Source organism: Erinaceus europaeus, chromosome 17 (assembly GCF_950295315.1).
Source record: "Erinaceus europaeus chromosome 17, mEriEur2.1, whole genome shotgun sequence".
Taxonomy (NCBI): Eukaryota; Metazoa; Chordata; class Mammalia; order Eulipotyphla; family Erinaceidae; genus Erinaceus; species Erinaceus europaeus.
In genome coordinates, this window is record NC_080178.1 from 55,735,923 (window position 1) to 55,808,011 (window position 72,089).

Genomic DNA, 72,089 nt, shown 5'->3' on the forward strand with positions numbered 1-72,089 from the left:
CAAAACTGTTCAGGATGAACTTTATTTATTTCCACAGCTCCATATCATACTCAGCCATGGACCACTAGTCACCACATGTATTATTATGAGATCCCTATTGTTCACCTTAAGGTTTGGGATCCTAATGCCTCTGTAAATGATGACCTCTTTGGTCTAGGATTCATCTCCTGCAGATTCTCTTCCTTCCTTCCTTCCTTCCTTCCTTCCTTCCTTCCTTCCTTCCTTCCTTCCTCCTTTCCTTCCCTTCCCTCCCCCTTCCCCCCTCTTCCCTCCCCTTCCCTTTCCTTCTCTTCCTTTCCCTTCCCTTCCCTTTACTTTCTGCCCTCTATCTTCCCATCATTCTTTTTTAAAATTTTATTTGTTTATTTATTTATTATTGGATAGAGACAGAAAGAAATTGAGAACGGAGGAGGAGATAGAGAGGGAAAGAAATAGAGAGACACCTGAAGCCCTGCTTCACCACTCATGAAGCTCTCCCCCTGCAGGTGGGGACCAGGGGCTTGAACCTGAGTCCTTGAGCACTATAATGTGTGCTCTTACCAGGTGTGCCACCACCTGGCCCCTCCTTCATTCTTTAATCCCTCCTTTCCTTGTCTTTCCCTCCCCATACCTCTCCTGCCTTTCTTTTCCCTCTCTCCCTCCCTCCCTCCCTTCCTTCCTTCCTTCCTTCCTTTCTTCCTTCCCTCACTCTTGAAGATCTGCCTTCCATGAAACTCTTGACCAAGTAGGTTGCAACTGGTTCTCTCAACCCCCTTTCTGTCCTACTCAGTTGTTATGAATTACTGCATCTTTGTGCACCATTATCACTGATATATGCACATAGAAGTCCAAAGGGCAGAAATAGTCTCCTCTGACATTTAAATAACTATGCAGTCTCACTTTCCTCAGATGTTAAATTGAGATAGTAATTATGTTTATTTCCCAGGGCTGCTCTGAGAATTACAGTAAACATGCATTAAGTACTTAAAGAAGTGACTGACAGTTGAAAGTGTATGCTTGTTATTCTGGCCTTTGGTTCAGATTTCCAGCATGGGCAGGGACCTTGATTATGTGTATGAGTATTTCCTTCCAACTGAAATAAACTTCTTCACCTGTTCTCACCACATCTAATTATCCTTCATGCTCAAGTCTCAGTTCCAATAATTCACCTCTCCCAAGAGGACTTCATTAATTTCCGCAAGAAGTGTGTCTGTCTTCTCTTGTGCCTAGGAAATAATTTGGCTGTATTTTTGCCTCCCACGGTAAGAGTTCCCCCAAAGCTACACAATTCCCATTTTCTGATAGATATGTATGTCCCCAAGTTGATGATCTGTGTTAGCCTGGGTCCCCAACACCCAGTTAAGAGTCAGGCATGTGGGCAGGGTTGGGGGGCGGGGCTAAGGTGAGAATAAAATACCACATTCACAGCTATCTGAGTGCATCTGGGCTGCTGTGAAAAAAATGCCATAGGTATGATGGCTGATACAAAACAGACTTTTATGCCTCAGTTGGGAAGCCCATGATCAAGGTGCTGGCAGACATTGTGTGATCAGGACCACTTTTTGGTTCTCAGACAAACATCTCTGTGCTGTGTCTTCACGTGGTAAAAGGATTAGCTTATTTTCTGTGGCTTTTCCATCAGGGCATCAGCACCATGCATGGAGAAGCCATGACCATGAATTAATAACTTCTCAAAGAGTAAAACTCCGAATGCTACTGCACTGGGGATTAGGTTTTTATGCATGAATTTGGGGGAACACATATATTGAGTCTAACAGAACAGATGCCTCTCCATCATGGTTTCCCATGGATGCTGGCAATACTCAGGGCCTGGGGCAGTGACCAGTGTGACCATTCAGGGACTTGGTGACTAGATCTGCTTTGTTTCTAATGCCCAGGGTCTCATTTCCTGGCTTTGGAAGGAGATATATGATTTGTGCTTAACCCAGTGAGCTACCTCCTGGCCCCCAATTTTTTCAAAATAATGCAGCTTTTCATCCCTATCACTAAGTGTTTCACAACTCCAGGCCAAGATTTTAAGATAGACAGATAAATAGATGATGGATAGATGATGGATAGACAGATAGGCAGACAGACACCAAGACATCATAGCACAGAAACTTCAGCCAGTGCAGAGGATGCTGATCTGGAACCTGAGTTACATGCATGACAAAGCAGACACACTATCCAGGTGAGCTATATTGCTATTGCAGACCCTGAAGATAGTCCTGGCGTCTCCTTGCTTTCCCCACTACTACTGCCTTACACTTCTATAGCCTTTTATTCTTTATAAAAAAGTGTTTTCTAGTCAAATTATAATTTGTTTCAACAAAATAAATCCAAACCCAAGGCTATCACCATGCTCAGTGAGAAAAAGCTGACACTGTTTCCCTGAAAATCTATAACTTGACAAGATGTCCACTCTAACCACTATAATTCCTCATAGTCCTGGGAAACCTGACCAGTGAAATAAGGCAAGCAATAGATATCAAAGGAATTCATATTGTAAAGAAAGAAATTGTCTACGGCCATACCACCCCGAACACACCCGATCTCGTCAGCTAAGCAAGGTCGGGCCTGGTTAATACTTGGATGGGAAAGAAAGAAATTAAATTATCGTTATTTGTATAAGACAAGCCAAAACACTTGGAGAACCCTAGAGAACCCACTAAAAAAGCTATTAGAATCTATCAATAAACTTGGTAATGTAGCAGGATATAAAATCAGTGCACATACAGTCTGTTTCTTTCTTATTTGAAATCCTACAAAATAGACACAATGACCCCCTACCTTAAAACATACAAAACAGACCTCAGGGGAGTCCCATGGTAGCACACTCACAGTGCACAAGGACCTGGGTTCAGACCTCTTTGTTGCTCCCACCTGCAGAGGGAAATCTTCCCGAGTGCTAAAGTAGTGCTAGAACTGCCTCCCTCCTTCTTTAGCTCCCCCTTCTCTCTCAATTTCACTGTCTCTATTCAAAAAAACAAAAAGGAAGGAGGGAGAGAGGGAGGGAGGGAAGGAAGGAAGGAAGGAAGGAAGGAAGGAAGGAAGGAAGGAAGGAAGGAAAAAAGGAAAAAAGGAAGGAAGGAAGGAAACAGAGCTCAGAAAGATTAGGGGTATGGTTAATGGTAAAGTAGAGCCTCTTTCCTCTAGCAGCTGGATCAGATTCAGGCAGTCTTTTTTTTTAAACCACATTTTTATGTGGTTGTTTCCTTTTATCTGGCTCTATGTTTGCCCCCTCTTCTCTTAGGATACCATTTACCCTACTTTTATTGCAGACTTTTTTTAGAGTAGTGGACTGAGAAGTAAATGAGACCATGAAGACACAACATAGATTGAAGGACTCATCACATTGAGCAAGCTCTTACTCAACCTTAAACTTTGTGGTATCTTTACATTTCCTGATTTATCCTCAAATGCTCAGTGAAGAAGTAATTAATGCACTTTGATAATCTCCTCCCTTTCTATGTCCCTTGTCTCCAAATAAATAAACAATGATAAAATAATTAAAAAGAAACTATCCTGAATACTGGGGCTGAATGGTGGCACACCTGGTTGAGTATACATGTTACAAAGCTCCAGGACACAGTTTTGAGCCCCCAGTCCCCACCTGCAGGGGAAAAGCTTTGTGAGTGGTGAAGCAGTGTTGCTGGTGTCTCTCTGTCTCTCTCCCTTTCTATCACCCTTTCTTTCTGTGCAGATGTCCCCTCAGGCTCTGCCACTTCCCACAGAAGTTATACGGTACTCTCAGGTGTTTTCCCCAACCAATTCTGTCCTGACACGTCACTCCTGGTTGTTGCCCTATAAAGCCCTCCCACTTCCATTTTTTCCTTCTCTCTCTCTTGCCCAGTTTTTACCTCAGATGGAGGGGTGGTGCAGTAGCAGGGGATAACCATTTTTGGCTGGCTCCACGTGGCCTAAACCACCCATCTGACCCAACAATAAAGGATTGTGTTTCCTTTCTGTTCTGTACCTCTCTCTCTGCCGCGTCACTTGTCACTTTCTCTTTCAATTTCTGGCTGTCTCTATCAAATAAATAAATAAATAAATAAAATTATAAAAATAAATAAAATCTCTTGGTATTCCTTTTAGTTGGCCAAATGGAACCTTTTTTTCTTTATAACCAGATGACTCATATTATTCCAAACTTATCATTTTTTTCCTCTTAGAAAAGAAAGCCGATGGGTCTGTCAGTGTGGTTGAGTGTACACATTTCAGTTAGCAAGGACCTGGATTCAAGCATGAACACTGAAGTAGTGCTGCAGCGCTCTCTCTCTCTCTCTCTCTTTCAGGGTTATCACTGGGGTTCAGTGCCTGCACTACAAACCCACCACTCCCAGCTGCAATTTTTCCCTTTCTATTCTTTTTAATTGACAGACAGAGAAATTGAGAGGATGGAGGTAGGCAGAGACGGAGAGAGAAAGATAGGCACTGGCAGACCTGCTTCACCACCCATGAAGTGGACCTCAGGCAGGTAGGGATCATAGGTTCTAACGCAGGTCCTTGCACATGATGGTATATGCTCTTAACTAGGTACACCACTGCCAGGCCCACTGTCTCCCTCTCTCACTCCTGCCCCTTTCTATTTCTTTCTGTCTCTACCTAAAATAAATATATATTTTTAAAAAGTTATAAATGAGAACAGAGAGGGATGACAAGATAAAAGGTGAGTCTTTAAGAAGTAGTCAGCAAGCTTATCCTGAAGATCCCCCCTCCATCTGACATCTCTGTGCCTGAACTGTGTCTGAATTCCAGTGACAACAGGGAGAGGGAATGCATGCATATCCACAAGGTAGGCCCTAACTTCTCAAAAATTCAGCATCATTAAGCAATGCTTTGTGTGAGAGAACACAAATATATGAAGAGAAAAGTGCTTTAATTGAAACACCCCAAATTAGGCACAATTGAGAATGTATACTCACTCAATACCCTTAATTATAAAACCTGGATATGGTCACGTTCTGAAATATAAACTGAGAAATTGACATAAGGGAGCTGGAATTAAATTGTGGTATAAACACTATTTTTAATAGGGCAGCCACAACTGAAGTCATTGTCATGTTACTACTAGTAACAGTGTAACTACTAGCCACTTACAAGACTACTTTTACTCCTCTTTCTCTTTTTCCTCCCTCTTCCTTCTCTTATGATTAGTTTTTAGGGAAGTTATCTGAGAAGCATGTACAAAATCTGCCACTGTCTGAATACTGGGTAAAAAAATGTGAGAACTTTCTGCATCTAATCAGTGAAAAGCAGAAGTGAGGAGATAAGTAATTCTCTTACTATTTTTTTTTCCAAACTAGCTTCTGGTTTGGATTTTTTTTTTTTTAAGAAAAAGTTATTTACTTTAACTGCTAAGTGCCAGGGGAGGACTTGGCCATCTCAGAATTGCTGAGCTCTCTGGGTTCAGCCCTGCTCCATTTCGTGGTCCAGCCTTCCCTTGGACACAGACCAGCTACATTTAGAAACACAGCAGCACATTGTCACCTGCCACTGGACTTAGGCCCTTGTGACCCTGGGGGTCTAAAAATGATTTGGCCAGGACTTGGCTACCAGTCCTGGAAACCTTAGCTTAGTCATTTCATCCTGCCTCCTTTATAGTGGACTTGGGCTTTGTGCTATATTGGATCTGTCAGAATGAGTTAGGAAATGATGCTGCTATCCTAGGAATCCAAACTAGTTAGACAACTTAGAGGGAAGTTTAACCAAGAAGGGTTATGCTGTTTTCCCTTCCTCTCTGCTTATTTCTTCCCACCCTCTTGCCCTTCTTCCCTCCTTCCTTGTCTTTCTTTTCTTCCTCATTTTCTCTCCTTTCATACTTCCTCCCTCACTCCCTCTCCTTTATTCCTTTCCTTTTCCACTCTATTAGCTACCAGGGATATTACTGGGGCTGAACATCTACAAAATTACACCATTTCAGGTAGCTATTTTTGTTGCAGAACATAAAGATTATATACATGGAGAGAGAGAGAGAGAGAGAGAGAGAGAGAGACTCTGACTTACAGCAGTACTTGACTGCTCCAGAAGCTCTCCCTTACTGGTGGGAACCAGGGATTTGAACAAGTGTCTTCATACATGATGACAGGTATACTCTACTGGATGGCCTTTATCTTCCATTGTATTTCTTTTCTGAGGTTTTTTTTTTTTTTCTCCCTGTTTCCACAGTCTGTTTTTTCCTCTCTTTTTTTGTTTTGTTGAACTACTTATCTAATGTTTGTATTAATGCAGATATTCTAAAATGCATACCATGTGTGACTCTTTTTTTAATTTCACTTTTAAATATTTATTTATTCACTTTTGTTGCCCTTGTTGTTTACTGTTGTAGTTACTACTGGTGTTGTTGTTGTTGTTGGAGAGGACAGAGAGAAATGCAGAGAGGTGGGCAAGACAGAGGGGGAGAGAAAGACAGACACATGCAGACCTGCTTCACTGCCTGTGAAGCGAATCCCCTGCAGGTGGAGAGCTGGAGGGCTCAAAGTGGGATCCTTACACCAGTTCTTGAACTTAACCTGCTGTGCTACCACCCGGCTCCCCATGTGTAACTCTTGACCACACACACACACACACACACACACACACACAGGAAATTTTCTGAAAAATTACTAGTTTCCAATGTGCATTAATTTATCTGGTCCTGGCATCTTTCAGGACTATGATTAATTCTATCATATCACATGCTCAGAAACTGGTTTTTCATGGCGGTTGGGGTGGAGAGTATGTGATTGGGAGCACTTACTGATTTCCATAGAGTAAATACTCTCCTAGTGGCCAAAGTCAAGGTCACTAACCACTGACCTTGGAGATGGAAAGAGATGTGCATCATGGTCTTTCAACAACTGATACTGGAAAGTTCCAACACACCGTTGCTTATGGATCTCTGATAACTTTCTCAATGTTGTCAACTGTTTTATTTTTAGAGGGAGTGGGGAGGCTTGACTCCTATGTTATTCCATCACTCCCAACAGTCTCTGTTTTATTTTCATATAAAGGATGAGAGACAGAGAGGGATGGAGAAGGGGAGAGATCATAGCACTACTCTACCACACTGTATGGTGGCTGGGGGTTCTTGAACCCAGGTCCTGCGAAATATGGTTATATGTCTTTTCCACCAGATGAGTTGTCTCTTCCATCCCATAAACTATAGATATTGTACAGTATCCTATATTCCCTAAGAAGCTCAGTTGTATACATATTTTCTTAGAAAATCATTCACTTAATCCCAAATTTAAAATGCATTATTTTGTCTTGAAAGTATTGTAGGATTCATTTTACTTTCTTGATTATCTGACACCCTTCCACTCTGTTCCACTTCAAGTGTTGTATATTTGCACTTTGTTTGTATTTATCAAGCTCACCAAAGTTTAACTCATATTGGATTATTTATTAGCTTTGCAAAGTAACAATTTTCTATATTTACATTCATTTTTGTTTTATTGCTGGTTCTTCTTCTTAATATTTTTGTCTATCATTCTTTTTTTATTTTCTAATCTTTTGCTTTTGTATAATACCAGGCAATGAGAATACTCATGAAATAAGTGACATACTAATTATTATTATACAAGTACATTTGTGCAGGAAATATACTTTAGTGTATATTTTCCAAATATTAATTAGAAGCTGCCTCATTCATTCAGCCTTACCCTTTTAAATGTCTGTATTCTTTTCTTTTGTGTGGATGCTGAAAATGTCAAAGCAGTGGTAGGAAACTAGAATGGTAGCTTTGTGACCTAGTAGAGGTGCCCAGTGTCTGCTTCAGTGTCACCATCACTACTGGGGAGTATATGCATGGCTCCTTGAAGGGTTGTGAGAATTAGCAGTAGGTTTTTTGTATGCCATCTGCCGCTATCAGATCTAACTGTGAGGAACTTCATTATTTCAAGGTTTCACTCAGTCCCATTTATTTATTTATTTATTTATTCCCTTTTGATGTACGTGCTGTTTTATCATTGTTGTGGTTATCATTGTTGCCATTGTCGGATAGGACAGAGAGAAATGGAGAGAGGAGGGGAAGACAGAAAGGGAGAGAGAAAGACTAACACCTGCAGACTTGATTCACCACCTGTGAATCCCCTGCAGGTGGGGAGCCGGGGGCTCAAACCTGGATCCTTATGCCAGTCCTTGTGCTTTTCGCCACCTGCACTTAAGCCTCTGTGCTACCGCCCAACTCCCAAGTCCCACTTTTGCTATGCAGGTAGTGGCAGTGTCAGGAATTCTCCACATGCTGTTCTGTTTCCAAATCTACTACAATATTGTTGGATCAATGTGATAGATTAGCAGGTAAACATGATAACATCTTATATTTTTGGGCTTTCCTTTAAAAGTGATTGATCAAAAAGGGAAAGGCTATTTGATGTCTCCTTGTGTGAACATTCAGGAAACTGATTTTCCTCGATGTGAGTCATACTCCAATCCGTTCTCTCTAAAGGAGATATAAACCGCTATTGCAACAAATCTGGCAGCTCTGCTTTTCCCTGTTCAATTTGTACATTGCTATTTTCAGCTTCCACATTCTCCTTTTTAAAATAACATAAGTAGTGTTTCTAATGATTTTTTAATTTTTATTTTTCCCCTTTAGTTGCCCTTGTTGTTTATTGTTGTGGTGGTTATTGTTATTGTTACTGATGTCATTGTTGTTGGATAGGACAGAGGAGGGTAAGACAGAGAGGGAAGAGAATGACTGACACCTGCAGACTTGCTTCACCCCCTGCAGGTGGGGAGCCAGGGGCTCAAACCGGGATCCTTACGCTGGTCCTTGTGTTTTGCGCCATGTGTGCTTAATCCGCTGCGCCACCACCTGGCTCCCATTTCTAATGTTTTGTATAGTCGTCTATTTACATATATTTCCCTCATATTCTGGATGTTAATTTAACTCAATAAACTTAAATGCCTATTCTACAAAGGTATCAGTCTATGTGATTATAGAAAACAGTCAAGTTACTCATGTGTCTGTCTATCCATCCATCTGCACATTCAACTTTTTTATTATATTTATTTATTTTTCCCTTTTGTTGCCCTTGTTGGTTTTATTGTTGCTGTTGTTATTGATGTCATAGTTGTTGCATAGGACAGAGAGAAATGGAGAAAGGAGGGGAAATAAGAGAAGGGGAGAGAAAGATAGACACCTGCAGACCTGCTTCATTGCTTGTGAAGCGAATCCCCTGCAGGTGGAGAGGGGGGGCCTCAAACCGGGATCCTTATGCCAGTCCTTGCGCTTTGCACATGCACTTAACCACTGCGCTACCACCCGACTCCCCACATTCAACTCTTAACTTAGCAGGCTAGCATTTGTGGACCACCACTCTGAGCTATTTATGAATGTGCTACATCCTAGTTAAAGTAATAAGTTGTAGTTTCTGCTCACTGAGGGTTTGTCCTTTAGTTTTAAAGGCAAAAACATGCTCAAAACCTTCAAGAAAATATGGCAAGAACAGGGATCAAGCTTTGTCCAGAGTATGAAGGGAAGGGATGTCAAAGGGCAGCTGCATCAGGCAGAAAGCAGGGGCCTCTCAGGGGAAATGTAGGGCAGAAAATGTGAGGCTTGAGGAGGAGAAGCAGACAGTGAAAAGAGCTTAGAATAAAAGCTTTAGAAGTACTCAAAGGCAAAGATATGGATGAGTTAGACATGGTATTTGGTAACATATAGTCAAAGAAATATTTTCAGCTCCCTCAGAGAAGAGCGCCGGTTGACAGTGGACTGTTTGATGGCAATAATTTAGAATAATTTGCCAGGATGCTCTATATCAAGCCAACCAGCTTTCTGAAATCTAATTCATGCATCCTGATTTTTTTAAATCCCTATTTCTCTTCTTTTCTCCCTGAAATATTACTGTCAGCCACTGCTACAGTCCAGCACTCTTGAAGTTGACATATGCTGAGTGACAGATTCAAGATAAGAGTAAAAATACACATGAATGTGCAGATAAACGGAAAATGGAAAGGGGATGAAATTACAGAGGTATAAAGGTATACCTTGAAAGCTCTTAGGAGGACAAATTGCTAATCAGGAATAAAACTATATAGAAGCTTGCTAAGTTTAAATGGAGAAACCCTTCTGGGATAGAACCCCTTTCTAGTGTGTAGTGGTTTTATAAGTAGTCTAATGAGAGCCATTTCAAAGTGTTGGCTCCACTTGGTAGGAAGGAGAATTATGAAGAGATTGTCTAATGTCAGAATGAGCAGTAATAAATCCAACAGAGCCAAGGTGGGTGTCCAATTGGCCAGGAAGTATAAAAGCTATCTTTGAAACCTCATCATATTCAATAGAACATCCGTTTTTTAAAAGATAGATAAGGAGGAGAAGAAAGGGAAAAGGATAGGGAGAGAAAAGGGAAGAAAGAAGAGAGGGGGAGGGAGGGAAGAGAAAGAGAAAATGAGACCACAGCACCAAAGTTTCCTTCAATGCAGTGAGGGTGAGGTTGGAGATGGGTCATGCGCATGGCAAGGCAGCAAACTATTTCACCACCCCCTCTTAACTGCTAACAAATAGAAACTACCTGCAAAGAAATAATACTGATTTGGAACAAGTGATCCATAACTTAAGATTTATCTGTTACCTAGAAGCCTAGTGTGGGGACTAGGTGATGGCACACCTGGTCAAGTGCACACAGTACAGGGCAAATGGTCCAGGTTCAAGCCCGTGGTCCCTACCTGCAGGGGAAAAGCTTCATGAGCTGTGAAGCAGGGCTTGCATGTGATGTGTCTTTCTGTCTCTTTCCTCAACTCTCTTTTCCCCTCTCACTTTCTTTCTGTTTCTATCCAATAAAAGAATAATAAAAATAAAGAAAACCATTTAAAAATCAATAAAATCCTAGTATGTTGTTTTAAATAAAGAAAACAATTTAAAAATAAATAAAATAAAAGCCTCGTATGTTGTTTTATACTCACTGAAGCACACTTCCACAGATGTGTATACCCACATCCCTAGACATGGCTACTTATACATCGCAGGCAATTCCGATTCTTATCCATTTAGCTGTTTTCAATAGAAAATACTTTTTTCTAGGGAAATTAACTTTCTGAATGGATTTTATAAAATTAAAGATTGTGATAAGTAAGATACACAATATGTGCCTGATTGACATATTCCCTAGGATCAATGGATTCTTTTGGAGTATTTTCTTTCTTTCTTCCCTCACCCCACTTTATTGGGAGATAATGCCTTACAGTACAAGTGTTGACACATAGGTACAACTAATTCTTTCCCTATGGTAGGTTTCTGAAAGACTCTCTCTCCCCAGACACTTTTCCACCACTGCAAACCAGGAATCCATTGCTTTCTCTACCTCTTCCCTCTGTTCCTTCCCCTGTGAATCTATCACATCCAGTCCCAGTTTCACCTTATGGTTTCCCTTTCTGTCCTTGCTTCTTTAGTTCTGATGTAGAGGCATGGCAGATGGCTAAGAACCAACCTGTATTTTGAATCATGGTGATTGATTCTAGATTAGACGACAACCACAACAGAGAGAGGATTTTCACTTACGACAGGGAAATTGTAAGGGGTAGGGAATACACACTGAGGGGAAGCCCATGTCACCCTTTCAGAATATCAGACTGCCTCATGCTAGGGTCTTGGCATTCCAGTCCTTTGATATCGAGTGACTTGGATCTCTCTATAAAAGGCTCCTTCTATCACTCTCAGGAAAAGCTTGCAAAATGCATTTTGCCAAAAATAGAAACTAGGGTTTCCCTCCCACTTAGAAAGCGGGCGACAGAGTCTGAATTTACAAGCATTCCACTTCTCCAGAAATATATTTCAAAAATAAATTTGAAAAAAAAGGGGGGGTAAAATCCTTTTCCTTTACCTCTAATTGCCTCTCCATCGTTTTGTTTGGTTTTTTAAAACTAACTTCAGAATTTACATTCCAAATGACCTATGCTGAGACCTAGTTGAGCTCACATGTTACAATGCACAAGGACCCAGGTTCAAGTCCCCGGTTCCCACCTAGAAGGGGAAGGGTAAAGCAGTGCTGCAGGTGTCTGTTTCTCTTCCTGTCCATCACCCCCTTCCCTCTTGATTTCTGGTTGCCTCTATCCAATAAACAAATGAAGATAATATAAAATTAAAGAAAAAAATAAAACAATGAACTCATTTGTAAAACAAAAAAAAACAACATGAGACTAGCACTACAGGAATTGGGGCTGGGTGGTGGTGCACCTTATTGAGTACATGTCACAATGCTCAAGGACCTGGATTTGATCTCCCAGTCCTCACCTGCAGGGGAAAGCTTTGGAAGTGGTGGAGCAGTGTTGCAGTGTCTCTCTGTCTCTGTCCATCTCCATCATCCCCTTCCCTCTGAATTTCTGGCCCTCTCTATCCAATAAATAAATAAATATAATTTAAAACATTTAAAAAATGTTACAAACACTACAGGAATCAAGGCAACTGTATACATATATAGGTAACTAAAAATATTGTCATATACTAAGAAATACATTCATCTTTGTCTTCAGCAACTTGTATGTTGCAACTAAGACTCTTGGGATTTCAGCAGTGATTGTTCTCTCTCTTTCTTAAAGAGCCCTTAATCACTGCGGAGTTTATGCTGATGAGGTGGCCTTAGTGTAAGGCTTCATATTGCCTCAGTAGACTGGCTGGGTATTGAAAGGAAAAAAAAAAATGTGTGCTTAGCAGAAACTCTTAACTGGACCTTGGACTGGAGGGAAAGAGAGAGAGCGGCTTGAAACTGAGTTCTCAAAATCCTTTAATAAGAATATTGGGGGAACTTCTTAGTTGGAAATTTCAAAGATGTTGCAAGAGTCTCCTGGGTATGAGGAGAAGATGGAAGAGTATAGATGCCTGAAGAGCTTCTCCTCCTCTCAACATACCTTGCCTTAAACACCTCTTCCATTTGGCTGTTTCTGACCCATGGTCTTTCTTTATTCTTCATAATAAACCATTACTTGTAAATTGTGTTTTCCTAATTTCTGGGAGTCTTTCTAGCAAACTGTTGAACCTGAAGAGGGAACTGTGGGAATCTTACTTAACACGTACACTTCTCCAGAAGTATAGGACTGTTTTTTTTTGTTGTTGTTTGTTGTTGTTGTTGTTTTTATCAGAGCACTGCTCAGCTCTGGCTTAAGGTGGTTCAGGGGATTGAACCTGGGACTTTGAAGCCTCATGCATGAGAGTCTCTTTGCATAACCATAATGCTATCTACCCCTGCCAGGACTGTTTAAAGTTGGAGTAGAATTGAGGGATTGAACTCTTTAATTTGTGGATCTGATACCAACTCCAGATGGCAACATCAGATTGAATCAGTTGTTGTACATCAAATTAGTGTTATAAAATTAAAATATTCTTTGGGGTTAGAAAAGAAAAATGATTTGGCAACATTGATGAAGGCATTGACTAATTTATCCCTAGGTGTCAGAGAAAATACTCCCAGAGACACAGAATGGACTGAAGAATTGAATTTGGATTCTAATGAAGCTAACGTTTATTCAGGCCATAGTGATTCTTGAAATCTCCCTAAACACTTTCAATGGTGGATTTAATCTGCATAGTCAGATATTTTGAGGTACACTACTGAGGATTTTAGATTCTGGGTCTAAAAAAAAAAAGAAGTATACACAGACAACAATCTACAACCTACCACTATCCAAGAATAGTGAAATAAATTTTGTACTAGTTCTCTGTAGTTGTGCATACATATAAAGTATAATATAAACTTATATAATATGTATCACATACATGTCCATATGGCAATCTATCACAGTTTTATTATGTTTTTCTTTATTGCTTTATTATTGTTTAATGATTTACATTTTAAAGGTATTTATCATCATTATTTTGAATGATTTATATCTTCTCATACCTCCTCCATACTTGCATAGGTTTTTGTAATTACGTTTTTTTTTTTTTTCAGATGAGAAATAAGAGCTTTAAATGAATTGATTTGGACTGGAAAATAGTTCAGCTAGTAGAGCACAAAACTTGCATACCTGGGTTTCTAGCTGGTTCCCTGGGGCCACATATCGAGGGTAGTATTTTGACTCCTCTTTCTCTCTCTCTCTCTCTCTCTCTCTCTCTCTCTCTCTCTCACTTACTCTTCTCTGAACTCTATGTGAAATAAATCAGAAAACAACTAACTGACTTGGTTAAAACTATCTTAGAACCCTTACTTGCATTTGGAACTTCTTTTTCGCAACCACAAACTGTTCTCTTAGGTCTCTTTTTTTTAACATCAGTTATTTTTACAATATATTGTGGGGATTATGGCTTGAGTAGAATTGTTACAAAGCACACAACTGGCATGTGCGATAAAAGAGGTACCCCCAAACAGATCCTTACCTAGTGATGTGGAGTAAATATCCAGAGTCAAATTCTCAAGATGATTAAGGGTCTCTGTGTGGAGTCAGGCAGACAGGGTTCAATCTCAACTCTGCAGCTCCTAAGGAAAATGACTGAAGTAAGCTTCGTAACTCCTTTGAATACTGATTTCTCATCAACTTAACAACAATTAATATACCACAAATGCTCAATACTACATTTTGAAACTATTTTTATAATGTAATTATCCTAGAGAGTGATATGAAAGAATAATGAGGGACTAGAATTAAAAAATAGGTCAACTCAAGACATTTGGTAGAGCACAGGGATGATCAGCATGACGTCCTGTGTTGGATAACACACTGCTGCATGTGCTCTAGTAGTACTCGGGCACTTTTTCTCCCTTACTTACTAATGAATGAATATTTTGAAAAATAATAAATTTCAGTAAGTACAACAGAAAGTGTACCTGTATAATGACAAGTACAGTTTGCTTTGATAAAGTGTGACTTGTGACTCTTTCAATACACTGTCATATTTATTTCACATGATGTGATCTAATTATAGGTAACTGACTTATTTCCCTCATTCCATAGGTAAAACTATTTTGGGTTGAAGCAGGAAGAGATGTAAAAAACCTGAAACATATGTACCTTTTTCTAAATGACATAAATAAAATGGTCACTTAAAAAATGAGGTTGAGAAGGTCAGACGGTAGCACAGCAGGATAAGCACACATGGCACGAAGCACAAGGACTGGCATAAGGATCCCAGTTCAAGCCCCCCAATCTTTCACCTGCAGGGGGTCTCTTCACAGGTGGTGAAGCAGGTCTGCAGGTGTCTATCTTTCTCTCTCCCTCTCTGTCTTCCTGTCCTCTCTTGATTTCTCTGTCCTATCCAACAATGACAACAATGACAAACAACAAGGGCAACAAAAGGAAAATAAAAACATCTTCCAGGAGAAGTATGTATGGTGTAGGTACTGAGCCCCAGGAATAACATTTGAAGGTATACTGTGAATGTTTTTAATAATAATTCCATGTCAACTAGAAATACTAAAAAAGATACAGTATTTCTCTTTTTTAAAAATAGTTTTTGTTTTATTATTGGATAGAGACAGAGGAAAATGAGAGGGAAGGAGGAGACAGAGAGGGAGAGGGGGCAGACAGAGGTGCACCTGGATGAGCGTACACATAACACTGTGCAAGGACCAGGGTTCAAGCCTTTGGTCTGCACCTGCAGGGGGAAGCTTCACAAGTGGCGAAGCAGGGCTGCAGGTGTGTCTCTCTGTCTTTCTCTCTCTATCTCCTCCTCCCCTCTAAATATCTCTCTGTCTCTATTCTAATAAATAAAATATTATTTAAAAATAGAGAGAAAGAGATAGAGAGACACCTGCATGCCTGATTCACCACTCATGAAGCTTTCCTCCCTGTAGGTGGGGAACAGGGGCTTGAACCTAGGTCCTTGTGCAGTGTAAAATGAGTGTTTAACCAGGAATGCCACCACCTGGCCCTCAGTATGTCTCCAAACATACAATTAATTATGACATTAATGGCTTTCAAAGGGAAGAAGAAACACTGGGGTGAATATGAGGTTGTGCCTAGAATATATATTAATTTATCTACTCAATGTATTCCTTAATTACCTATTATGTACAAATTTCATAGCATTTAGGCTAGAAAGTATCACCTTATTTGAACCCTTATTTGAACAACTTATTTGAATCTTATTGGAACTCTACACTATTTTAAACAAATTCAAATGTAAGGAAATGTTACCAAGATACTACAGTAAATCATTTATATGCATTAACTTTGAACACATTATTCATATTTTGTCATGTGTTTTTTTTTCTCGTGTGTGTGTGTATGTGAACATGTAAGAGAAAAACTACAAAACCTGAATGCACCTATCATAGACAAAGAAATTGAAACCATTGTAAAGAATCTCCCAAACAACAAAAGTCCTGGACCAGATGGCTTCACAAACGAATTCTACAAAACTTTCAGGAAACAGTTAGTACCCATACTTCTTAAACTTTTCCATAAGATTGAAGAAACAGGTATACTCCCTTCCACCTTCTATGAAGCCAACATACTCTGATACCAAAAGCAGATAGGGACACAACAAAAAAGGAAAGCTACAGACCATTATCTCTGATGAACATAGATGCCAAAATATTAAACAAGATCTTGGCCAACCGGATACAACAGCACATCAAAAAGCTTGTTCATCATGACCAAGTGGGATTCATCCCAGGAATGCAAGGCTGATTCAACATCCATAAGTCAATCAATGTCATTCACCACATCAATAAAATCAAAGCCAAAAACCACATGATTATCTCAATAGATGCAGAGAAAGCCTTTGACAAAATCCAACACCCATTCATGCTCAAAACTCTACAAAAAATGGGACTAGATGGGAAATTCATAGTGGAATCCATATATAGCAAACCTACAGCCAACATCATACCCAATGGACAGAAGATGAAAGCATTCCCCCTCAGATGGGGGACTAGAAAGGGCTGTCCACTGTCACCATTACTCTTCAACATAGTACTGGAAGTTCTTGCCATAGCAATCAGGCAAGAGAAAGAAATCAAAGGAATACAGATTAGAAGGGAAGAAGTCAAGCTCTCACTATTTGCAGATGAAATGATAGTACACACAGAAAAACCTAAAGAATCCAGCAGAAAACTACTGGAAGTTATTAGGCAATATAGCAAGGTGTCAGGTTACAAAATCAATGTACAAAAATCAGTGGCATTTCTTTATGCAAACACTAAAGCTGAAGAAGAAGACATCCAGAAATCACTCCCATTTACTGTTTCAGCAAAATTAATGAAATACTTAGGAACAAAGTTGACCAAAGAAGTGAAAGACTTGTATACTGAAAACTATGAGTCACTACGCAAGGAAATAGAAACTGATACCAAGAAATGGAAAGACATTCCATGCTCATGGATTGGAAGAATAAATATCATCAAAATGAACATTCTCCCCAGAGCCATATACAAATTTAATGCAATACACATCAAAGTTCCACCAAGCTTCTTTAAGAGAATAGAACAAACACTATAATCATTTATCTGGAACCTGAAAACACCTAGAATTGCCAAAACCATCTTGAGGAAAAGAAACAGAAATGGAGGCATCACACTCCCAGATCTCAAACTATATTATAAAGCCATCATCATCAAAACAGCATGGTACTGGAACAAAAATAGGCACACAGACCAGTGGAACAGAATTGAAAGCCCAGAAATAAATCCACACACCTATGGACATCTAATCTTTGATAAGAGGGCCCAAAGATTAAATGGAAGAAGGAGGCTCTCTTCAATAAATGGTGCTGGGAAAACTGGGTTGTAACATGCAGAAGAATGAAATTGGACCACTTTATCTCACCAGAAACAAAAATCAACTCCAAATGGATCAAAGACCTGGATGTTAGAACAGATACAATCAAATACTTAGAGGAAAACATTGGTAAAACACTTTCCCACCTACACCTCAAGGACATCTTTGATGAATCAAACCCAATTGCAAGAAATACTAAAGCAGAAACAAACCAATGGGGCTACATCAAATTTAAAAGCTTCTGCACATCCAAAGAAACTATTAAACAAACAGAGAGACCCATCACAGAATGGGAGAAGATCTTCACATGCCATACATCAGACAAGAAACTAATCACCAAAATTTATAAAGAGCTAAGCAAACTTAGCAACAAAAAAGCAAATAACCCCATCCAAAAATGGGCAGAGGATATGAACAAAACATTCACCTCAGAGGAGATCCAAAAGGCTAACAAACATATGAAAAACTGCTCTAGGTCACTGATTGTCAGAGAAATGCAAATTAATACAACATTGAGATACCACCTCACCCCTGTAAGAATGGCATACATCAAAAAGAACAGCAGCAACAAATACTGGAGAGGCTGTGGGGACAGAGGAACCCTTTTGCCTTGCTGGTGGGAATGTAAATTGGTCCAGCCTCTGTGGAGGGCAGTCTAGATCCATTGGTTTTATTGGTGCTACTTATCTCTTTAATCTCTATATTCTCAAAGTCAACCAGCATATTATTTTTTCACTTTAAAGACACTGACATTTTTTGAAGCAACTGGGTCATTTATGCTCTTGCAGAATATATTCTTCAATGTGACCTACTTAATTGTCTTCTCATGATAAATTCAGAGTAAGCCTTGCTTCTGCTACACATAATGTGAGTGGCATTGTGTCCTCAATGCATCACCTTGGGAAACAGAGGGTACCGACTTATTTAATCTCTTTATTCATGGAGGAGAGCTTGATTTTTTAAAAAGGCAAACCCAACCCCAGCTCCCTGTGCTATGCCTGCTTGTAGCACACATTCAGAGTCCCTGTATGAGCAAGCAGAAGGCAACTACTCCACACTCATTCCACTGGAATCCATTATGTACATTCAATCACTCATTCACGAGTGGATGACTCATCTATGAAATGGAGAAAAATCACTTCTCATAAATTAAGGATTTCACATGCAAGACTGGAGGTTATTGTTGCATGGGAGCTTTGAGTTATTTCTCAATTAAAGTATTCCCACAATGGGATGGGGAGGAACCACTTGAAAATTTAAAATGCTAAGTTTCAGACAAGGAAGGGAAGAGTCTCACATGCTACACCAGCTATAGTCTTACAAATTTTATTTCTTGGAATGATTATGAACTACGTTACTAAACAATCTCAAACTGAACTGACTTACATTAAGTGGAAAGGCTAAAATGGTGATTTTTAAGATCTCTTTTTTGATATCCAGATTCTAGCTCTATTTGTTGGCACAGTTAAATGTGATTTAGATAAATCTGTTGATGAATTTATAACATATTTATAAAAGCTTATTCAGAGAAACTAGGATTATTGAAAAATGTCATAAAGAGTTTTTAACTGAAGGAGAGACAGCACTCTTTCCTGCATTATGTATGCTGCAAGAGATAGAACGCAGAGCTTCATACTTTTGAGAAGCACACTACCCTACCTCCTTTGCTCTTACCTAATGAATTAGACATCACAAGATAATCACCATGGCATATCTTTGAGACCACTTATCTTGACCCTCCAGGTTACCACACTAATATATTGTGGATTGTTGGGACTTTGCATCACCTAAAAACCTGTATGGTTGCTTTAGTCCTTATCACTTCACTGATTTAACCCTTGACTTTTAATCTCTACCACAGTCCAGATCTACTCTTTGATTTTGCTGCTACTGACTGATAAAATGAATTAGTTTAGATCACACAGAACTACAGATCTCTGCTTCCTTTGTTAACCCATAGGGTGAGCCCCAAGTCTCAGATGGAAAATTGAAAATATAAACACTGTGCGTGGAATGTGGATCAAAAAACAAACAACAAAAGATGGTTAGATTTAAATTACATCGAATGTGAGACAAGACAAGTTCCCTTTCTGAATGTGTTTAATTAGTGAATTTTATTCATTAATTTATTATTCAAGACATTACTAATACTATGATGAAGAGAAGCTTGTCACATAGAAAGTGATATGTATATATGTGGGAGAAATAGCACGGTGGTTATGCAGAGGACTTGAAGAATGCCCAGGCAGAGTATGCCAGTTTTCTGGTAAAAGAAAAAAAAATGTTTATAGGATTTGGCTTCAAGTTAGGGAGGGGACAGGAGAAAGTCTATCCTCTTCAGATAAAGAAATGACCATAAAAGCAGAGTAAAGGCAAGAGACTGGATAACTTTAATTATAGCCTTTTTAGTTAATAGCAGGCCACTATCATCTGGGGCTCTAGTCAGAGAATTCTTAGATTCCCACATAGCTATGATGGGTTTAGACCTCTAATAGAGCTCTCTTTCCACCATCACTGGTCACTTCCCTCAGGAACATCATCATAAGTCACTTGTGGGCCTCTCCAGGATCTTGCCCTCACTATAAAGCAGCAAGGGAGGGTGGGTTAACCTACACTACCACTCAAAGCAGACAGGTCCTGAAACGAGGGCAGTCTAGAATGTTCCTAGCTGTGACCATGAACTGCAAACTCAGACTGACAGGGGCTCAAAGGTTACACAGGCTCCTGTGCTAAATATAAATATAAATAAGCCCTAGGTAAACAGCTAATGGTACTTATATACTTTCCTAATGTTTGGGAGCTACTCTCTGTCCTAATCCAGCTTTCTATCCCTATTCTTAACTCTGAATATATCTTACTAGATAATATTTGTGGCCTATTTGAATGTTAGCGTTTAGACTCAGGCAAAAATTACTGAAGTCATGGGCCCCTTAAAACATAGCTAAAATAGACTTCCTTGTTTTTTTCCACTTGAAAGCCCCTAATTTCAACTGCTCCATTTCTATCTTTTGGTTACTAAACAATTGGTCCTGCTTTACATCTTACTACCTTTCAGACACCAATTTGCAGACACTACTATGATTCCATCCTGATTTTTCTGTGTCCTGCAGTCTCACCTATCCAGAGCTCTGTCCCACTAGGGAGAGACAGAAACAGCTTGGGAGTATAGACTGACCTGCCATCACCCATGTCTAGCATAGAAGCAATTACAGAAGCCAGAAGTCCCACCTACTGCATCCCAAAAATAATTTTGGTTCATACTCCCAAAGCCATAAACAATAAGAAAGTTTTGTGGTCTAGGAGTTGTCACAGTGGATAAAGCATTGGACTCACAAGCATGAGGTCCCAAATTCAATCCCTGGGAGCACGTGTACCAGAGTGATGTCGGGTTATTTATCCCCTATCTTTATCATTCATAAATAAACAAACCAATATCTTTTGTTTAAAAAAAGAAAGAAAGAAAGAAGGGCTTGGTGGTGGCCCATCTGGTTGAATGCACATGATACAATGCATAAGGACCCAGGTTTGAGCCCCTGGTCCCCACCTGCAGGCAGAAAGCTTTGCGCATGGATAAGTATTGTTATAGGTGTCTCTCTGTCTCTCTCCCTCTCTGTCACCCCTACCCTCTCAATATCTGGCTGTCTCTAATTAATAAATAAATATAATAAAAATTTAAAAAAGAAAAAATAAGGAAGCTTCCAATGGAAAGGATAGAACATGGAACTCTGATAGTGGGAACTGTATAGAATTATACCTCTTTTATCTTACAATCTTGTTAATCATTATTAAATCACTAATATTTTTAAGTAAGAGTTTTATGTGTATCCCTAACACAACCCCATATATATTCATGAAATCAAAATAAGGGAACTATTTGACACCCAGTACTTGCCATAATTATTTACAAGTTTTCTTTCTGTTACCATCTTCATTACTAAAGTGATTGACCATTTTGGATGTCTTTCATATATATATATATTGTCTTCAGGGTGACTGTAGGGACTTGGTGCTTGCACTACGAATCCACTGCTCCTGGTGGCCATTTTTTCCATTTTATTGGATAGGATATAGAAAAATTGCATAAGGAAGGTAAAAAAGATTGCATGAGGAAGGTAAAATAGGGGAAGAGAAAGATAGACACCTGCAGGCCTGCTTCACTACTTCTGAGGCAACCACCCTACAGGTGGCAAGCCAGGGGTTCAAACTGGTATCTTTGCACAGGTCCTTGTGCTTGGTACTATGTGCACTTAACTCAGTGTGCCACCACCGAGGACCCCATAATCTTTCTTATTAAATTATTATTTTGTACACAGACTTGAACAATTCCATGTAAGTAGGAAAATATAAAACTGGGATCAAGTTCAGGCAGTCTATATTCCTTTACTCTGTGCTCTAACACTGGAATTCTGTAAACCATAAGGTGATGTGTAACATACTCTATCTTCAGTCCTTCTATATATATTTAATGGAGACCTGTCCCTGATACTCAGAATGGACAGACTTGAATCAGTCTCCTGCCATAAGGTACCTCCTGCCAAAGACATCAGAGTTTCATGGTTAAGAGACTCAAGTGAAAATGACAAAGTGTGGAGTGTGCTGTCATGGTGATGTTTACAGGCAAGTTTACTCACTGACTAGCTTGTCAAGTCTAGGAGCATCAAGGATGCCAGTGAGAAGAGACACTTGGGTAATGGCATCAATGACAAGGTAAAAGGTAGGTATCTATGGAGCAGGAAGTAGGTGCAGAAAGAAAACACATTGAGAACAGATAATGACATATATGGGAACAACGGAACTTTGTGGAAAGAATAGAATATGGGAGGGTCTAGGAGGCACAAATGAGAGAAGAAAATGGGGATGTGGCCAGAAGACTTCTGCCTGCTAGTGTGAAGAGTCTGACATTCAACAAGAAGGCTTAGGTGTTCTTTTAATCCCTGGATTTAAGCAGAGGGGAAAAAAAGAAGAAGAAATTTACTTTGTAAAGATGATTGCATGAAAAGTATTAAGGCATGCTTTCCTCAATCCTTTAAATGAAGTGGGCATGCTTTATTGGACTCTGTCTCTACTAAGCGCCTCATTCTGTATGTGGATTTACACTAATGAATTCCAGTAGGTATTATTATTAATAATACCACTTACTCTTAATACTGGCTAACTTTCTAATTCTTTAAATGTATATCATTATTTCAACTGCTTAGTATCCCATAGCTTCTGGCTGTCTTCGTATTATTCTTTTTTAACTTTTTAACAAGGCGTGGCCCAGTGGGGAGAACACCATACTTCCATGCATGTGGTCCTGAATCCTTGGCATCTTACATACCAGAGTGATAAACTGGTCCTTTTTCTTTCTGGTATAAATGAGTAAATCTTAAAAATAAAAATGAGGACTCTGAGACCAAGCAATGTTAGGCTTCATCAACTTGCTTGGGAAAGACCTAAGCACAGATGTCCTCAATTGTTATCACATGCACATCCTCTTCTGCCCTGCGGCTCTTTGCATGGAGCCCTCCTGTAAATAAATCCTCAATGCAACTCCGCAACATGGCAGGGAAGGTGGTGAGGTTCAGACTCAGCCTGCCTATCTTAGTCTTCTCAGGCTGCTGCAATGAATAACAACAGACAGAGATTTGAAAAATGGGTGTTTATTCTCCATAGTTCTGAAGTTGGGAAATCCAAGATTAAGGTATTGCTGGAGAAACCATCTGGCGAGAGTCCATTTTGTTCAATAAACAAAGCAAAAACAAACTAACGAACAAAAACCAAGACAGAAGAACAAAAACAACTGTCTTCTCCCTGTGTAATGTAACAGGTGTGAGCGCTTATTTTGTAAGGGCATTTAACCTCCTGAGGTTCCTAATATCATGACTTCATCCTGCCTCAAAGATCCCTTTCTAGCACTATACTTGGCATTCGGTTTCAGCATATGAATTTGAAGGAACCAGATGCAAGATGGCAGCCATTCTCTTTCATTTCTGGTTAATAAGCTATGCCAGTCTCCTGGTAGAAGCATAACCAGTGACATGATATGTCTGCCTAGTGACACTTTGGCCAAGATTTCTCTCTGACAAGATAAAGTGTGAACGATGGTCCTGTTTCTCCCTGCCTGTTTGGCCTATCCATGCAGACACTGATTCCTAGCAATAGCCCTGGAAATATATATATATATATATAATCAAGGGCTCTGTTTATTCTGTCCTTATACAATATACATGTTAAATGCTGTCTAGATTATTTAAACAGAACACTGTCTTGTTCTTATGTGGAGATGAGGAGGGAACCCAGGGTTTCCCGCATGCGCTATACTGCTGTGCAGCCTCTTGGAATCATGTGTTTTCTATTTTTGTATTGAAGACAGATAGATAAATGGCAGATAGAGAAGGAAAGAAAAATATATGAACATAGAGAGAGCAGAGAAACTACAGTATTGCTCCACCATCCACAGATGTACCATAGATGTACCACACTAGTACCACACTAGTACCATAGTGTTTACATATGGTACTAGGAGGGCCTGAACTCACGGTCTTACTGAGGTGAGCACTCTTCTTCCTTTCTTTTCAGCTGTACAACCATTTACTAAAAACAAGGTCTCCTAGGCAGTGGGCAAGTTTTTATGTCTTAATGCAAAATTCAATGGATAAAACTATAAAACTGCATTTATAACATACTTTCTACAAGTTAGGTACTTTAGATCCATTGCTTTTTGCTTATTTGTTTGATGTATTTTCCACCTGGGCTGAGTTGAAGCCTCATTTATATAGACCTGGTGTTTTTATTTTTTTTCTAGAACACTACTCAGTTCAGGTTCATGGTGGTGGCAGGGATGAAATGAGTGGCCTCAGACCCTCATGCAAGAAAGAAAGTCTTTTTGCATAACTACTACACTATCCCCTGCCCCCCCCCCCACAGAAAGTTTCTACTGCTTCTGGCAGACTTTATTTATTTCAGATAGAAGGTGAAAAACAGGAAAGAGACACCAGAGCATTGTTTCACTGCTCCCGAGGCTCTTACCTTATTCATGTTGCTCTTATGTGGTGCTAGAGGCTAAAACCCTAATCATCACACATTATACATCATGAGATGAGCACTCTATAGGGTAAGCTATGTCCCTTCCCCTCACATTGTTAGTTTACTTTTTGCCACCAGGGTTATTGATGGTGTTCAGTGTCTGCACAACTTAACTGTTTCCCAGGGGGATTATTTTTTATTTTCATAGAGGATGAAGAAAACAGGAAGGTAGAAAGGGAAAAAGAGAGGGGGAGAAACAGATAGAAGAGACACCCACAACACTACTCCACTGGCAATGAATCTTACCCTCTGCATGTGAGTTCTAGGTTTTGAGCCAGGTCCGTAGTACATGATCATGTGTATGCTCTACTGCCTGATATCTTTATTCGTCATAGAAGGCTTATCAAATAGCACAACATTAATCCAATTTGTAGAGTTGGACATATTACTTTGTTGTTCAAAAGTTAATATTTTTAGAACAACCAAGTAATAGGCCCAGGTCAAATTAATTATATGACAATGATTCAGCCTTCAGAGTCAAAAACCTATGAAGCCCAAGGTTGTACTGTTTCCTCTACACTACATGGAAAATTCAAAGACAATCAATTTCTGAGGGCAGAAATACCTGTACTTCCTCAGTGAAGGAAAAGCTTGTGAGGACTGATTTAAGAGAATCAAGGCTCACAGGGGATGCATTGGATCGACCTTCTCGTGGTGCATCCCGTGAGTACCCATTCATTGGGGAAACTGAGGATCCTTCCTAGCCGACTGAATCCACATGGATCCCAGTCACTTTCAAAGCCAGCAACAAGCAGCTCCTGACACCTTTCAACCTGACACTGTTGACTGGCTACGGAAGAAGGGCAAATGCTAGAAGAAGAAGGCTCACATAAGATCCTACACAATATTATATGTTGGAAATCATTTAATGCAGTCTTTGTGGAAGAATAATGGAGCATCTTTGTTTGCAACCCCATTTTCCCATAAGGAATTATTCATTTCAGTGGCCTCTTAAACAGATATTTCTTGATAATTTCAATTTAGATAAAATTTGGGATGATTAGTGGTCAATAGACTTGCCTACTCCTATTCTTTTTACAGAAACTAGAAATCAGAAAGAGATACAGAAATGCAGATCTAATTACACCCAATTTATTAATCAAATAAGTATCAGATACATGAAGGACACTTTAAAATCAAATAATATAGTCTGCATGATCATTGCTATAATACAATAGTGCTTTTAATTTAGTATAAAGCTGTTAATTTTTTGTATTAGGATTTTTTCTTAAGAATCGAAGAGTGTCAGGGACATAGAACCTTAATAGATAGGATTTGATAAGAAAACACCAAAGTTCAGCCTTTACTCCCAAGAGTACAGTGAAATGCAGCTTTATTTAATAAAGAATTCTTCACACAGACTGCAACCTCTAGTTATAGATCATAATGGTACAAAGAAATATTGAATATGAGAAGAAAGCCTTATGTACCAATGGGTTATGAAGGAAATGAGATAGGCTGGATTTTCAGGGAGGGTGGGGGTGTCTGAGATTTTTCCAACTATTTTGGCAGTTGAGGGGGCAGAAGCTCAGCAAGTAAAGATAAGAAATTACTGTGGGCTTAATTTTTATTTCAAACAAATACATCCACTAATACACAAATGTTTATCTGTGCAAAATTTATACAAGTCTTTTCCTATGCTTTGATAGAGATTGCACTATTCCACTTTTACTAATGGGGAAACTGATGCACATTTGGATTAGTTTATATCTGTAGTACTTCTATAGGTGGGCATATATATGGCATTCTGACTTTAGAACCTATAATTCTAGATCTCTGTTTACCATATGTGGAATGATACCTGGAAATTTTTTTCTTACCCCAGTGTCACTTTATTGAGGAAATTTTAATTCACAGAGTTGTTGTTGTCACAAAGGTTTATCCAAATATTTCCCCCAAGATAGTACATCTCACCTTCCAACAGTGACTTAGGTACCCAATCTCACCTTACTATTTCTCCCATTCCCCCTTTTTATTATATTTAATTATTGGATAGAGAAAGCCAGAAATAGAGAGGGAAGGGGTGATAGAGAGGGAGAGAGACACCTGCAACACTGCTTCACCACTTACAAAGCTTTCCCCCTGCAGGTGGGGACTTGGTGCTTGGCCTGGGTCCTTACGCATTGTCACATGTGTATTCAACCAAGTGCGCCACCACCCAGCCCCCTCTCCCATTCACCTTCTGAGTCCCCAAACCTACTGCAGCAGACTGTGGTCCTTGATGTTTTACCTTGTATTGGCATCTGCTTTTATTTTTAATTCTTGCATGTTGTAAGAGAGTAGATAGTGATTTTATACCTATCATCTTTAATGTTTACCATTGTTCTGAAAAGTATTCAATATCATTCATGCATGAGACCCAGAGAAGGAAAAGTCCAAAAAGAAATGATCATTTAATGAAACAGTAAATTTTTGAGCTGTGATTCAAACTCAAGTCTTCTTCCAAAGTAGACATCATCAACATAGCCTGACTGACTCAGCCATTCACTTTGAGAGAGAGACAAAGACAATAGGTGCAAGGGGATTTAAATCCATCAGTCTCTAAAGCCCAATAATAAACAGATGTAAAAAAAAAAAAAAACAGAGATGACTGCATAGTTGAACAGCTAATATCAGTAAGAGACTGTTCTGTACTAAGTAGCATGTCTACTCACACAGAAATCTGGGTCTGTCAGGTGTTACAGATGGACACAGTGACCGTAGAATTGTAGATTTGAAAAAACAAGTGATGCAAAGGAAAACTGTAATAGTAGCCTCTAGAGGAAGTCCACATGTAAAGTATCTGTACCTACCTACCTATCCATTGATAAAACTATGGATTGATATCTATTAAACTTTGATAGGTTTTCCTGTGAATTATTCTATTAATATTTACACGAGTACAATAAAGTAGCAACTGTTACAACTTCTATTTTACTAACTGTTAAATAAAATTCAAAAGCTTAAAACAAACAAAAAAAGGGTATATAGTGTCATACCATAGATAATTTATGGGGTTAAAACCTACTTTGACTAAAAACATTGAAATGGAAGTCACTTTTTTCTACTAGGAATATTTTAGGATCTCTATTTCACTTTCCAGGATCTAGTAAGCTCCTTACAGTAGCTGCATTAAGAAACTTCTAGCTATTAAGACTGATGATGCCAACTTGAATCAGAAAACAGACTCCACTCATTACTAATCTATTCATTAAACAAACATGCATTGGACTCTTAAAAGTCAAATACCATCCTGGGATTTAGAAATGTGGTGGTAAACTTTAAGGCTTATTAAGCTTAAATCACAGTGAAAGTATAAAATGTAAACAAAAAAGCAATCTATGAGACAGTGATAAATGATTTGAATGCAAAATAAATATCATAGACTGTTATGTTGTTCTACTTTATATCTTAATGCTTTTTAGCCATGAAGTTGCAGATGCTACCATGATGTCAGCCTGGCTTCCCAGGGCAGATGACCTCACCAATGTGTCCTGGAACCCCACTTCCCCAGAGCTCTGCCCCACTAAGGAAAAATAGACAAAGGTCGGGAGTATGAATTGACTTGCTAACACCCATGTTCAATGGGGATGCAATTAGGGGATCCAGAGCTTCCACCTTTGCACCCCATAATGATCCTGTGTCCATTTTCCCAGAGAGATAAAGAACAGGAAAACTTCCAATGGAGAGTATGGGATGCAGGACTCTGGTGGTGGGCATTGTGGTCCTTGTAATATAAATAATAGTAATAATAATAATAATAAAGGGAAGAACAAGAAAGAAGTCTGAGCAGAGAGAACTAGCCTTGTGTAGATGATGTCCACCCTTCCCCTGTGCCTCACAAAATAACAGAGTCATGCTCTTGTTTCTATTTCTGCTTCACTTGAAATAAAAAAGAATTAAAATAAATAACAATAAGGAGAGGGGTTCCCAGAAGATGGCGAACTGAGAAGCTGCTAGTGGCTTGAGCTCTGACCACATCTTCTGGAAACAGTAGGATTTTCTGCCTTTAGTAGGCCAGTCAATAAGGGGTCCTAGCGGTGACACCAAGGAGGTGACTATAACTTAATTTGGGTTAAGAAATAGAGTAGAAATAAAGGGAAAAAAAATTTTTTTTCCTTTTAACTATTAAGCACACCTCCTCCCCCTTCTCCCCCCCCCCATGACCATTCCCTGGGGACCAGCTCCTAGCAGGCTACCCTGCTGAGCTTCTGTCTTTACCAAATTCCTGTCCCACCAGGGAGTGTCATTCATTCTAAGTCTATACCCTTCTGAAACCTGTGGCCTTTTTTCTTTCTAAGTAGCCAACCTCCCCCACCTCACCCCGCATAGCAAATTAAAGAATTAAAAAAATAAATAAATAAATAAACTCTTTCCTTTCATCACTCTTTTATGACTGTTCTTTTTCTTATCTTTTTCTATTTTCTCTCTCTCTTTTTTTTTTTCTCATTCTGGTCATCCTTTCTTCCTTAATCCTACTGCTTCCAAAGCCACAGGCCCCAACCCCCACACCACCAAACAGTGTGCTTTTTTGAATTCACTGATACACATTAGGGAATTATTTTGGGGAAGAATTCTGACTCAGTGTGGACTCTCACTGCGAGTATCTCTGCTCAACTTCCCTTCCTCCTTTAGCCACCCCTAGAATATACAGTGGATAGTAGATTTGCATAACTGTCTATTACAACTATCCTTGTCTAGTCCTGAGGTTTTTTTTTTTTTTGTTCTCATTTTTTTTTAATTTAAGAAAGGATTGATTAACAAAACCATAGGGTAGGAGGGGTACAATTCCACACAATTCCCACCACCCAATCTCCATTTCCCACCCCCTCCCCTGATAGCTTTCCCATTCTCTATCCCTCTGGGAGCATGGACCCAGGGTCATTGTGGGTTGCAGAAAGTAGAAGGTCTGGCTTCTGTAATTGCTTCCCCGCTGAACATGGGCATTGACTGATCGATCGGTCCATACTCCCAGTCTGCCTCTCTCTTTCCCTAGTAGGGTGGGTCTCTGGGGAAGCATAGCTCCAGGACACATTGGTGGGGTCTTCATTCTAGGGAAGCCTGGCCAGCATCCTGATGACATCTGGAACCTGGTGACTGAAAAGAGAGTTAACATACTAAGCCAAACAAATTGTTGGGCAATCATGGACCCAAAGCTTGGAAAAGTGGAGAGGAAATGTTAGGGGGGTACTCACTGCAAACTCTAGTGCACTTATGCTTTCAGGCATATATTTTGCAGTAGTTTACGGATACGAGTGAACATATGCTCTCTCTCTTCTCATTCTTAACAATCAGCTGCCTCTGATCACGAGGTTGGAGGTAATCTGGGACAGGGTTTTTTTTTTACCCATCTCTATTTTATTATTAATATTATATAAAGGCATATATCTTCCCCTCCTTTAGGTTGATCAGAATTAACTCTTAGGGTATCTTTCATTGCTAGGGTAGTAGGCATCTTAACTATTTGGGGAGGAACTCGTCTCCTTAATCCTACCTCCTCTACAGACTCTCCCCTCCCTCCTTCTCCTAGCTAATTAAAAAAATTAAATTAAATTAAATTAAAAATAAAGTAATAAAAAAAACCTTTCCTTTCACTGCTCTTTAATTACAGCTCTTTATCTTATCTTTTCCCTTTTCTCTCACTTTTTTTTTATCTTGTCATACACTTCTTTCTTCCCTCTTCTTTGCCTTTCTGAATTTGTGTATTATTTTGGGGAAGAAATCTGACTCAGAGTGGACTCTCTATGTGTGTATCTCTGCTCTAGTTCCCTTTCCCTTCTTGTTACCCATAGAATACACAGTGGATAGTAGATTTGCATAACTGTCTATTCTTGCTATCCCTTCTTTCTTTTCTCTTTCTTCTTCACTGGGATTTGGTTACTATTTTTTCACGGACTGGAGAAATTGTTTGGCTAACTGGTAGTGATTAAACTGCTTCAATACTTGCTTCAGTTGTTACTGTAATTCCTGAGGTTGGTGAGTGCAATTCTCATAAAGGTATTTAGTACAGTGATTCTTGTACTCAAGACACAACAGCTGAGGAACAATAGAGCATAAAAAAAGAAACACATAAATAAAAAAATGGGTAGATCAAAAACAAATAAAACTGCTACTCCAATGAATGAAGACAAGAGCCCAGAAGAAACTACAAATCAGCCAGAAGTAACCATAGATAAGAAAGGTATGCAAGCAATAATAAACTTATTAATCACAGAAATGAAAACAACATTGGAAGAAAGGAATGGCAGTATTAGGGAAACAACAGTTGAGACCTCCAAGGAAAATACTGATTATCTTGAGGCAATTAGAGAACTGAAAGCTGAAATAGCTGTAATGAAGAAAGAAGTTGAGGCAAGGGAAAGCAGACTAACAGAAGCAGAAAACAGAATTAGACAGACAGAGGATGAGTTAGAGAAAACTAAGAAAGAGGTGAAAGAGCTGAAAAAGAGATTGAGAGACACTGAAAACAACAACAGAGACATATGGGATGATCTCAAAAGAAGTAACATTCGTATAATTGGCCTGCCAGAGGAAGAAAGAGAGGAAGGGGAAGCAAACATTCTAGAGGAAATAATAGAAGAAAACTTCCCTGATCTGAATAACAGAAAGGACATCAAGATTCAAGAGGCCCAGAGAGTACCAAACAGAATCAATCCAGACCTGAAGACACCAAGACACATCATAGTCACAATGAGAAGAAGTAAGGATAAAGAAAGGATCCTAAAGGCTGCAAGAGAAAAACAAAAAGTCACATATAAGAGAAAACCCATAAGATTATCTGCAGACTTCTCCACTCAAACTCTAAAAGCCAGAAGAGAATAGCAAGATATCTATTGAGCCCTGAATGAAAAAGAGATTCAACCAAGGATAATATATCCTGCTAGACTTTCATTCAAGCTAGATGGAGGGATCAAAACCTTCTTAGACAAACAACAGTTAAAGGAGGCAACCATCACCAAACTGGCCCTGAAAGAGGTTCTAAAAGACCTCTTATAAACAAGAACATCACTATAATACTGGCAATATATCAGAGCAAACAACAAAAAAAATTTTTTTGAACAATGGCACTACAATACATTAAATCCATAATATCAATAAATGTCAATGGCTTAAACTCACCCATCAAAAGGCACAGAGTTGGGGGATGGATCAGAAAACATAATGCAACCATATGCTGCTTGCAAGAATCCCATCTGTCACAACAAGATAAACACAGACTTAAAGTGAAAGGATGGAAAATTATCATACAGGCTAACGGTCCACAAAAAAGGGCAGGAAGAGCCATTCTCATCTCAGACACGATAGATTTTAAATTATATAAAGTAATAAAAGATAGGCAAGGACATTACATAATGATTAGAGGATCAATCAGCCAAAAAGACTTAACAATCATTAGCATCTATGCACCCAATGTGGGATCATCTAATTACTTCAAGCACTTACTGAAAGAATTTCAAAAATACATCAATAGTAAAACAATAATAGTGGGAGACTTCAATACCCCACTCTCACACTTAGATATATCAACAAAGCAGAGAACTAACAAAGATACAAGAGAATTGAATGAAGAGATTGAAAGACTAGACCTCTTGGACATTTTCAGACTCCTTCACCCCCCAAAACTGGAATATACCTTCTTTTCAAATCCACATAACACATACTCAAGGATAGACCACATGTTAGGCCACAAAGACATCAATAAATTCAAGAGCATTGACCACAGTGGAGTAAAACTAACATTTAACAACAAACAGAAAATTATTAAAAGTCACAGAATTTGGAAACTAAACAACATACTCCTTAAGAACCACTGGGTCAGAGACTCACACAAGCAGGAAATTCAAATGTTCATGGAAAAAAATGAAAATGAAGACACAACCTATCAAAATATTTGGGACACAGCTAAAGCAGTACTGAGAGGGAAACTTATAGCCATACAATCACATATTAAACACCAAGAAGAAGCTCAAATGAACGACCTTACTTCACACATCAAGGACTTAGAGGAAGAGGAACAAAGGAACCCTAAAGCAACCAGAAGGACAAAAATCACTAAAGTTATAGCAGAAATAAACAACGTCAAAAATAAAAGAACCATACAAAAGATCAATGGAGTCAAATGTTTGTTCTTTGAATGATTAAATAAAATTGACAAACCCCTAGCCAGACTCACCAGACAAAAAAGAGAGAAGACTCAAATTAATAGAATTATAAATGATGGAGGAGATATCACAACTGACACCACAGAAATCCAGAGAATCCTGCAAAACTTCTATAAAGAACTATACGCAACCAAGCTAGAGACTCTGGAAGAAATGGAACAATTCCTAGAAGCATATGCCCTTCCAAAATTGAACCAAGAAGAACTACAAAATCTAAATGTATGAATCACAGACAAAGAAATTGAAACCGTTATTAAAAAACCTCACCAACAACAAAAGTCCTGGACCAGATGGCTTTGCAAATGAATTCTACAAAACTTTCAGGAAACAGTTAGTACTCATACTTCTTAAGCTTTTCCATAAGATTGAAGAAACAGAAATACTCCCTTCCACCTTCTATGAAGCCAACATCACCCTGATACCAAAAGCTGATAGGGACAGAACAAAAAAGGAAAACTACAGACCAATATCACTGATGAACATAGATGCCAAAATATTAAACAAGATCTTGGCCAACCGGATACAGCAACATATCAAAAAGATTGTTCATCACGACCAAGTGGGATTCATCCCAGGAATGCAAGGCTGGTTCAACATCCATAAGTCAATGAATGTCATTCACCACATCAATAAAAGCAAAGCCAAAAACCACATGATTATCTCAATAGATGCAGAGAAAGCCTTTGACAAAATCCAACACTTATTCATGCTCAAAAATCTACAAAAAATGGGACTAGATGGGAAATTCCTCAAGATAGTGGAGTCTATATATAGCAAACCTACAGCCAACATCATACTCAATGGACAGAAGCTGAAAGCATTCCCCCTCAGATCGGGGACTATACAGGGCTGTCCACTGTCACCGTTACTCTTCAACATAGTATTGGAAGTTCTAACCATAGCAATCAGGCCAGTGAAAGGAACCCTTTTACATTGCTGGTGGGAATGTAAATTGATACAGCCTCTGTGGAGAGCAGTATGGAAAACTCTCAGAAGGCTAGACATGGATCTTCCATATGATCCAGTAATGCTTCTCCTGGGGTTATACCCCAAGGACTCTATAACACCCAACCAAAAAGAGGTGTGTTCTCCTATGTTCATAGTAGCACAATTCATAATAGCTAAAACCTGGAAGCAACCCAGGTGCCCAACAACAGATGAGTGGCTGAGAAAGCTGTGGTATATATACACAATGGAATACTATGCAGCTATCAAGAACAATGAACCCACCTTCTCTGACCCATCTTGGACAGAGCTAGAAGGAATTATGTTAAGTGAGCTAAGTCAGAAAGATAAAGATGAGTATGGGATGATCCCTCTCATCAACAGAAGTTGACTAAGAAGATGACTGAAAGGGAAACTAAAAGCAGGACCTGACCAAATTGTAAGTAGGGCACCAAAGTAAAAACCCTGTGGTGAGAGGTGGACATGCAGCTTCCTGGGACATTGGGTGGTGGGAGTGGGTGGGAGGGATGGGGCACAGTCTTTTGGTGGTGGGAATGGTGTTCATGTACACTCCTAGTAAAATGTAGTCATATAAATCACTAGTTAATACGAGAGGGGGAAAATTAATTGTATGTCTCGATGTTTTTCAAAACACAAACTGAATTTTTTCAACATATAGGCTGTGTAATTGATATGCAGACTCTCTCAAAAGCCTAGACCAAGTAGATCAGAAGCAACCAATAGCACAGCTATATACAAGATACTGGGTACTGTACAGCAAACCCTAACAAAAGGACTTTTCAAAGTTAACCCAATTACCAAATAATGTGATGATAACGTTAACTATCTTTCAAAAAGTTGTCTTTTTGAACCCTAAGACAGCAGGAACCTCACATCTCCACTATAGAGCCTCTACTTCCCCCAGTCCTGGAACCATTGGATAGGGCCCACTCTCCCAATCCATATCAAATAATATTGCATCTGTCAATCACAACCTAACCAATACAACGATTGCCACCTCAACATGCTTCACTTCAGACTGTGTCCAGAGACTTCACGTGTGGAATGACAACCTTTCAGCTTCATTACTTGGGTGGGACCTTTCCTTTCATAGTATACTCTAATTCCATCTCAGGTGGTTCACTTTCTAACAATGTCCCAAAACCTAGATATAGACCAGGTTCTGTGAGAGAGAGCATATGTTCACATGTATCCGTAAACTACTGCAAAATATATACCTGAAAGCAGAAGTACACTAGAGTTTGCAGTGAGTACCCCCCTAACACTTCCTCTCCACTAATCCAAGCTTTGGGTACATGATTGCTCAACAATTTGTTTGGCTTCGTATGTTAACTATCTTTTCAGGCACTGGGTTCCAGATGTCATCAGGATGCCGTCCATGCTTCCCTAGACTGAAGACCCCACCAATGTGTCCTGGAGCTATGCTTCCCCAGAGACCCACCTTACTAGGAGTATGGACCGACCAGTCAATGTCCATGTTCACCGGGGAAGCAATTACAGAAGCCAGACCTTCTACCTTCTGCAACCCTCAATGACCCTGGGTCCATGCTCCCAGAGGGATAGAGAATGGGAAAGCTATCAGGGGAGTGGGTGGGATATGGAGATTGGGTGGTGGGAATTGTGTGGAGCTGTACCCCTCCTATCCTATGGTTTTGTTAATTAATCCTTTCTTAAATAAAAAATAATAAAAAAACAATAAGGAGAAATTTGCTATGATGCAGAGATGACAGCTGAGGGAACTCAAGAAAAAGAAACTTTAGAGGGCTATATTCCAAAACGTCAGCTTCTGAATAGCAAGATGAATAAGGCCTGTGTTTTACCCCTGAACCACCTCCCTTTGGGTCCATATTATTCTGCCTTTATTCTTTCTTTCAATCTATCTTTTATTCTGTCATTGGGCATCAGGACCCAGTTAAGAGACTTCAGTTACTGATGTGGGAATTATCCAGTAGTTTGGGCGTTAGAGTAATAGCGCGGAGAAAGGTTGAGTTGGTGAAAATAATAGCTAGAGAAAACAGCTGAGGGAAATGAGAACAGAGTAACTGTGTCAGAAAACAAATAGAAAGATCAAGGATACAGTAGAGAAAACATTAAAGAAGTAAAAGAACTAAAAAACAGAATAAGAAACACTGAAAATAACAACAGAGACACTTGGGATGATCTCAAAAATAGACACACTGACCAGTGGGATAAAACTGAGACCTAAGATATGCATCCCCTCATCTAATTTTTGACAAGGGGACCCAAACTACTAAATCAAGAAAGGAGAGTATCTTCAAGAAATGCTGGGACATTGCATTGAAATGTGCAGAAGAATGAAACTGAACCACTTAGTTTCATCAGACACAAGTAAACTCCAAGTGTAACATGGATTTGGACATTAGTCCAGAAACTATAAAATACTTAGAGAAAATATTGGCAGCCTTCTTTTTTATCTGACTTTTTTAGACTCCTTCTATGATACAAATCCAACTTCAAGGAAGACAAAATAAAAAATAAGCCCATGGGAATACATAAAATTGAAAAGTTTCTATACAGAAAAAGAAGCTATTACTCAAAGAGACTTCTTACAGAATGAGAGATGACCTTTAAATGCCATACATCAGGCAGAAAACTAATAACAAATATATATGAACAGCTCACAAAACTCAGCAGCAGCAACAACAAAATGATCCTATCCAAAAATGAGAGGATATGAACAGAATATTCACCAAAGAAGAGATCCAAAAGGCCAACAGACATATGAAAAACAAAATAGATGTTCAAAGTCATTGGTTATCAGCGAACTGTAAATAAATACAATGAGACCGGGTGGGGGTATAGCATCATAGTTATGCAAAGAGACTTTCATGTCTGAGGCTTTTAAGTCCTGGTTTCAATCTCCCACACAGCCATAAGCCAGAACTGAGCAGTGCTCTGGTAAAACAAATAAATAAATACAAAATAATTTAAAAAATACAAAAATGAGATACCGTGAAAATGTCATACGTCAGAAAGGATAATTACAACCAATGTTGGAGAGGTTGTGGAGAGAAAGGAACCCTCCTGCACTGCTGGTGGGAATGTAAGATGGTCCAACTATTATAGAAAGCAGTCTTGAAAACTCTCATAAGGCTAGGAATAGACATACCTTATGACTCAGCAATTCCTCTCTTGGGTATATATCCTAAGCAACCAAACACACTCATCCAAAAAGATTTGCATACACCTATGTTCATAGCAGCACAATTTGTAATAGCCAAAACCGAGAAGCAACTTAGTTGCCCAACATCAAATGAGTGGCTGAGAAAGTTGTAGCATATATACACAATGGAATACTATTCAGCTATTAATAGTAATTCATTCACCTTCTTCACTTCATCTTGGATGGAGCTTGAAGGACTCATGTTAATTGAGAGACCCCAGTGAGAAGGATGGGTATGGGATTATCTCATTCACAGACAGAAGCTGAAAAATAAGAATAGAAAGGTAAAAACAGTCTAGTACTTTCACTGGGCATCCAAGTCAACTGGTGCCACCATGAAACATCGTGCTGCCACTGCCTTTTTGCTTTGGATTATATCTACAGATGTGAAGCCAGAGATATTAACCTTCTAACCCCAATAATCTGGTGAGTCCTTTCCTAGCAGATGGGACTACATAGTTCCACTGCAGATAGTGCTTTCTCTAACTGTGTCACATAGATAAAGTCTAGGACATAGGGGACTGGGTACATTATATCCATAAATTAGGGGCAACTATATACCACAAAACAAAGGTGCTTAGTAGTCTTCTATGATTAGATTTAGAACTATTTATCTCAGCAATCTAGTAGAAAGGCTATAGAAGGCACTGTAAATTTTATTATTAAATATTTATTACTTAGATTTAGACACCCTCCTCTCCTACTTGCTACTTAATTTCCCTCAATCACTTTATCTGCTCAATATATTACACAAAGGAAAGTAAGGTGCAACTCTTAATCCATTTTGACAGCATCTGTGTTATTATCACTCCTTGACAATCTTTAGAATAAAGACTGTATACAGCTGGCCAAAAGATATACTAGCAAAAAGCTTTCTAGACCAGCAGACCTGCTTTGCCACTTGTGAATTGCAACCCCTCCAGGTGGAGCCCTGGGGGATTGAACTCGGATCCTTGCTCAGATCCTTGTGCTTAGTACTATTTGTGCTTAACTGGGTGTACCATAGCCTGTTTCCCACCTACTGGCAAAAAGTAGTTATCAACTAAAGGACCATTATTATCTTTATGACAACATTTATTAGGAGCACCAAACAAGTAAATGCAGTAAAACTCAAGATTAGCTTAGACCCCACTAAAATCCTAGATGTATCTCCTGACTAACTTGAGGCCAGACCCCATAAATCGTACTCAACATTTTAAGAACTGGGAGAAAGCCTAAGTTCGTCAGGTAAAGAAGGGACTACAAAAGCTGGAAAAGGGCAAGAGACTGGTTCACTCGAGTTGGACTCCATGGTCACTGCCAGCCTACCCCTTCACTTGTGGTCCTAGTCAGAGAATCCTTGAATTTCCAGATGGATATTATGGGCCTAGACCTCTAATAGATCCCTCTCTCCACCATCACTGGTCACTTCCATACAGACATCTGGTAGTGGGAATTGTGTGGAGTTGTACCCCTCTTATCCTAGGGTTTTGTTAATGTATCTTTTTTTAATTAAATAAATAAATAAAATGCCATTATGAAAAAAAGGAAAAAAAAGCTTTGAGGGGCTGGGTGGTGGCACAAATGGTTTAGTGCAAGGACCCAGGTTCAAGCTCCAGTCCCTACCTGCAGAGGAAAATCTTTGCAAGTGATGAAGCAGGGCTGCAGGTGTTTCTCTGTCTCTCTCCCTCTCTATCACCCCCTTTTCTTCTCGATTTCTGCCAATAAATAAATAAAGATCATTTAAACATTAAAAAATGAATATCATTATAAGCCTTTTTGTGGGTTTCTTTTGGCCCAGACCCTATCAACCTGCAATGGTAAGAACCACCCCCAATCTCTGAAGAAAGGCTAGGTAATTCTACTCTGGCAATCCTGGAAAAATGGTCCTGAAATGAGTGCATCCTAGAATGTTCTGAGATGTGACCATGGACTATGAACACAGACTGACAGAGACTCAGAAGTCATACAGGCTCCTGTGCTAAATATGAATGGATATGGGCCCCAGATCAGATTGACGTGGTAAATAACACATTTTTCAAGTTTGGGAGCTACTCTCTGCTCTGATCCGGCTTTCTAGTCCTATTATCAACTCTGACACCAACTTCTCAGACAATATATTTAGCTATCAAGCTCCAGCAAAATTTACCTCAGTCACAGGCCACTAGGAACATACCTAAAATAGACTTTCTCATTTTCTGTTCACCTTAAAATTCCTATTCCCATCTTGTTTATTCCTATTTTATTGTTCCTGTTCATTAAACATTTTGTCCTGCTTTATATCTAAGTGAATTTCACCCACCAATTTGCAGATGCTACTACAATTTCAACATGAAGTCCCTGGGCAGAAGACCTCACCAGTGCTTCCTGGAACCATACCTCTCTAGAGCCCTACCCCACTAGGGAAAAATAGAAACAGGCTGGCAGTATGGACCAAACTATCAATGACCATATCCAGTGAAAACGCAATTACAGAATCCAGACTTTCTTCTTTCTGTACCCCATAAAGAATTTTGGTCCAGGGCTGGGTAGACAGCATAATGGTTCTGCAAAAGACTTTCATGCCTGAGACTCTGAGCTCTCGGGTTTAATATCCAGCACCACTATTGTCCAGAGCTGAACAGTGTTCTGGTCTGTCTCTCTCTTATTAAAATAAAATGAATAAAGTATTTTTTTAAATGGGGGACCAGGTGGTGGCACACCTGGTTGAGCACACATGTTACTATGTGCAAGGACCCAGGTTAGGACCCCTGGTCCCCCCCTGCAAGGGGAAACTTTGCAAGAGGTGAAGCAGGATTGCAGGTGTCTCTCTTTCTCTCTCCCTCTATATCTCCTCCTACCATCTCAATTTCTGACTGCTTCTATCCAATAAATGAAGATAACAAAAATTTTAATTATTAGGGGGATATAACCAGAGGGCTCTAAAAAGAAAGAAAGGGAGGAAAAGGTGGAGGTAAAGGAAGAGGAGGAGGAAGAAGATACTCAGAAGTAATAGAAAGGAAGAGAGGGCAGGGTCATAGGAAAAATGGGAAAATATAGATAAATATAGAAACAATAGTCAACCATATCTGTGATCTTGGAAGAACTATTGCAGTTTTCAATGGAAAGAATTGTGAGAGAGAACTGTGAGAGAGAGAGAGAGAGAGAGAGAAGTAAGTCTACATTTAGAAAGTTATACAAAGTAAAAGGGCAAATGAAGAAAAAATAGAGGATAGGAATAAGGGCAAGGATAGGATGACAGAGAAAGAGAATAGTAACTCTACATTTAGAAAGTTATACAAAGTAAAAGGACAAATGAAGAGAAAAATATAGAGAGCAAAAGGATCGGGTGGCAGGGAGAGAAGAAGAAGAGGAGGAGGAGGAGGAAGAGGAGGAGGAGGAGGAATGAGAGAAAGAAGAAAGTAGGGGGAGAGAAAAAACAGATCTTCTGGTGAAAATCACTATGACCACTAAGTCAAGATGTTTGAGAATTCATTCTGAGTCAGATGAAGGTGAGCACAGGTTTTGTGAAATCTAGCTATTATCAAAATCTGATCCTCGCAGTCCCACTCTGCACATAGTACAGTTGAGTGCAGTCAAAGTAAGTGTCTCCTGTTCTATCACAGTCATTTTCAAGAAGCAATGAGGCAAAATACCTGCTATCCACATCCAACACCAGTCATCAGCCTGGCAGCTCCAGGGGGCTGTTCACCCTCCTGGATCTTGAACAGGAGCTTGACAAACACTTCTGACAAAAAGGGTGGAAAGACCCCCTGCCTGAGTACTCGGTTTACAGACTACAAAACCAAAAGCGAGTGATTCAGATACCAGGAACCAATCACACAGAAACAGGAGCCTCTGAAGCCAGGGGCTAAGGCACATCTGTGGGCTGTGGGGATAGGCACTACACAGACGAAGAAAAAGGGCTTATTTACAGGATCCATAGAAATAAAATACTGTCTTGGGAGTCTTAAGAGTTTCCTTGAGCTACCATGTCTGTTTTGTCCCTTATGTCAACCCTCTTCCAGCCCAAATAGCAACTCCTGTGTTGGCTTGGAAGGAATGATTATCATAGCCATGATAGCAGTGTCCACCAGAATGACAATGGCTTTAATACCTGCTGGACCCAGCAGAGGTCACAAGATAAACATATTGCAAAGAATGGTGGATAAAATTCTCTGTGTGATTTTCTTTTTCATTTTATTTCATTTATTTATTTATTATTGGACAGGGAGAGAGAGAAATTGAGAGGAAACTGGTAGATAGGGAGAGAGACGCCAACAGCTCAGCTTCACCACTCATGAAGCTTCAGGTGGGGGCCAGGGGCTTGAAGTCAGGTACCTGTGCCCTATAATGTGAGCGCTTAACCAAGGTGCATCACTGCCTGGCCCCTATTATTTATTTTTTTATTATCTTTATTTACTGGATAGAGAAAGCCAGAAATTGAGAGGAGTGAGTGAGGGAGGGAGGGAGGGGGAGAGAGAAAAATTGAGAGAGAGAGAAAGAGAGACAGAGAGAGAGAGACTTGCAGCCCTGCTTCCCCCTGCAGGTGGCGACTGAGGGCTTGAACCAGGGTCCTTGCACACCATAGCATATGTGTTCAACCAGGTGCGCCACCAACCAGCCCCCTGTGTAATTTTCAAATTTTTGTTGTCTAAAAGCATCACATAGATACAGATACAGATCTATTCATAGGAGAGAAAGAGATAGTCACTAAAACCAAAACATATCTCTGCTGGCAAACAAATGGCAATGCCAGAGATTGAACCTGGGACCTTTGGTACCTCAGCTATGCAAATCTGGTGCTCCAACAGTGAGCTAGTTCTTGAGCTACAATTTCTGAGTTTTACAGTCATTTTCCAAACTATTCACCAGGTTATAATTTTTTTTTATAATCAGTAGTCAACAGGAGCCATTTATGCTAGAACTTATTCATAGCTCATTGCTGGAGAAAGCGAGGCTCAGAGGGAGGGATTAGTGACAACTGTAGAAAATTAGTATTAAGAATGATTGTGTGAAGCAGTGCTCCACTTCACTTAATGTTAGATAAATGCAAATTAAAATTACATTAAAAAATAAAACTCCACAAACATATCATCTCATACCTGAAAGAATGGCTTACATCAAACCAGGTATAGGAGGGGCTGACAAGAAATGGGAACTCTGCTTCACTGCTTATGGAAATGCAAACTGGTACAGTGCCTTTTAAAGACTATTTGGCAAGTCCTTAAACAAATAAGAATGGAATTGCCTTATGCCCATCCACGGATGAGTGGCTAAAGAAGTTGTGGGATTAGGGAGTCGGGCTGTAGCTCAGCGGGTTAAGCGCAAAGCACAAGGACCAGGAGAAGGATCCCAGTTCGAGCCCCCAGCTCCCCACCTGCAGGGGAGTGGCTTCACAGGCGGTGAGGCAGGTATACAGGTGTCTATCTTTCTCTCCCCCTCTCTGTCTTCCCCTCCTATCTCCATTTCTCTCTGCCCTATCTAAAGACAACATCAATAACAACAACAATAACTACAACAACAATAACAAGAGCAACAAAAGGGAAAATAAATAATTTTTAAAAAATTTAAAAATTAAAAAAAAAAGTTGTGGGATATACATTTCATTGAATACCAGTTGAATGAAAAAGGATGATATTGTGTCCTTTGGGACAACATGGGTGGAACTGGAGGTAATTATGCTTAGCAAAATAAGCAAAGATAAAAGGATAGCTACCAGATTGTTTCAGGCATATCTGGAATCTAGATATCTGATTTACATGAACTTGCCAACAAAATAAAGCAGAAGCAAACAAACTGTAAGAATTATAAGAACTAAGGTGGTTATTTATGGGATATGGGAGGATAGTGATGCAAAATGTTGGCTGTGGGTGTTGTGTGGAACTATACATTGTAGTATTATAACAAAATGCAATTAACAAAAAATTAAAAATTAATAAAGTGATTGTGTGTCTGGGCCAGTGGCACACCCATTTGATCTCATGCATTACAATGCTAAAGGACCCTGGTTCGAGTCCCTGATCCCAATCTGCAGATAGGAAACTTCACAAGTGTATGAGTGAGTGGTGCAGCAGTGCTGCAAATCTCTCTCTCTCTCTCTCTCTCTCTCTCTCTCTCTCTCTCTGTCCCTATCCTCCTCCCTTCACAATTTCTCCCCACCCTATCAAAATGAATAAAATTAAAAATTGAACAGGTGGAGTCACCACTAGTGGACTCCTCTACAGCATCCCCACACATGTGGTTTGCTCTCTCCAGCACTGAGACTCAGGAATCAGCACAACCACCTTCCAACTGCATGGCAGATCGCAAGGGTGAGAGACTTTAAACTTTCCAAAAGATCAGGCATCTCAGTTGACCTCCACACCACCAGTGGATGGAGAAAGTATCATAATCACATATCTGTGTTGTGGCTAAATCCAGAATTGCGAGTGACAGAATAGCAAGAAAAGAGGAGGAGGGGTGGGGAATAGCCCCATTGATTACTGTCTTGTCTTGTTAGTTTCTATCAGAGCTCTCTGTTGACTGGGTTTTAATTAAGCACTTCGGAAGCCTTGGAGTGCTAGTAAGCTAACTGAGTGTGGGAGCCAAGTGGGGAGAAGCCAAGAACTCCCCAATCTAATTTTTAAAAATCCTCTCCTTCATCACAAGTATCTATCCCACTTACTCAGTTGCAGAATAGCCCAGATTCTGTGTAGGGGGACTGCTTGCACCTATGTGTTCAGTGCCTATCAGAGAGTTTGTTCCAAGGATTATTCAGTGGTGACCTGATTCCTGAGCCCAAAGGGGATGTGGCATGAGAGCAAATAACAGGCTGGAGTGAACAGACTTTAGCTTAGCGACTGACTGCATAACAGAATTTCCTCTGTCCTTTGTTGAGTAAACTAAACTGGATGTCACAGACAATCTCCCTGGAGGAAGCTGGAGTCTCTCCTTGCTCACTTTTATTCAAATGTGTTATGCTTTTTCTTAAAAAGAGAGAAATAGGGAGTCTGGCGGTAGCACAGCTGGTTAAGCACATATGGCACTAAGCACAAGGACCAGCTTAAGAGTCCGGTCTGAGCCCCCAGCTTCCCACCTGCAAGGGAGTTGCTTCACAGGCAGTGAAGCAAGTCTGCAGGTGTCAATCTTTCTCTCCCCATCTCTGTCTTCCCCTACTCTCTCCATTTCTCTCTTTCCTATCTAATGACGACAAGGACACCAGTAACAACTACAGTGATAACTACAACAACAAAACAAAACAAAAGGGCAACAAAAAGGAAAATACATAAATAAATAAATAAATAAATAAATAAATAAATAAATAAATAAACATTTAAAAAAGAGAGAAATAGAAATCCAGTTTACTGATATCCCATCTCTCTGGAACATCATTTCACTGTTATTTGTCTGAATACTATCTCTCTCTCTCTCTCTCTCTCTCTCCCTCTCTTTCTCTATCCCCCCCCTCTCTCTCTAATTATCTTTATGTATTGTATAGAGAAAGCCAGAAACAGAGATAGAAGGGGGTGATAGAGAGGGAGAGAGACAGAGAGGCACCTGCAACACTGCTTTACCACTCCTGAAAGCTTTCCACCTGCAGGTAGGGACTGGGGACATATGCCCAGATCCCTGTACATTATAATATACGAGTTAAACCAGGTGTGCTAACACCTGTCCTCCCCCCATCTCTCAAGACTCATTTCAGAATCTGTCTCTTTTGGGAAGCAGTGACTGGCTAGTCTTACAGATCTCTCAGCACCCTGGACTGTGGACCTCGGACCTTCCCTTTATTATTTCTGAAAGTCTGGTGGACTATTAATAATCTCCGTCCTGAGGCCAGACAGAAACACACCTGACTGAGCACACATGTTACATGATGTAAGAACCAGAGTTCAAATCCCCAGTCCTCATCAGCAAGGGGGAAACTTTGTGAGTATTGTGCTTCACGTGTCTTCATCTCTCTATCTCCCCGTCCTCATCTCAATTTCTCTCTGCCCTATCAAATAAAGGAAAAAATGGCCACTTTGAGCTGTGGATTTGTCACATAGGCACTTGTCCCAGTGAAAACCCTGGTGGCAATAAAAAGTAAACAATCTCTTTCCCATCATACGAATAATGAATGGGTGAATTCTATATAGGATGGCAAACTTGAGCATATGCTTTGTTGTAATATGCTACATTTCACACACTTTCTCTTTCTCTTTGGTCCCTTTTTAATACAAGGACATGGAGGATCACAGACATTGCTAGTGAAAGAAGATCAAAGATCAGTGCAAAGGTTTTTGCTTCTTTGTTATGTCTAGGATAGCCTGAGTGGTATTGTGATCAGGACCACAAGTGGCAGGATCAAACCTTGAACCCACATGCCTCCTAGTGGACAAAGACTGCTGCCACCAGATAGTGACCTAACTGCCCCATGGCCCAGAGACAATCTCTCTTGATGGCCCCCTTTAAATGCATCATACTAAGAATGACAGGTCATGCACTCCTTCTCCTATCCTTGCAGACATAGAGCAGTTGTATTTTTCCATAAAGAAACAGACATGTAGAGAAAGAAAGAATGTATGACAGAGACCGTAACACTTAAGTATCCTTCAACGTGGTTGGGGCTAGTGTTGAACATGGGTCGTGCACATGGCAAAGAAGCATAGTGTTTAAAGGAGCTTGTTCCAATATATTTTTGTTCCAATATATTTTTTCAATGGATAGGAGGAATTCACCTTTTAATTGATGAATATGCATCAATACCTACCTAAATATGTATCATCTATATGGCCATCCATCAATCCATCCATAATAATAAGTACACATAGACCTTTACCATTTTTAAGTAACACTGGTAATCTTGTTAGTCTAACATCCATTTTGGTTCAGGATGGAGATGCTCACAGGTGTAATATACCTCTCTTATATTATATCTTTATCAGGCTTTCTCTCCAGCTCTTTGTAGAAACAGGAAAGCAGGAATAGTTTGATGGCCCAAAATCACATCAAATGTATCCCTGCTATCCCAGTTATTTATAAATATCATACCATAATACCATTTATTTTGCAGCCTTTATGCCCACTGCTCTGTGTGGGGTGGGCTGGCATTTAACAATCTCTTGTCTTCTGAGCCTTAATCTGACATTCCTTTCCTAATAAGATTTATAAGCCAATTTATTCAGAATTCTTGCCCTTATATCATGGTACAAATTCCTACTTTCTGAGGATTCTTTATGCCTGCTCATTTTTGTTTGTTTTGTTTTGTTTTTTGCCTCTAGGATTATCACTGGGGCTCAGTGCCTGCACTACAAATCTACTACTTTTAAGGCCATTTCCCCCATTGGATAGGACAGAAAGAAATCGAGAGGGAAGAGGAAGATAGAGAGGGAGAAAGACATAACACCTGCAGACCTCCTTCACTGCTTGTGAAGTGACCCCTGCATGTGGGGAGCTCGAACCAGGATCCTTGTATGGGTCCCTTGCTTTATACTATTGTGCTTAACCTAGTGTGCCATGGCCCAACCCTCATGCCTGCTCCTTCTTCAACTTCTTTTCAAAATCTACTTTTACAATATGAAGAGGAGTACAAGATATTGGTAAACAGTTTGTTAGCATCTAAATTTTCAATCCACCCCAAATTTTATGTGGAAGTCCTAATGCCCCACTGTGATCATGTGATTCTGTTTAGAGGTGTAGTCTTTTTTTTAAGTGGCATGATGTGAAGATACTTTCTTTATTTTTATTTATTATTATTGGATAGAGACACAGAGAAATTGAAAAGGGAAAAGGACATAGAGGGAGATTCAGAGACACCTGCAACCCTATTCCATCTCTACTGAATCTCTCCCTTTGAAGGTGGGGGCCAAGTGCTTGAACCTGGGTCCTTGTACATTGTAATGTATATGCTTCACCAGGTGTACTAGTACCTGGCCCTGAGGTGAAGTCTTTAGGAGATGAGTAGGCTTACATGCAGTTCTGAGCTGGGAGAGTTCACAATGGGACTGAGGAAATCCCATGGGAGAGCACAGTAGGAAGAGAGCCTTCACTAGGAACCTGACTGCAGTGAAACTCTGATCTTCTAATTCCACCCCACAGAAGCATGAGAAGTAGTTGCTGTGTAAGACACCTGGTAAGTTGTGTAGCTATAGCACCAAAGTCTAGTAGGAACAACTTTCCTAAGAAGCTTTATTTTATACAAGATAGTCAAAGTGCACAGGAACCACCTACTTTGACATGGTGACATTCCACTTTTCACAGAGGCCATCCATGAAACTGTGTCTGTGTGAAGAACACTTATTATCACAGGTCATGGAACAGGAAAGAAAAAGGTGGGATTACTAAACAACGTACAATTCATTTAAGATGTTATGTCCATAAAGTTCACAGGAACATTTCCTCCTCCATTGGCATTACAATGACAAGAAATGGGAAGTCACCCCCCTCTCTCTGCTTTTCATTCCCTAATAGATGCTCCACATTATGTCTAATTCACACACTGAGTAATTCTTTAAGCCTCTACAATGCCCCAGGCCTTTTATGAGCTCAATTATGCTTGCTTCATTTTCAGAATGATCTGAACTCAAATGACTGAAATGAATGTGTCACTGATCCTTTTGTATACTTTTTCACTTTGAGGAGAATAGCCTAAAATTTAATTCAACTCAAAGTTTAAATTCTATCCATCTTTCAGTGTCTTGCTAAAATTATGACACTACCCCAACTTTCCTTTCTAGCCAAAGTGGTGATCATCTTGCCTTATTACATTGTGAAATATTTATTTATTAGAGAGAGAGAAGCAGAATATCACTCTGGCACATAAAGAGCCAGCATTAAACTAAGGAACTCTTGCTTCCCACTCCTTTGCTCATGGGTCACACTATGCTGTATCTTGCATTGCCTCTCACCTGCTATATGGGATACCTTGCATGGTCTCAGTAAGCACCCCCTTCCCCAGATCAGTGTAAGGGTCCAGTGGTACCCAAGTGTAAGTGCCCTCTTCTGAACTAGGTACCTCTCACTATCTCCTAGGGGGTAGGGAGCGAAGTGGGTAACCTCAAAAACCTGCGGTACTCAAATGCATAATCTAGAAACATGAGAAAATTATCAAGTCATGGGCAGTTCTCAGTTAGCAGGGTGTGGAAAGTAAAGGCTCCCTTTCTTATGCTTCTCAGGTTCAGAGTTGTGAGGCAAGGTTGACACCACTTCTCAAGAGTGGCATCATGATTTTGCACTCTACGTGCCAACAGGATATGAGGTCAGTACCAAAGGGTAATACTAGCTTTTGCTTTGTCCTTCTTTCACTCTTTCCAGAACTCTACCCCTATTCTCTGGGTCACTTCACAGAATTAGCTACCTGTAGGCAAGCTCTCTCGCAAACCCTTCATTTGTGTGGTTATAGTAGAGAAAGGGGTAACCAGGGCAACATTCTCAGCCACTTCATGTACTAGCCTGTCATCTCCTAGAGGAAGAAGTCATGTTCCATTAATGTAAACAGATTCAGCTCCAAGACTAGGGCTGGCACTACTAGGTCCATAATACACTGACTGGATCTACTGAATAGAACTTGCCTGTTCTATAAGGTCTGGGGCAGTGTTCTCTGTTCAATCATTTTACTTAGTAAATATTCACTCTTACCTTTGATCTATAAGACTTGTGTCTAGTGTCTAAAATCATTGGAAAAAACAAACAAAAAAAGCTGGGTTTGTCATAGAGATGACATTCTAGTAAGGGTGTGTGTGTGTGTGTGTGTGTGTGTGTGTGTGTGTGTGTCTGAGAGAGAGAGAGAGATTTAAAAATAACCAAGGTGAAGATAAATTAGTGAGACAACTACTCATTAGGGGTACAACTTATATATCTTGTAGAGAAAAAGTTTTACTGAGATATTTCGTTAGAATTCCAAAGCCCTCAAGGGAGTAATTCAGACAAAGAGTTGGAAGATAGAATCAGACACATGCTGAAGTTGTCAAAGGAAACTAGTGTGGCTGAAGCAAGCAGAATGATCAGTCAAAGATGAGGAAAAGATGGGGTATGACAGTGTCTGAGCAGAGTGCCACAAAATTCTTGTGAAACACTCAGATTTTTCTCTCTCCCTCTCCAAAAAAAGTGAACAAGTACTGGAGAAATTTGGAAAGATGATTGCTTGTGCTAAATTTATTTTAAAGAATCATGATGTCATGTCAAGGACAGATAAGAGACAAAGTGGGAAACAGAAAGACCAGCAAAGAGGCTTGCTCGTTGCCTGGAGCAGACAATGGTATTGACTTGTTGTAGAGAAGGAGGGGTGAAGTTGGTGAAAAGTGAATGCATTTTGTAAAGAGAAACAACAATATTGACTAATGGGTTGGACATAGAGTACAAAAAAAAGGGGAAATTGAGGGGTGGCACTAAATATTTAAGCAACTGGAAGGCTAGAGTTCAACTTTTCTGTGCCAGGATAGCTTGCAGAACAGGCTATATTTAAAGATAGTGAGGCTATATTCATTCTTGGAACTCTAATTCTGAACTACCTATCAGTCATCCAAGTGGCGACATGGGCTTAGTAATTAGATGCATCATAAGTCTGGAGTAGAGAAGGCACAGCTGACCTGGATGTAGAATCATGAAGGTGACACTGAAGTTCACCGAAGTTGTGTGACATTAGCTAGTTTGCTACCATAAATGTGAGCTAAAAGACATTAGAGAAATGGACTCTAGAAGATTTCAGTATTTAGAGATCTAGTGACTGAGGATGAACCACCAAGGAAGAGGATGAAGAGGACCAAAGGTATGTGGGAGGAAGAATGAGGATTTGCACCAAGAAGCAGAGAGTAAGATGAGCTCCAAGACTGACTTCCAGGTGTGTCAAGAGTGTCTTTTCTGGAGACACTTCAGGGACCTGTTCTAATGGGCAAAGGAAGGAATGAAAGGGAAGAGGGCATAAATATCGTTGGCTGTAAAGCCCATATTCAGCATGGGAGCCTATGTACCTCTATATCCCTGTAGGTCCGAACTTATATTCTGTGGTCATGAGTAGGAACATTGCAAGTTACACCAATTTCAGGACCCATCTTCTTTAGGTGGTAGATAGAGTATGTTATCCAACATCCCAAATATTTATACACTTTTCCCATAATTGGGAGCTACTGTCTTCCCTGACCCAGCTTTCCAGCCCTTTTTCCAGCCATGACATCATCTCCCCAGACAATAACTTGGGTCCACCTGCATATCAGATGTCAGGCTCAGGCAAAAACTAATAAAGTCATGGGCCCTTAGGAAATACCTAAAATAGACCTATTATTTCCAAAACAGAGACACCAAATATTCGTTTGCAATATGCCAGCCTTTAGGTTCATGATTATTCAACATTTTATATGGCTTTATATAGTAATAGTAATTGTTTTTAAGCCACCAGGTTCCAGATGCTAGCATGATGCCAGCTGGACTTCCTTGGCAGAAAACCCCACCACTGTATCCTGGAGCTCAGCTTCCCCAGAGCCCCGCCCCACTAGGGAAAGAGAGAGACAGGCTGGAACTATGGATCAACCTGTCAATGCCCAAGCTCAGTAGGGAAGCAATTACAGAAGTCAGACCTTCCACCTCCTGCACCCCATAATGATCCTGGGTCCATACTCCCAGAGGTTAAAAGAATAGGAAAGCTATCAGGGGAGGTGATGAGATGTGGAGTCCTGGTGTTGGAAACTGTACCCCTCTTATCCTATGGTCTTGTCAGTGTTCCCATTTTGTTAATTAACTAATTAATTAATTTAAAAAAGAAAGGAAAGAGGGAGTAGAGGCCACTTCCTAGTTAATTTTATGTCCTTAGAGTCATGGAATGTTGTGTGCAATGAATCGAATGGATTATAAGACATAGGTGACCTATAAATTAATGTATGAGATGAGGGACTTATTTCTAGAGTCATCACATTTATCTATTTCATTTTCTGAACTATGAAATAAATAGGAACTTTGTTGGAGGGTGTAGTGACTGACAATACCATGTGTAGGTATGCACTTACACTGCTGAAATCTAATTAAAACAAAGATAACACTGTTAAACTGATAAAATATTTTTAAATTAGGAACATAAAAATAATTAATTATTGAGTTTAGTGTGTGAAAAAAAAAACTAATATATCAAGGGCTATAGTAACTTGCCTCAAGTTACATGACCAAGAAGCACCTGCCTTCTTTTTACAGATCCTGCTCTCTACCACCACTAATTATCTCCGCCAGTAACAACCTCATAATCCTCTTGTGGGCCTCTACAAGCCCATGGCCTCAACATAGAACAACCATAGTAGAAATGGCCCCACTCTCCAAGAGGAGGCTGGCTCAACATACTCTGCCACTCATGGAATGAGTGCAGCCTAGAATGTTCCTAGCTATGACTATGGAATGTGAGCTCAGGCTGACAGGGATGCAGAAGTTACACAGGCTCCTGTGCTAAATACAAATAGACATAGGCCCTAGGTCAGATTGATAGGGTTTATAACACATATAGTTTTATATATATAGTTATACATATAGTTATATATAGTTATATAATACATATAGTCTATATAGTTACAGTTTATAGTTTACAGTATTTATATATTTTCCCCATATTTGCGGGCTACTCTCTGTCCTGACCCAGCTTTCTAATCCTATCCCAACTCCAACAGCATCTCTAAAGACAATACTTTCAGCCCACCCGCATGTTAGCTGTCAGGCTCAGGCAAAAATTAGTAAAGTCATGGGACCCTTGGGATATAGCTAAACTAGACTTTCTAGCTTGTTTCAACACGAAATTCCCAAATCTCATCTGTTAGAGTCTTACTTTTAGGTACCTGATTATTAAGCAATTTGTTCTGTTTTGTAGCTTAATGCTTTTCAGCCAGAAAGTTGCAGAAGCTACCAGGATACCAACCTGACTTTCCTGTGCAGACAACCTCACCAATGTGTCCTTAAACACCACCTCCTCAGAGCCGTACCCCACTAGAGAAAAACAGAAACACACTGGGGGCATGGACTGACATTCCAGTGCCCATGTCTATACCCACAGAAGGATAAAGAATAGGGAAGCTTTCCGTAAAGGGGATGGGAAATGGAACTCTGGTGGTAGGAACTGTACCCCCTCTTGTCCCATAATCTTGTTGGTTACTAATAAAATGTTTTATTCATTTATCTGATAGAGACAGAGATAAACCAAGAGGGAAGGTGGAGATAGAGGAGAGAGAGAGAAGAGAGAGAAATCTGCGATATTGCTTTAACAGTTGTGAAGTCCTTCTCCCCCACCCCAACAATAGGGACCTGGATGTTTGTACAGGGTCACATGTGTGGTCAGCTGGGTGTGTCACAGCCTGGTCCTTTTAAAGGGAGGACACGCAGTTGGGAGAATTCAGGATTTCTGTTTCTTGATCCCTGGGGACTGCAATTTCACTCCCACCAGTTTCCTCTGGTGGCAGGTTCAAAAGTGGTACAGCTTTCATTAGACCAGCAAGTTTATGAGATCTCTGCATAGATTAAAAACAACTTATCTATTTCTGCAAAGACAAGTATACAGTCTACATATATCTGTTCCTGGGTTTCCCAGAAGATGGAAAATCATCTTTCTCTTCATATGTGCTTTTAATTTAAATTCTTCTATTTAAAAATATATCTTCCTTTAAATAGGAAACAAGAAGCCTTTTAAAGAGGCTTTGTGCATACATGATGGTCCATGATCAACTGAAGAGAGAAGCAACATGACAATATTGACAGAATGCAGAACATGTTGTGTTCTTCATTCAGATTCTACATTTTATATAAGGAGATAATTTTTTCTTTCTGTATTGATTCACTATTGTTAGATATTGTGCTACTGTACCATTCACATTTTTTTTTACTAGCTCTGTATCATTCTAAGACTAAAAATGATTCAGTGGAAATTATTTCAGAATCAGCCTGGTGAAATCTCTAGTAAAGCAGCCCTGGATTTCAGTTATAACTCTTGTATCAGAGTGTTTTTGCCTTGACAGAATCATATAAATTCTTTCCATAACCTCTACCTTGAATAAAGATGATGATTGGTGCTACTCTGTCTTCATATTTTTATTTTGTTTCTTTTCTTTTTTAAGTTTTCATTATCTTAATTTATTGAATAGAGACCATCAGAAATTGAGAGTGAAGGGGGAGACAGAGAGTGAGAGAGACACCTGCACCACTGCTTCACCATTAACAAAGCTTTCCCTCTGCATATGGGGACCAGGGGCTCGAACCCTGGACTTTGTACATTGTAACATATGCACTTAATTAGGTGCACCACCATCTGGCCACTACTTTATCTTTTTTTTTCTAGGCTACTGAAATGGCCCCTGAGTTATTCTCTTTATTTCCATTGTTGTCCACAATTCACACCTTGCTATCCAAGTGACATTTTGAAACACAGAACTTGATCATGACATCCTTTGGATTTAGAATTCTCTACTGAATGTAAAGAACAAATTATTTCATATATATATATATATATTTAAATATATATTTATATATATATATTTGAATGTATATAAATATATATATATTTATATTTAAATTTTTCTAGATATACAAAGAGGTAAGAATATTGTTCAGATCTGGCTTATATTGATGATAGGGATGAAAGCTGACACCTCCAGAGCTTCAGATAAACAAATCTGGTGTGCCATCACTCCAATTTCTCCCCAGCTCCAAAATGTTCAGATTCTTGTCTGCCTCTGCTGCAATTCATCTGTTGGTCCCCACCCCACACTCACCTCTCCTCCCTTTAGTACACTGTTTACATTGGCTACAATGTTTTGGATGAGTTACCATGCTGCTCCATCTATTTGGAAGTCATCCTAGTCTTTTTAAATCTATTAATTAACTGCTATTCATCTCTTAGAGCTCATATCAATTTTAATTACACTGTGCAATTATCTCTCCTTCCCCCAAACCACTTCCAGACTAGGTTCATGCCCTCATAGGCCTACACCTTTTCATAGTGTTTATTAAAACTAAAATTACGTATTTGATATATTAGTTTATCTGACTACTATAATTGCTGACTGAAAATAATTTTTACATAGCTGTGCAGTGGTGCACCTGGTAGAGTATACACATTACTATGCTCAAGGACCTGGCTTCAAGACCCTAGTCCCCACTTGAAGGAGGTAAACTTTACAAGTGATAAAACCATGTTGCAGGTGTCTCCTTTCCTTCCCTCATCCTATCTTCTCATTCTCAATGTCTCTTTATCTATATAAAAAGCAAGGAGAAACAGAGAAAGAGATAAAAGGAAGGAAGGAAGGAAGGAAGGAAGGAAGGAAGGAAGGAAGGAAGGAAGGAAGGAAGGAAGGAGTAGGGGAGGGGAGGGGAGGGGAGGGAAGGGAAGGGAAGGGAAGGGAAGGGAAGGGAAGGGAAGGGAAGGGAAGGGAAGGGAAGGGAAGGGAAGGGAAGGGAAGGGAAGGGAAGGGAAGGGAAGGGAAGGGAAGGGAATAATCTATAGAAGTTTAAAAAACAGAAAGCTATGGGGAAGGAGAGGAAGGGAACTGCAGAGGGGCTTTTGGGGTGCATCAAGATGTAAAGGAGCCCAAGTTAGACATGAGAGGGCTGTTAGCTACCTATACTGGGAAGAGAAGAAATGTTACCCATGTGCCAACAACCACTGTACCATAGTCCATAGTCCCCAAATGAAGTAAAAAAGAGAAAGGTACAGATTAAAAATATCTGTATTAAAACAAACCATTCCCATTCCTATCATTTGGCCCCATGTCTTGTTTTCAAGTCAACAATCACTTAGCATTTCTCCAATAGGGTGCATTTGATTCTCATTTAACACATCTTTAAAGTGGGCAGTGATTCCTAGTTTTCCATGGTACAGGGTTTTGTGGGACTTGAATGTGCTCTATAGTCTTTTGAAGTGCATGTTCTACTCAGACTGATGGTTCTTAATCCCCCAAGAATTACAATCTTAGTCTCTGGTTGAGACAGGTTTTCATGTAGTTATATTTCCAGTAGCTACTCATATACACGTACCAGGGCTGAACTGATCCCAAACTGGGCCAGGAAGGACCATTTATCAGGAATTTGGAGCTGAGCAGAAGACACAAATTTACCCTAAAGTTATCTTTCAATAGGGGGTGGGGGAATATTAAAAACAAACATACAAACAAGCAAAGCCAACATCATAAATACCAGTAACAGTGACAATGAAAAACAAAACTAAAATTAGAGAGGCAGAAAGCAGACATGTTTTTTAGAATTTGGAGCTAGTAGTATGGAACAGTACTCTACAGAAACATAAAACAGTGGGACAGATGTGCAGAGAGATGCTGAGACCAAATCAGAGGGTAAAGTCCCTGGGTTCCTTATAACTTTCCCCCCACTCAGTCCTACGTTTTTTTTTTTTTTTTTCGGTGAGGCTTGGCTGCTTGCCTGCCCTTCAGCTGAGCCCATGAGATAACTTCGTATTTTTCAGAATAAAGTTCTTACCTTCCCTGCCTAAGCCAGTTTTGCAGTATCTACAAGCTCTTGCTGAGAGGGCTCTGGCTAAAAGGATATTTAATAAATAGGGATAGAACGTAGTAGACATTCTCAACTTGGTAATTGATATAATTGTGCTTAATTCAACTGCCCCTCCTCAAATAATACTTGTTCTGGTTGCATTTATGTATCCTACTTGATATTAATGACTCCAGCTTAATATAATATTTAAAAGCACGGGCTTTTTAATATAATATTTTTTATCTTGCCAAATCCTTGCAAAGTGGACTAGTAGATGCATTAGATATTGTTCTACAGGTTCTGCTGTTCCTCTCCACAAGTGTAAGAGGCAAAGGGAGAACTTGTTTCATTATTTATCATTAGGACTTTACACAGCTGCTAGTGTATTGATATACATGAAGTATATGTATGTTGAGTGAGTAAATAAATGGCCGTGTACCTTTCTAAACCTCTCTGAGCTAGGATTTCCTTATTTTTATGAGTTTATACCTGCCACACAGAATTACAATAGAAGTCAGATGAGAGCTAGGAAAGCCATCAGAATCAGTAGTTATTGGTCTTCTACGCTCTTTGGTATTGTGGGTAAGTTCAACCCCATCTTATAAAAGAGAACCTTGAGACCAGAGAGGTCAGATGTCACATCCAACATTAACACAAACCAGAATTTTTTTTTTCTCTCCAGGGTTATTGCTGGGCTCGGTGCCTGCATCATGAATCTACCGCTCCTGGTGGCCATTTTCCCCCCTTTTTGTTGCCCTTGTTGTTGTAGCCTCGTTGTGGTTATTATTATTGCCATTGTTGATGTTGTTCGTTGTTTGGATAGGACACAGAGAAATGGAGAGAGGAGGGGAAGACAGAGAGGGGGAGAGAAATATAGACACCTGCAGACCTGCTTCACTGCCTGTGAAGCAACTCCCCTGCAGGTGGGGACCCAGGGGCTTGAACCAGTATCCTTACACGGGTCCCTGCGCTTTGCGCCACATGCGCTTAACCAACTGCGCCACTGCCCAACCCCCCAAACCAGAATATTTAACAGATCAATAAGAAAACTCTATTACCCAAACTTAAATATCAGAAGTATGGAGAAGGCAAAGTGAATCTAAAGGGACCCTTATTTTTCCTTTTATTATTATTTTTTATTATCTTTATTTATTTATTGGATAGAGATAGTCAGAAATTGAGGGAGAGGAGGAAGTAGAGAGAGAAACAGAGAAACATCTGCAGTACTGCTTCAGCATTCATGAAGCTTTCCCCCTGCAAGTGGGGGCCCGGTGCTTGAACTAAGGTCCTTGGGCATTATAACACATGCACTCAACCAGGTGCATGACCACCAGGCCCCAGGACCCTTATTTTATGAGAAAAAAAATCTGTATAATAGCAAAGACAAAATACATTAAATAAAACTGAGATAAGGAGACAAAATAAAAATGAGAATTCAGCATAATAAATAGTCAAAAAATTAGAAACGTAATTCAACCAATGAAGAGAGAGCAGCATTAGTGCTACCCCCAGTCCCAAGAATCGTACTTCATTTCATGGTAATATTCCAAGACAAGCTTCCAAGAAACGTGAGGTCTTAGTAAGTTCACTTTGAAAGAAAGTTTGAAGACAAATAGGGTGAAATTTACACAAAAGATAAATGATGTTTTGATAGTGACATGGTGTACTTGAGCATTAAGTCTGTGATATGGCAACATCCTGGCTTGAAAAACTTACTCAGTGGGTCACTGTTGTATTCTAGTCACTGTAAATCAGGTTGGTTACTTGATATCTGTGTCTTTTTTCTGAATATAAAGTAAAATTTCCTCTATACTTACCAACTCCTTCTCCCCTAGAAATATACCCTGTTCCCTTGTGTCTTCCCCATGCCACTAAATGCTATTCTAACATACCTAGTAATAAAGGTCAAATTCTCCTTATTTTTTTTTCTTCTATTTTTCTTATTCCCACAGTCAGTCCTTCAGTTAATTCAATTAGCTTCATCTTCAAAATCAATGTGCACAGATCTGCTGTGCTAATATATATAGCCAGAGCAATGGTTTATTATTAGTTGGTATGGTGAATACAAAGGACCATTGGATGGAAAACCTGAATAGATATCCAGAAAGGCATGAAGCTTTCATGCTCTCTCCAAGTTTTCACTCTCTCCAAATCTCCACATTTTCACCATCTCTATTTACTTATTGTTAATAAAAGAAGTATAGGAGAAAGATATGCAGGAAGTGTGTGTGTGTGTGTGTGTGTGTGTGTGTGTGTGTGTGTGTGTGTGTGTGTGTGTGTTTTGAGAGAGAAAGAGAGGAAAGAGAAACAGAAACACACACACATATGCATACACACAGAGACACACATATCAGAGCATTGCTCAGGTCTAGATTATGATGTTGATAGGGATTGAGCCTGGAACTTCAGAGTATCAGAGCATCAGGCATGAGTCTTTTTGCATAACCAGTATACTGTCTCCTAAGTCTTATCTGTTGCATATTTATAAGTGATGAATTGGGGAAGATAAAACTTAAGGCCATAATTCAATTTATAATTGTGCTTCAAAAAAGATAGCTTGGAATGCATCTAGCAAAATAAGCCAAAGTCTACTACAATGAGAACAATTGGATACTGATGAGAGAAGATACAAATAAATGGAAAGAGACTCTATCTATGTTCATGGGTTGGAGGAATAAATATTGTTTTTCATAGATAACTGTATTGGAGAAATTTACATTTACAAGGCAGTGGCCACATGGCCATCTTAGCTAAAAGAAATTATAAATAAAATGCAATCCCTATCAAAATCCCAATGATATTCTTTAGGAAAATTGGACAGATGTAAATTTTGTGTGAATCACAGAGGACTATGAATAGTGTAAGCATTTTTTTTTCTTAATACTAGACCATTGTTCAGCTCTGGTTCATGGTGGTGCGGGAAACTGAACCTAGAATTTCGGAGCCTCAGGCATGAGAGTCTCTTTGCATAACCATTATACTATCTAGCCCTGCCCTAGTCTAAGCAATTCTAGGAGAAGGAAAAAAAAACAAAAAACATGGAAGTAAAATGTTTCTTGAATTCAAACAACAGTACAAAGAAATGGTTAATTAAAAGACAAAAGCCACCATGATGCCAACCAGACTTCCCTGGACAGACAACCCCAACAATGTGTGCTGGAGCCCTCCTTCCCCCGACCCCACCTCATTAGGGAAAGAGAGAGGCAGGCTGGGAGTATGGATTGACCTGTCAACACTCATGTTCAGCAGGGAAGCAATTACAGAAGCCAGACCATCCACCTTCTGCATCCCACAATGACCTTGGGTCCATACTCCCAGAGGATTAAAGAACAGGAAAACTATCAGGGGAGGGGTTGGGCTATGGAGTTCTGGTGGTGGAAAGTGTGTGGTGTTGTATCCCTCTTATCCTATGGTTTTGTCAGTGCTTCCTTTTTATGAATAAATTAAAATAAAATAAAAAGATGAGAGTAATGTGGAGTGCTAACCTAGTGCAGTGGCTCTGCACATAGCCTCTGAGGCAGAAGAGCTTCAAGTTCAAACCCTGTTCTCACCACAAGCCAGAGGTTCATCCAAATAAATAAATAAATAAATAACCTCCCCAACTGAATCATGAGATGAGAATATATAGCACAAGTCCCGATCAATGTACACTCCACAAACTACTATCTCAATGCTGTCAAGATTCTCCTAGCCTAAGCAAGTGTCACAGCCAAGAAACCTAAAAAGGCAAAATGAGAAAAATATAAGTAGGGTAAAATAACTGTACGCTCATTGGCATTCAGAAGCAGAAAGGGAACATCAATTGGCAAAGTTATGATAGATTAATATTTTTAAGAGTCACACTAAGTCAATATGGATCATGCATGAATGTTAGTTAATAACAATATGATGGTTAATTGTGACCAAAGCACTACACTAAAGCCAAAACCTTAGTAATACAGTAAACTTGGTGTTGATTGTCTCTCTGGGTTAACTATTCTGAATGTCTTTAATGATTCTAAAATAAATTGTATATTAAAAAGCATGCAAGGGGGCTTGGACCCAGGCTCTCATGCATGGTGACATGTACATCCTACTAGATGTTCCACCACCTAATCCTTAAAGGTATACTTTCATTATAATGGAGTACTTCTATTTATCTGCCAAACTACCAAATTTTTGGAGGAATTTTGCACTGTATTCCTAAGGTATATTGTTAGTAGCAGTCATTTTATTGTTGTTGTTGTTGTTGTTATTACAAATAATCTGTCCCTTAGTTCTTTGAAGACAGATGTATTGGCACCCCTCACCTTTAGAGCAATTTTTGGTCTGATGGTATGCTTCAGGTTTACTTTTTTCCTGCATTGCAACAGCTTCTAATAGTCCAAGAGAGCTAATCAACGTAATTGTTGATTCTTAATGACCAGAGCTTCACATGCCACACATTTTTCCCAAACTGGGTTATTTAGAGTCCAGTGAAGCTGGGGATAAGTATATAAAGTTAAATAATTTGGGGGAGATTGGAGAATTTTCAGATGATGCCTTTGACTTGGAAGCATGAAATTACATGCACTACCGCAGAATGAAATCAAATCAATCAGCAGCTCAGAATCTCCTAGGCTCTACAATCAGCAGGAAATCAGAAGCCTCTCACCAGGAAGGAAACTGAAGTTTGATGGAAAATATCTGGCACCAGAATACAAAGAGACTAACCCTTATCCTCTGGGAGATACAGGTTTGGTTGTTGATAAATGGTGTGGACAGGAGGCTGCTGGTTGGTCAGAGCAAGAGTGGAAATGTGGGGGATAGTGGCCTAGTAACCAACTTTCAATCATTTCCTTCTTGTCAACACCAATAAATGGCTCCCCATTTCCTTCCGGATAATGTCCAAACTCCTTATAGTGGAATATAATTTTCTTGGCCATCACATCCTTACCTTCCTCTTCAGTCTATTCTCATTATGTCCCACAATGCACACAGATTATTGTTCTAGTGAATTTCTGAGTGACAAAGAGATTATTGCCTCCAATCCAAGCAAACCAGTTCCTTCCTTGTCAAGCTGCAAATTCTGAAAGTTCACTTGTTCCAAACAATCTCCTAAAATGCCTTTATTCTCGGATAGGTGTATATGTCTTTGAGCCCACAGCATGTTGCATTAGACTTATACACCAGGTCGATTCCCATGTCATTTTTTTCTCTCTCCACACAGTAATGAACCTTTTGCAAATAAAGTTTCACCCCCTCATTCAAGGTATCCTGAACATTTAATAGAATCCAGCATTTAGTGAGAAGAATGGTAAGACAGTGAATGTGAATATGGTAATTTGTAAGAGAGCATCACCATTTGTAACAGGCTACTTAATATAATAAGGTAAGAGTGAGGATCTCAAATATTTAGGAAAATTTAGCACCAACTAGACAATAGAACACCATAGCCTGACATAAATGCAAGACTTTATTTCAAGCAGAAAGAGATGTTCCTAAAGTAAGCCTAATTATGACTTCCAAATTTTTTTAAGATTTACAAAAAATAAAAGCCAAGTCACCAAAGTAGCAGGAAGGAAGTGAGGCAGGGGACATTCACAAACACGGTCAATCAGTTTCACCTTCCCACCATCAAGCAAATATCTAAGAGACAGTCTCTTGGAGTACATCAGTAATTAGAGAGATAATGGAAAATTACTAACCAACAAAATCTTTGACCGTTCCGAGGACAATGGCATCACAGAATGAAAGCACCAAAGGTTTATTACGAACAAATCATGCCCGAACATTTTGATAGCTTTTTTGACAGTAGCTGTCCAATTCCTGACACACTTGCTCCATTGTCTCTGCATTGCCTTCTAAATCAATTTAAATTACCTCCTTTTGAGTTGACCTTCACATTTCTTCCATATTTAGCTTATTATATTTTTACTCATCTCCACCAAATGCTACTCCATTGCTTTCTTCCCTCCTGGCATTCTGTCTTTGATCTCTTGCTCTGACTTTATGCAGACTCTCTCTTAACTGAGTTCCTATGTGCTACTTGCTCTGTCACCGAAGTCTCTCACTTCTTAGATCTACTTAATTAAAGTTATAAACACTCATCAAAGCCTACCTTGGATGGCAACTTCAACAGGAGTGAATATTGTCAACACCAGTTTCCAACATTAGATTTAATCTCTCACTCCTAGATTTTTCCTTCAGACCCATATCTACAGCTATATCACAATGCAAGTTAACTTTAATCTGTATGTTTCTATTTATCTCTGAATATAGACCAGAATGGAAATTCCTTGGACAGGACTTTCCATCTACTTGTAATCACTAATGAGGTCTAAGTGCTGGGAACATATTCCTCCACACACCTTGGCAAATGGATAAGTTTTCTCTTACTGTACTATCATATACTAGAACAACATAATCGATGGTTTGACTAAAATATCTGCTCAGCAAATAACTGTTTCATAGATGCAGTGGTACAAAATACAAAATAAGTAAATGCATGCTTTTTGAAAAAATAATTTATTATTGGCTAGAGACAGAGAAATTGAAAAGTGAGGGAGACAGAGAGGGAGAGAGACAGAAAGACACCTGCAGCCCTGCTTTACCACTTGTGAAGCTTCCTCCTTGCAGTTGGGGACCAGGGGCTTGAACCTGGATCGTTGTGCACTATAACATATGTGTTCAACCAGGTGCTCCACCACCCAGCCCTAAATGCATTCTTTTTGGAGTGACATTGTACTATAGCTACTTACTCCACAAAAATCCATTTGAATAATTATTGTCTTCAGTAAATATTTCTGTACATGTTTATTTTTGCTAATTTATTAATTAAGCTCAATGAAAAAGCAGTTGATAGTTTTCAAGAGTTATGTGCCCAGTACTGAGTCTTGCATGAATAATTAATTAAAATATTATAGTCTAACCTTGAGAATGGTATTTTTTCCATAAATCAAACTTTTATTTTTAAATAGTTGTCAACTAACATTTATTTTAATAAATTACTATGAGAGGCCATTATTCTTTTACTCCCAATGACTGCATCTTAAAAACCTCTAACATGAGCTCACATTTCATGGTCACAGCTGGGAATATTCTAGGACCAATCTCTCTCAAGTGTCAGAGTAGATTGACCCAGCATCCATTTGGAGAGTTGGGGAGTCCCAACCACTGCTATTAGACATTGAGGGCAAGGTCTTGCAGAGGCCTAGAAGAGGGCCTATGATGATGTTCCTGATGGAAGTGACCACTGATGGTGAAGAGAGGGATCTATTAGAGGACTAGGTCCATCATATCTATGTGAGAACCCAAGGATTCCATGACCAGAGCCCCAGATGATAGGATGGCCTGGTATTGACCAAAAACACCATCATTAAGTGAATCCATCTCTTGCCATTTTCCAGCTTTTGTAGTACTTTATTTATCTGAGGAGTTTAGACTTTCTCCCAGTTGTTAAAGCTCTGAATGTCACTCAGAGCTGCATCCAAACTGGTCTTGGGTTTGTGGTGTCTGGCCTCAAGTTAGGGAGGAAATACACCTCAGATTTTAGTGGAGTCTCTAAATTAACCTTAAAAAAATAAAGGAAGATTACCATGATGGGAAAGGTATATTTTAGAAAAATTATATATATATATACACACATATTCATATCTTATATAAAATACATGGCTATTTTAAATTTAAGCTGAGCATCTTTTTTTCAAATTTCTTTATTGGGGAATTAATGTTTTACATTCGACAGTATAGGCTAAGCGTCTTAATGAGAGCCAAGGGACTACTGTTTTAAGAAAAAGAAACAGTTTTCTCTGAAAACATTTCTACAGGAGAATGATGAATTTTCATAGCATTTCAATATTTAAATGAGAATTTTTTAGAAAGCAATAAACAAATGCAAAAAGTTAAATATTAATTCATAAACTGAATGATGAAATGAAAATATCTCCTCTAAAAGTACTACAGGATAAGTTGGGAAGGAACCTTTCCATGAAGGCTAGTAATCCCAGACTTTCTCTATTTTTTTTTCACATCTATTGCTTTGGAGGAAAATTTACCATAATAAACTTCTTTTAATTGTGTTTAAAAAAATAAACTTATCTACTAATAAGTATATCTTAGATAGTTTAATACCATTCTCACCACCAAAGGTTTGTGTCTCCACTCCCATCCCCTTGCAGCAGACTGCAGACTCAGACAGACAAGAGACTCTGAGGTTACACAGGCTACTGTGTTAAATGTGAATATATATGAGCCCTGGGCCAGACTGATGAGGTAAACATTCAGTGGTATTAGTATACTTTCTTTGGGTTGGGAAGCTATTCTCTGCCCTAACCAGCTTTATAGTCTTATTCTTAACTCTGACTACATCTCCCAGACATTATTTTTAGTCCACCTGCAGATTAGCTATCAAGTTCAGACAAAATTTACTAAAATGATGGGCCCCTAGGAACATACTTAATTTCTTCCTGCCTCCAACCTCTTGTTAGCCACTGGAAAGCGCTATTAGTCTCATCTCCATTTCTGTTACTTCTGATTTCAAGACTGTATAAGCAAAATCATCCACTATTCAGCCTTTTTGATTGTCTATTTTCACACAGAATAATTCCCTAGAAGTTCATACAGGTTGATAATTGTGTAAACAATGTATTCCTTTTAATTATGGAGTAGTAATTGTATAAGTGGATATATCATAATCTGTTTAAACAATTACCCATAGAAGGGCATCAGGGCTGCTTCCATGTTGAGGCTATTAGGAATACTCATGTTAGAAATGTCAATGAGTACTTTTTCTTTATGAGCATACATTTTCATTATCTGTGATACATGTATGCAAGTACAATTACTGGGTCATTTGATTGATGCTTCCTAAATTTATAAGAATTACTAAATTGTAATCCAGAGTCATTATATTTTTCACTTTAAACAGCAGTGTATAAATAATCCTCAGCAATGTGTAACTTAGTATTGTCCCTACTGTTTATCTTAGCCATACGATATGTCCTTATGATTTAATTTTCATTTCCCTAAAGACTACTGTTTATTTTTGACATCTTGTATGTTTATTTGACTTCTGCACAACAACATTAGTAAAAATCATTCTTTTACTCAAGTATTGTGTTCATTTTATAATGGGATTGTTTGTCTTGAAATGTTAGAGAATTTTTTTATATTAATATAGAATTTAGATCCATGTAGTATATGGAGTTTAAAAGTATTTACTGAAGCCTGTTATATTCTAACAGAATCTTTTGTAGAATAAATGCCACCTTTTATTAAATATTATCTGAAATTTTATTCTTTTATGTATCATATTGTGGCAGCAAGTCTATAAACTACTTTGACTTGTCCCAGATCTTGAATATAACTTCCTGCTATTTTTCAAAATATATATATATATATATATATATTTATATAGTTTCACTTTTCCACATTTAGATACAATATCCATTTCAGTTGATTTAATATATAAATATGGCATTATGACTGAGTTATAAATAGAAATGAAACAATGGGTACCAGGATTAAGTGTACCAGGTAAAGCACAAACATTATTATTTCAAAGACCTGGGTTCCAGTCACTGGCCCCACCTGTATGGGGATATCTTTACAAGCAGTGGAGAACTGCTATATCCTCTCCATCTCTTTCTCTCTCTCTCTCTCTCTCTCTCTCTCTCTCTCTCATGCTCTATTAAAATAAAAAAAATTAATTGACCATGAGATGTGATGAAGTCTCTGTGCAGGTATCAAGCTTCAGTGATAAGCCTGGGGGGGGGGGGAGAAAAAAAGAGAAAGAAAGGAAGAGAAAGAGAGGAAAGAGAGAAAGAATGAAAAGAATGGAAACATCACACTTTTTATAACACAGAACATCTAGCTAAAATATGGGCAAATGAACTTGGTTCCCTTCTCCTATAGAATTTTCTACATTAGGTTTGAGAAGTGAAGCAGAAATTACAGTACTGTCTAATATGATTATAATGCATGTAGTGGAAATATTTAAGGTCCCTACATTCATCTGCTCTATTCCTACTTTATGGTTCCTGTTTATTGAACATTTCATCCTGCTTTCCAACTTACTGCATTTCAGCCACCAGTTCCATATGCTACTATGATTCCATCCTGACTTCCCTGGGCAGAAGACCTCAGGAATGCTTCCTGGAAGCTGACTTCTCCAGCACCCTACCCGACTAAGGAAAGATAGAAACTGGCTAGGGACTGGGGGAAGTAGGGGCTCTATAGTGGAGATGTGAGGTTCCTGCTGTCTTAGGGTTCAAAAAGACAACTAATACTTAATGTTATCATCACATTATTTGGTAATTGGGTTAACTTTGAAAAGTCCTTTTGTTATGGTTTGCTGTACAGTAGTACCCAGTATCTTGTATATAGCTGTGCTATTGGATGCTTCTGATCTACTTGGTCTAGGCTTTTGAGAGAGTCCGCATATCAAACACACAACCTATATATTAAAAAGATTCAGTTTGTGTTTTGAAAAACTTTGAGACATACAATTGATTTTCCCCCTCTCATATTAATTAACTAGTGATTTATATGTCTACATTTTGCTAGGAGAGTACATAAACACCATTCCCACCACCAAAAGACTGTGCCCCATCCCTCCCATCCACTCCCACCCCCCACTGTCCCAGGAAGCTGCATGTCTACCCTTCACCACAGGGTTTTTTCTTTGGTGCCCTACTTACAATTTGGTCAGGTCATGCTTTTAGTTTCCCTTTCAGGTCTTCTTACTCAACTTCTGTTGATGAGTGGGATCATCTCATAATCATCTTTATCTTTCTGACTTAGTTCACTTAACATAATTCCTTCTAGCTCTGCCCCTAGTCCTGGAACCCTTGGATAGGGCCCACTTTCCCGTATGCCTCTCCCAATCCATATCAAATAATATTGCATCCGCCGATCACAACCTTACCAATGCAACGATTGTCACCTCAATATGCTTCACTTCAGACTGTGTCCAGAGACTTCACATGTGGAATGACAACCCTTCAGCTTCATTACTTTGGTGAGACCTTTCCTTTCATAGTATATTCTAATTCCATCTCAGGTGGTTCACTTTCTAACAAAGTCCCAAAACCTAGATATACACCAGTTTCTGTGAGAGAGAGCATATGTTCACACGTATCCATAAACTACTGCAAAATATAAACCTGAAAGCAGAAGTACACTAGAGTTTGAAGTGAGTACCTCCCTAACATTTCCTCTCCACTATTCCAAGCTTTGGGTCCATGATTGCTCAACAATTTGTTTGGCTTCGTATGTTAACTCTCTTTTCAGTCACCAGGTTCCAGATGCCATCAGGATGCTGGCCAGGCTTCCCTGGATTGAAGACCCCACCAATGTGTCCTGCAGCTCAGCCTCCCAGAGACACACCCTACTAGGGAAAGAGAGAGGCAGACTGGGAGTATGGGCCGACCAGTCAACGCCCATGTTTGGCGGGGAAGCAATTACAGAAGCCAGACCTTCTACCTTCTGCAACCCACAATGACCCTGGGTCCATGCTTCCAGAAGGACAGAGAATGGGAAAGCTATCAGGGGAGGGGGTGGGATATGGAGATTGGGTGGTGGGAATTGTGTGGAGCTGTACCCCTTCTACCCTATGGTTTTGTTAATTAATCCTTTCTTAAATAAAAAAAGAAAAGACAAAGTAAAAAAAATAAAATTAAAAAAAAAAGAAACTGGCTAGGGGTATGGATTGACTTGCCAACACCCATGTCTGGTGGAGACACAATTACAGAAGCCAGAAATACCACCTTTTGCTCCCCCAAAATAATTTTAATCCATACTCCCAGAGGGATAAATAATAGGGAAGTTTCCAGTGGATGAGGATGGAAAACAAGACTGTAGTGGTGGGAACTGTAAGGAATTATACACTATGATTTTTACATTCTTTTAAATCAATATTAAATCACTAAGAAACCATAAACTATTTTTTAAAAAACTTTTTATACCACCCACTTCAAGCTACTCATAAATGTTTTTAAATAGCACCCCAGACTATCAGCACTGACATATTTTATTATAATTTATTAAAATATTTACTATATTTTACATAAAAAAGTAAATTAAGGTTGAAGGGTTATGATGGGCATCTTATTCTGAAAGGGGAAGGTCCAAATTACCAATGGATTCTTGTACACATAGCAAGAGACGGCATTACAAAAACTTGACACCTTTTGATTTTTGCAGGGTGGGCTCCTTTGTAGACAATTTAACCTTATTCTCAATTCCCTTTTATACACTTGGTTAAAAAAAAAAAAAAGAAGTCCCAGCACAGAGAAAGAACAATATAATATTGTTTTGTGTAGTTATATTAGCATTCTATCTAAAGGAACTTCACTTACTCATAAATTCAATATAATGACATTATCAAGAACACAGCATGGGATTACATCCAGTCTGGTGTGAGTTCAAATATTGGCTTGCTCACTTGTCTACAGAACTTAATATCTGAATTATAAGATTCTTAGTCAGTGAGAAGAATGACAACACCTCCTAAAAGGCATAATATTAGACTTCAGAGTGGGAGTATGGATCTACCTGTCAATGCCCATGTTCAACGTGAAAGCAATTACAGAAACCAGACCTTCCACCTTCTGCACCCCATAATGACCTTGGGTCCATGCTCCCAGAGGGTTAAAGAACAGGAAAGCTATCAGGGAAGAGGATGGGATATGGAGTTCTGGTGGTGAAAACTGTGTGGAGTTGTACTCCTCTTATCCTATGATCTTGTTAGTATTCCCATTTTATAAATAAAAACTTTAATAATAATATAATAATTAAATACTGCAGAGACAGCTCAGGATTGGAGGGGTAGTTCACTAGGCAGGGTGATTGCATTACCATGTGATCACCCCAGGTTCAAGCCCTTGCACAGCATGAGTATTCCTATGTCAATGGAGGAATCTCTGATGCTGGTCTCTCTCCAATCCACCAATGGGAGATTTTGCACACCAGATACATGCAAGCATGAAGTTGAAGTTACAAGCCCCATATACATTAAATTAACAAACATGTCTAATATCTGGCATAACATCTGCAACTTGAAACAATAAAGAAACCAATTATAGAGATCATCTGGTGGCACACATATTACACTATGGTCTTGTCTTCCATATATATGGAAAATAATGGCCACTAGGAGTAGTTTTTATTATTAACTCTGGTGACATTAGTGACAGTAGTTTTTATTACTAACTCCATTATTAACTCTGGTGACATTAAAAACAAAAGTGTTAGAGTGTGTAGAAAAATGAATACATATCCACAATAACTCAATTTTATAAGTATAATATGGTGATCATCAAGATAGCACAACAACAATTAAAGAGTGGTTTTTGTCATTGGTTGTGACTGCCTACTTAAGCTACTTATCAACCAGAAAGAATTTTTTTAACAAAAAAACCCAATGTAAAGCACATTTAGCACTATGATTAGCTACATTCAGGTTTAAGTGCCAGCTCCAATGACTTCATTGATTATGTGTTTTATTTACTTATTTTTATTTCATTTATTTGACAGGGGGAGATAGAGAGGGAGAAAAAAGAAAGAAAGAAAGAAAGAAAGAGAAAGGAAGGGAAGAAGGAAGGAAAGAAGGAAGGAAAGAATGAAGGAAGGAAGGATAGGAAGGAAGGAAGGAAAGAAAGAAGGGGGTTCCCAGAAGATGGCAGACTGAGAAGCTGCTAGTGGCTTGAGCTCTGACCACATCTCCTGGAAATGGTAGGATTTTCTGCCTTTAGTAGGCCAGTCAATAACGGGTCCTAGCGGTGACACCGAGGAGGTAACTATAACTTAATTTGGGATAAGAATTAGAGTAAGAAAAAAGGGGAAAAAAAATTTTCCTTTTAATTTTTAAGCATACCTCTGCCCCTTTCCCCCACCACCCCCCATAACCAGTCCCTGGGGACCAGCTCCTAGCAGTTCCCCTTCATGGAGCCTCTTTCTTTACCAAATTCCTGTCCCACCAGGGAGTATCATTCATTCTAAGTCTATACCTTTCTGAAACCTCTGGCATTTTTTCTTTCATAGTAGCCAACCCCCCCACCTCACCCCACATAGCTAATTAAATAATTAAAAATAAATTAATTAAAAAAAAACCCTTTCCTTTCACTGCTCTTTTATGACTGTTCTTTTTCTTATCTTTTTCTTTTTTTTCTCTCTCTCTTTCTTTTTTCTTTTCTTTTTCTCATTCTGGTCATTCTTTCTTCCTTAATCCTACAGCTTCCAAAGCCACAGCCCCCAGCCCCCACACCACCAAACAGTGTGTTTTTTTGAATTCACTGATACACATTTTGGAATTATTTGGGGGAAGAATTCTGACTCAGTGTGGACTCTCACTGCGAGTGTCTCTGCTCAACTTCCCTTTCTCCTTTAGCCACCCCTAGAATATACAGTGGATAATAGATTTGCATAACTGTCTATTTCAGCTATCCTTGTCTAGTCCTGAGGTTTGTTTTTTTTTTTTCTCATTCTTAACAATCAGCTGCCTCTGATAACAAGGTTTGAGGTAATCTGGGACAGGGTTTTTATTTTATTTTATTTTACCCTGCTCTATTTTACTATTAATATTATATAGAGGCATGTATCTTCCCCCCCTTTAGGTTGATCAGAATTAAATCTTAGCACTTATTTCAGTGCTAGGGTAGTGGGCATCTTATCTATTGTGGGAGGAACTTGTCTCCTTAATCCTACCTCCTCTACAGACTCTCCCCTCCCTCCCCCTCCTAGCTAATCAAAAATTAAATTAAATTAAATTAAAAATAAAGTAATAAAAAAACCTTTCCTTTCACTGCTCTTTAATTACAGCTCTTTTTCTTATCTTTTCCCTTTTATCTCTCTTGTCCCTTCTTTCTTTTTCTTTTTCTTTTTTTTTATATTGTCATACACTTCTTCCTTCCTTCTTCTTTGCCTTTCTGAATTTGTGAATTATTTTGGGGAAGAAATCTGACTCAGAGTGGACTCTCTATGTGTTTATCTCTGCTCTACTTCCATTTCCCCTCCTGTTACCCTTAGAATATACAGTGGATAGTAGATTTGCATAACTGACTATTCTTGCTATCCCTTCTTTCTTTTCTCTTTCTTCTTCACTGGGATTTGGTTACTATTTTTTCAAGGACTGGAGAAATTGTTTGGCTAACTGGTAATGATTAAACTGCTTCAATACTTGCTTCAGTTGCTACTGTAATTCCTGAGGTTGGTGAGTGCAATTTTCATAAAGGTATTTAGTACAGTGTTACTTGTACTCAAGACACAACAACTGAGGAACAACAGAGAATATAAAAAAAAAGAAACACATAAATCAAAAAAATGGGTAGATCAAAAACAAATAAAACTGCTACACCAGTGAATAAAGACAAGAGCCCAGAAGAAACTACAAATCAGCCAGAAGTAACCATAGATAAGAAAAGTATGCAAGCAATAATAAACTTATTAATCACAGAAATGAAAACAACACTGGAGGAAAGGAATGGCAGTATTAGGGAAACAACAGTCAAAACCCCCAAGGAAAATACTGATTATCTTCAGGCAATTAGAGAACTGAAAGCTGAAATAGCTGTAATGTAGAAAGAAGATGAGGCAAGGGAAAACAGACTAACAGAAGAAGAAAACAGAATTAGTCAGACAGAGGATGAGTTAGAGAAAACTAAGAAAGAGGTGAAAGAGCTTAAAAAGGGATTGAGAGACACTGAAAACAACAACAGAGACATATGGGATGATCTCAAAAGACGTAACATTCGTATAATTAGCCTGCCAGAGGAAGAAAGAGAGGAAGGGGAAGCAAACATTCTAGAGGAAAGAATAGAAGAAAACTTCCCAGACCTGAATAACAGAAAGGACATCAAGATTCAAGAGGCCCAGAGAGTACCAAACAGAATCAACCCAGACCTGAAGACACCAAGGCACATCATAGTCACAGTGAGAAGAATAAGGATAAAGAAAGGATCCTAAAGGCTGCAAAAGAGAAACAAAAAGTCACATACAAGAGAAAACCCATAAGATTATCTGCAGACTTCTCCACTCAAACTCTAAAAGCCAGAAGGGAATGGCAAGATATCTATGGAGCCCTGAATGAAAAAGGGTTTCAACCAAGGATAATATATCCTGCTAGACTTTTATTCAAACTAGATGGAGGGATCAAAACCTTCTTAGACAAACAAAAGTTTAAGGAGGCAACCATCACCAAGCTGGCCCTGAAAGAGGTTCTAAAAGACCTCTTATAAATAAGAACATCACTAATAATGGCAATATATCAAGCAAACAAAATCTTTTTTTGAACAATGGCACTAGAATACATTAAATCCATAATATCAATAAAGGTCAATGGTTTAAACTCACCCATCAAAAGGCACAGGGTGGGGCGGATGGATCAGAAAACATAACCCAACCATATGCTGCTTGCAAGAATCCAATCTGTCACAACAAGATAAACACAGACTTAAAGTGAAAGGATGGAAAACTATCATACAGGCTAACGGTCCACAAAAAAGGGCTGGAACAGCCATTCTCGTCTCAGACACGATAGATTTTAAATTAAATAAAGTAATAAAATATAGGCAAGGACATCACATAATGATTATAGGATCAATCAGCCAAGAAGACTTAACAATTATTAACAACTAAGCACCCAATGAGGGACCATCTGAATACATTAAGCACCTACTGAAAGAATTTCAAAAATACATCAATAGTAATCCAATAATAGTGGGAGACTTTAATACCCCACTCTCACACTTAGACAGATAAACAAAGCAGAGAATCAATAA